The sequence below is a fragment of the Scomber scombrus genome, chromosome 10 (genome assembly GCF_963691925.1).
Source record: "Scomber scombrus chromosome 10, fScoSco1.1, whole genome shotgun sequence".
In the NCBI taxonomy this organism is placed as follows: domain Eukaryota; kingdom Metazoa; phylum Chordata; class Actinopteri; order Scombriformes; family Scombridae; genus Scomber; species Scomber scombrus.
In genome coordinates, this window is record NC_084979.1 from 32,198,576 (window position 1) to 32,270,664 (window position 72,089).

Here is a 72,089-nt window from a genome sequence, read left to right on the forward strand (position 1 = left end):
TACATTTCATTTTTATATGATTAATATTGGCTGATTTGGTGAACTCTTCTGCTCATTTTGTGTTTCTTAATGTCATTAATCTTCTTTCTACTTTGCTAAATAATGATTCATTTATTAATTGAGGGGTTTTTTTATTCCTTTTTTTCTTTTACATTTTTGGAGATCCTTTATATCAGTGGCTCTCCTGTCACATCTGTTTTATTTCTATAATCTGGGTCATGTCGTCTGTATATATGTGCAAATAAATAAAATCAAAGAAAACCCTGAAATGAACCATTTTAACTTAACATTTCAGTCTTAAATTTTAAAGTTAAATTGAGTTTGACAAGTCTGATTATGTGAGATAGAAGATTTTACATTATTTTAATGTAACTTCATTCTGTTCATCTTTTGTAGGTCTTTGTGTGTTCAGCTTCCTAAACAAACATTTGGTTACTTTAAACTCATCTATAGTTGATTATATTTGGGTAAAATTGCTTTTTAAACTGTTTATATGAAAGAATTTGTGAACATGACAAATCATTTTTATATTTTATTTGAATTTACATAACATTTGCAGATTTGTGAGTAACAGACCTCAGATCAGGACAAAAATCTACTCATCAAAATAAAATTGAACAATAAAAATAAAAGTCAGAGCAGCAGAGGCAGATCACCTGTGAACACAAACATGGACTCACATCTTTAAACCCTTATCTCGGACTTGGAGGTGATTCTGCTGTTATGCAGCAACATCGACCCCCGGTGGCAGAGAGCTGAACTGCAGGCCAGAGACGATCAATGTTAATGTATGTGCAATACTTTTCCTCCTCTTAACAAACAGAAATACATAAAGTTTCCTCCCTTTAATAAAGCTGCCGTCACATAAAAAGAACATTTGTGGTCATGTCAGAAGTGATTTGGTCTATTCACTCAGCTGCACCTGCAAAGCGTCGCATGTCTCTGTAAAAGACGTCACACAGCGTCTCATGGCGCCTTCTTACAAACAGTCACCGGAGTCAGAGGACGTGAGACGTGCCGGTGAAACAGTCCACAAACTGCGGTAAAGTTAGAGAGAAAGTCGAGGTAGCTTAGTCCCTCGTTCAGCTCAATTCTCCACAAGCGACGGACGTTAACGGGAAGGATTAAACTGGACGTGAGTGAGTTACAGATCGCTGGCTGGTTAACGAGTACTGTTCATCTCCTCACCAAAACGGGAGATACGGCTCTGACGTCACATGGTATGGGGGTTCACACATTGTTGTGACTATATGTCTATATTAATGAAATGAGGTGAACAGTTGTTCAGGAGCATCGGTCATGCCGTCTGGTTTATTTACTTTCCGCTTTGCACACACATACAGTCAAGTTACTTCCTTCTGTAGTTCTCTCCAGTTCCTGTCCAGGTGCATTTCAAAGTAAAGGTCCTGCTGTAGCAGTACTAGTATTAAACAAAGTCGGGGAATTCCGGTCCTCTGAAATGAGGCCAACCCGGAAGTAACTTAAAACTGCATTCTATCAAAAGGCCACCAGGGGGCGACCGTTTTGGTGTCTAAAGGACTTCCGTCTCTATACAAGTCAATGGAGAATTCACCAACTTCTCACTTGATTTCTAACCTCAGTAAACGTTTTCAAAATGTGTTTATGGTCTCAATCGCTAGTTTAAAGCCTTCTTCAATGCAGTATGATGTTCATTTGGGACATTTTGGCCTCCCTGATTTTATATGTGACGATAAAGCAGGGTTTCTTTTTTTTTCTTCTAAACTTTATTTATACAAAGGTTTGTACAAGTTAAATTTTGGAGTGAGCGGCTCCAAATCGTTTGGATCATCTGAGAGTTTGGTGATGGGCCGGTCGTTTAAGATGGCTTCAGCTTCACACATTACTGTTTGAAGTCCATCGTCATCCAGTCTCTGCTGTTGAAGCACTGAACTCAGAATCCTTCTCACCATGCGGATTACACGCTCCCAGACTCCACCATGATGTGAACCTGCTGGAGGATTGAACCTCCAATTAATTCCATCCTTCCGCAAAGCTCGTTGGATTTGTGCATGATTCAACGATGCGAGCGCCTCCCTTAGCTCTCTCTCTGCTCCAATGAAGTTGGTTGCATTGTCGGACTGAATATGAGCAACTTGACCTCTCCTGCAGATGAAACGACGCAGAGCATTGATACATGCATCTGTATCCAAAGAGTTAGCCACCTCCAAATGGACCGCTCTGCTGGTTAAACAGGTGAAAACCATACCATAGCGTTTGACTGTGCCTCGTCCTTTGCTCACAACAATTGGTCCGAAATAGTCAATGCCAACGTTGGTAAATGGTGGATAATCAGGAAGAATCCTTTCCTTTGGCAAATCTGCCATTTTTTGCTCCCCCATTCTTCCATTATACCTCCTGCAGAAACCACACTCTGTTATGACCTTTCTCACCGCTGAGTTGGCACTTGTGACCCAGTAATTCCTTCTCAGTGTGGACAGCGTGTGATTGCGCCCACTATGGCCAAGCTGCCTGTCAATGTGCCTTAGGATGAGAGTAGCAACATGTTGATCCTTGGAGAGGAGAAGTGGATGCTTAGTTTCTTCTGGCAGAGAGCCCTTAGTCAACCGTCCTCCAACTCTCAGAAGCCCATTATCCAAATATGGGTCCAACCTGTAGAGAACACTGTGTCTGCTCACAGTAGCTTTCCCAGATGACAGCGCAGCAATCTCTTCTCCAAATCTTTGTTGCTGGCAGTACTGAATGATGGCAAGCTCGGCCTCCAAAAGATCCTTCGCTGACAAAGCTTGTCCCTTTGGCCTGTCTGATCTTAGCTTGCTGGTATTGGATGCCTCTGCCTCACTCTTCCTGCGACATCTTCCCAGCAAAATGCCTTTCAGCTCAAGGAACCAGGCAACAGATACCTTGAGCTTCATCCAACTTGAGAAGTAGGCCATTAGCCGCCCAGTGGCATCAGGTGAACCCTCCACATTGATGACATTCACCATGGCTTCCTTCTTGACCTCAATGTCATCTGCTGCTATCGCAGTCTCTACCATGTTTGCTGACCAGTCTTCTTCTGGTTCATACAAGAACTTTGGACCCTCAATCCACCCATGGTCATGAATGAAATCTCCAACTCTCATTCCTCTGGATGCAACATCAGCAGGATTTTCCTTAGAGCTCACATACCGCCATTGTGCAGTTCTAGTGGCTCCTCTGATAGTCGAGATCCTGTTGAGGCATATTTTATACTCCTCATAAAACTGCTCATTTCTTAGGAACTTCCTTTTCAGACCAAGTAACCTTTGTTTCACGACAGAAAAGTTGTTGGGCAGAGACACATCATCCTTCTTAAAGGGCAACTTCAAGCTGTAATGACCCTCTCTGAGCGTTGCAGACTTTTCAGCAATCTCCATGAACCTCATGTCCTCCCTTGAGAGCCCCTTTTCCTCTGTAGCTCTCTCATTAAAGTCATGGTTGTACTGCTCACTCAGCATTCTTTCCAGTCTGCTCACAGAAATCCTGTTGACAACCACTGACGGGACCTCAGCTTCCAAGCTGCTGCCGTTTCCTTGCAAAGGGCCATTAATAACCCATCCCAGTGCTGTTCTTGTAGCATACGGGCCTTCCCCTTGGCTATTTACGACCTCCCAAGGTTCCAACATCTTGGGAGCGTTGCTTCCAATCAACAAATCCACATTAGCCTTTATGCTGGGAATTTGTACCTTTGCAAGGTAGCACCACTTTGCCAGATCCTCTTCTGTCACAATGTTGTCCATGTTTACAGGCATCTTCCTCTGGGTGAGTACTTCAGGAAGTTTATAGAAAAGGTTAATATCCAAACCAGCTATTTCCACGCCAGATAGTGAATATGCTGGGAAAACCCTTTCCTGTCCCATAGTTTGTAGGAGAAAATTGGTTCGCCTACCAGCAACATTGAGCCTTTGCATAAGATGTTCTGAACAAAAGGTGGCTGTACTGCCAGGATCCAAAAATGCATACGTGTTTATGATACGGTCTCCCCTGATGGATTTAACTTGGACTGGGAGAATGGAAAGAAGACAGCGATCGTCTCCAGCCCCTGTATGACCACAAGTTTTATGAGATGCTGTGATGTTGCATACAGGCTCCTTGGAATACTTTCTGTTTGTGTTACCTCTGTCCCTTTTGTCAATATGAAGCACACTGGGGTGGGTTTGACTACAAACTCTGCAGGTCAAACGCTTGTCACAGTCTTGACTCCTGTGCCCAGCACCTAGACAGCCGAAGCAAAGCTCCTTTTCCATTAGAAAGCTTATTTTGTCTCTATGTTTCTTCCTTTCAAACTGCTGACATCCTTCCAATAAGTGACTTCCATAACAAAACACACAAGTTGACTTCACTACAGAGCCATGTGCAAGTGAATCTACCTTTAAGCCTCTGGAGTTCTCAACTGATTGCACTGGTGCAATGGTGGTAGCAAAACTGTTTCCTCTCATCTTACTCACTGGTTGTGACTTCATCCTATTGCTGACCTTAGAAGTAGATGGTCCAGAAGGTGCATCCCGAATGTCACCAAATAGAGGGTCAGATAGTATTCGGACATGTTTTTCAATGAACGCAACCAGATCCTTGAAAACAGCTCTATGTTCAGATGCTTCCAGTATGTCATGTGCAACAGTCCTCCATCGCTCTCTCAGCTTAAATGGCAGCTTAGACATGACAGCTCTCATGGTACTTGGAATGTCCAATTCCCTCATGTAATGCAGCTTATCCATAACATTACAACAAGAACGCAGAAAAAGAGAGTAAGCTTGTAATGCATTTACATCCTCTGCCTTTATTGCAGTCCAAGCCAACATCTTTTCAATGTATGCAGTGGCGATCTTGTACTCATTGCCAAAGTGTTCTTGAAGCAGCCGTTTTGCTTGAGCAAAGCAACTGGAGCCATATGCTGGCAGCTCCGAACCAGTTCCCTTGGCTGCCCTCTGGTGAACTGTTCGAGATAATACAAGCAATCACCTCTGCTGACCTTCTCCTCCACTCCTTGCTCAAATGCTCGCTTAAAGGAAATGTATTGAAGAGGATCCCGATCAAACAGCTTGCTGATTTCCTTCTTGATTTGATGCATATTTTATTTCTCACAGTTTCCAGGATATTCAATGACATGCAAGTATCCATTGCCAGTGCATATAAAGTTCATTCAGCTGTGCCACAGACAACAAGACAAACGTGACGGAGACCGGAGCGGTCGAAAAACTGTGTGCTCCTCCGTCTAGCAACACCTGACACCTGTCAGAAAGTTCCCACCTATACAGAAATGTACACCTAACACCATGAGGACACCTACTGGCCCAATTTGGTACCTTCCACACATTGACATAGAAATGGCTCCTACAAATTATATCCCTCTGGATTAGTTCCCTTATACATTTACTATTAGTATTAACACTCAAAAAAGGATCTGAATTCCCGATGTATAAGTATGTTTGAGTAGTTTGAAGAGTAATAATTGGTGATAGTCTGGTTGTAAAAGAAAACAAAGTTGTAATACCTGATGGAATAGCATCAAAGACAATGGCAAATTCTCTAGGGAGCACAGGAATTTTATACTCTGATGAAAATTCATTATAAGTAAACAATCGACCCTCCTTGTTAAACAACTGATAGACAAGAAGTATGCCATTATAAACCCATTTCTTTAAAAAATAATGATTTACGTTTGAAATATATATCCTGGTTATTCCATATAAAGTATTTGTGAGGAGAAAAAATATGTTTGGATACCAAAGACCAGCTTAAGAGTAACTGTTTATGAAAGTTGGAGAGTTTTACAGGAAGTTTACTGTTCATCTCCTCACCAAAACGGGAGATACGGCTGTGACGTCACATGGTATGGGGGTTCAAACATGACTATTTTATGTTTGCTAATGGACTACTTTATGTTGTTTATTGACGTGAGAAATGAACTCAGAGACTGTTTTTGTTTCATTTATGAACTGGAAAATGAACTCTTAATATCATCAAAGTGGAAATGGTTTTGTTTATTGGGAAGTTGAAAGTATCTTGGGTTTAATGTTAATACATTTCTGAACAACTGTGAAACAAAGTGGTGATGTTTGAGTTCGTCCAATAATTTATTTTAAGGTTGTATGAACTAGTGTGTTTACATTTAGGTTTATCACCCTTTGTGTTGTTTTTCTTTGTGTGACTATAATAATAATTTCTGGCTGGCACCCAATAAAAAATGAATACAAATTATGTAATTGCTCATTAAATCCGTTACGACGTGTTTCTGAACATTGAAGCCACAGTAGCATCTTTCACTAACCTGAACCAAACCTGAACACACACAGGACTCAGGATATGAACCTGGGTCTCTACTGTCAGAGTCCTGCAGCTTGTACCCCCCCCCCCCCCCCCCAATCCACCCTGACCTCCCCCTCCCACTGCAGAGACATATATAAATGTAGATTAATTCACTCCGAACATTGAAGATGGGTAACCACGGTAATTTAGCTCAACCAGTGAGTATATCAGTGAGCATGCTGACTGTAACAAAGTGGTGACTGACTCTGGTGCCTCCTAGTGGTAGTAATGAAAAAGAAACTTACACACAGAGAGCTTCAACATTTGATTCCAATTGTTTTGAATGCTGCAGCTTCTTAATCTGACCTGCTCATCTTTGTACCTTTACCTGTTTGACATCACATGTTTTCTGGCCTGTAATCATATTGTGATAATTATGGGAAACTTAAAAAGTTAAAGGAATTAATTAATACTGAACACTGACTACTTAAATCATACAATTAATATAAGTTTTTATCATTCCATTTTAATGGCAGACATGTTGATCGTCCACATTTGTCCAGTTTGTACTGTAACAAACCAGTTAAAGCAACAGGAAGCAGAACCCTGATGCAGACACTCAGACAGGCTGGTTGAGTCAAAGTCAGTTTTACTTTGAAATTCAATTAACAGACCGTTTATTGAAGCAGGAAGTCAGGTGACCACAGACACACAGCAGGTCAAAGTGGATCAGCACAGCAGCTTTGCAGCACAGAGGATCTGGAGAAGTGATCATCATATTTATCAGTCTCCTCACTGATCTGTCTGCCTTGGTGTTACTGTGGTGATTGGAAAGAGATAAAGTCACTCTGCTGCAGCTTTTGGTCAACCATCACTGAACATACAGATCATTGGTCATTCAGCTTCACTGCAGCGTTTCATCATATGTTTCTTAATTTAAAAATAACAATGTGTTAACCACCAGGACAGATTGTTTCTGATGGTTATCTGACCCATTCTAGAAATAAGGAAGTTTGCAATCAGCAAAGAAAGCGGAACACACTCTTTTCTTCTTATTCTCTTTTTTGCTTACTTGAAGTGAACTTTATGCATAAAATGAGTGACAGAAACACATGTGTTGAAATAATGATGCAGTGAATGTTTAATTCACACATCTGATCAGCTGTTTCCACTCTCTGTGTCTCTGGATAGCATGAAGCATGACCAGTACTAGCTGACATGAAGGAACAGTTACAACTTGTTGTCACAAACTGGCTCAACATATGTGACAAGGAGGGGAGACAAGTCAAGATTGAAAGTGCCAAAGGAAAATGTTTTATTATAACTTAAACAATCATATCTACAAAAAAGCATGAGGTGTGGAGAGTAGTGGCATCAGTGGTGAATGTAGTGTATGGATGAGTGAGATGTGTGTGCTGCTGTTGAGTGTAAAAGGAAAACGCCAAAAAGAACCCAGAACCTGTAGCGGCGTGGAGCCTAGGAGAGAAAGAGAGAGACAGCAACAATGAGATTTTATCTCATTTATCACCTTGGGTAGAGGCCTAGCCAGGTGTCAGCACCTTGCCCTAACGACCCTCCCTAACTGCCAACTCCTGCAGGAAGTAATCAGCTGCATGATGCTAGCAGAAAGGGAGGGGTCGTAAAACCCCCCTCCATAAGAACGAGGTTCCACCTCGTGTTATACATGAAATAGTTGTGAATATGTCCCAATCTGTCATAGTTAATACATTACCAATAGCTGATGGGCAGTACTGCACTCCCTCCAGGCTGCATCCTCCAGCACATCCCTCCATCCTCACCAACCCAGCAGCCTTGGTACCAAAGGAGCATTTTAAGGGGATGAAGAGCCGAGAGATGAGCAGAGGAGAGCATGGAAATGAGACACAGCATAAATAAATAGACTAAGGGTCCATAGGTGCCCGTTATAGGGCATCTGCAATTACATTGTCAGTTATCATTTAAAGTTATTGAAGCAGGAAGTCAGGTGACCACAGACACACAGCAAGTCAAATGGCTCTTTTCCACTACACAGTTCCAGCACGACTCACCTCGCCTCGGTTTTTTTTGCATTTCCACTAGGGAAAGTACCTGGTACCTGGTACTTTTTTAGTATCTGCTCTGGTTCCAAGCGAGCCAAGCCGGTACTAAATGTGACGTCACCAGACTGCCGGTCGCTGATTGCTCAGAAGAGTTGTCGCTGGAAGAGTCATGAGCCGTCCCACATAAACCCGGCATTTTTAAATACCGTCAACAGCGTTACAGCCATACGGCTACATTTTCGTGCTTAATGTGTGACAAAAAGCCACAAACAGCAGCAAGTACACCATCGCCTCAATGTCCTCCATTGTTTATGTGTTTGTGTTGCGTATAAAACAAAGTCACGGCAGTTTCGCAGAGCCGTGCTATGACGACACCGCCCACGTTGAGTAGGTACTTTTTTGTAATGGAAAAGGTTCCTGGAACCGTACCGAGGCGAGTCGTGCTGGAACTGTGTAGTGGAAAAGCGCCAAAAGTGGATCAGCACAGCAGCTTTGCAGCACAGAGGATCTGGAGAAGTGATCATCATATTTATCAGTCTCCTCACTGATCTGTTGGCCTTGGTGTTACTGTGGTGATTGGAAAGAGATAAAGTCACTCTGCTGCAGCTTTTGGTCAACCATCACTGAACATACAGATCATTGGTCATTCAGCTTCACTGCAGCGTTTCATCATATGTTTCTTAATTTGGAAATAACAATGTGTTAACCACCAGGACAGTTTGGCCCATTCTAGAAATAAGGAAGTTTGCAATCAGCAAAGAAAGCGGAACACACTCTTTTCTTCTTCTTCTCTTTTTTGCTCACTTGAAGTGAACTTTAAGCATAAAATGGGTGATAAAAACACATCTATTGAAATAATGATGCAGTGAATGTTTAAGTCACACATCTGATCAGCTGTTTCCACTCTCTGTGTCTCTGGATAGCATGAAGCATGACCAGTACTAGCTGACATGAAGGAACAGTTACAACTTGCCCAATTAAAAGAGAAAGAGAGACAGATAGAGAGAGAGAGGAAGAGGAAGAGAGAAAGAGGAAGTAATGTTATCTTAAAGCGTCTTCATCTTCCTGATTGATCAGACAGACATATTGAGGCAGTTCTCTGACAGTTTGATGATTTTCTGCATCAGGATCAAACTCAGAATGAATATCCACCAGGTTCTGTTCTTCTGCTTCTTATCAGGTGAGGACTGATTACCTGACTGTGTCTGTAAAGCTGCAGCACACACTGCTTCTGGACATTCATTGTGGACATTTTAACAAATGTCACATTTCTATCACTTAAGTTTTTATGTTGCTGTCATGTTAATTAGTTATTCTGTTGTTCTCTAAATGATTCTGTTACTATTTGCTGCTGCAACATCTCTATAATCTAATCTTTGAATTTAACTAAACTAAATGTGATCTCATTTAACAAAATATAAAAATCGTCCATCATGAGTAGTTGTTGCTCATTAATGTGTTTGATATTAAAACAGTGAAAAACAGACATTACACAGAGACACTGTGACTACAACTGCAGCTGAGAGTAGAACAACAGCAACTGCTGTACAGTCAGTGAACACTTTGCTGCCTGTAGTTAAAATGTTCTACTAAAATAAGAGACTCACAAAGACACAATGTCTTTCTGTGTTATTCAATCAAAACACTTTCAAGTGCTTCAACCTATAACATTATATGCATTAGACTGAGAGCAGCAGCCTCTGTTAGTTCCTGGTTTTATACAGCAGTCTACAACCACACACACAGGAAACAGCAACATGTTCCTTATTATAAAATGACACCTCCCTTATGTGTTTCTCAACTCATATTTTCAGACAGGAAGAAAAGTGAGAATCATTATCACCATATATAGTAAACAAAACCCAGACACATCTAACTGTGAAGCAAAGCTTTCATATAAGGTGTTAGGATGATGTTTAATTATAAGACACAGAAGAGTATGTGCTGTTTCTTCCACCACACTGCCTCTGTTTCATCTCTGCTTCTCTGTGAAGTGATGGATTAGCTCTCATTAAGCTGCAGTCTGTTTTACAGTAAGTCTATAATACACAAAGTATTGATCATCAGTATTCACTGTTCATCTTTCCATCAGCACTGCAGGATGGAAACACTGGACTCAGCAATGCAGTAGTCCTTTTTGCTGGAGCTGAAGGAGGAAATGGTTCAATGACTCACATCTTGACTTCGTCTGGAAACACCATGTTCTTCTGTAAAGGAGAATGTAAAGAAGAAAACATTCTCATTAAAACAGATGATGTCACAGCTCAGAGCGGCAGATACAGCATCGAATATAAAGACGAATCCTCTGGAAGAAGAATTGTGACTGTGACCATCACACAGCTGACCAAGTCGGACTCTGGACGGTACAGAATTGGTTTGGGTGGATCTTTGGTTCCAGATTCTTACCGTGAATATGACCTCATAGTTAAAGATGGTGAGTTTCTACTGAAAGTCACAAAACCTGATATATTTACTATGTTCATCCCATTTAATGATTGTGAAGCATAAGAATAAATGAAGTCAGATAGAATGTAATTAAACTGTGTGAAGACTGTGAGACGTTTATGATGTATTGACTCAGTGTATCCAGCAGTCAGACTGTGGTTGAACTGGGCAGCTCCCAGTGTGACTCTGTGGATCTGTGTGAATGTGAAGCAGGAAATATTGTGATCAGACTGCAGCATCTTACAGGAAGTACAGACACTAACTGTTGATTGTTCATCTTTTTAGAAGCACCATTGGGGGTAAACACTCGTTTCATCCGTGCAGAAACTGAGGGAGGAAGTGTCACTCGTGGATGCAGTGGTACAGTCTATGGAAGCAGGAAGTTCTTCTGTAAGGATGAATGTAAAAAAGAAGAAGACATCCTGGTTGAAACAGAAGAGAACAGAGCTCAGAGTGGCAGATACAGCATTGAATATATAGAAGGATCTGCATCTGGACTGTATGTGACCATCACACAGCTGAAGAAGTCGGACTCAGGACGGTACATGTGTGGTTACGGCAGCCCTTTGTCTCCAGATTCATCCTACTCGAACCAGATCTTTGTTGTAGATGGTGAGTTTTATATTGAAAATCATGAAAATTATTATTCTTAATTTATGTACCTTCTGGTAAGTGCATGTGAGTTCTTAAAGAAAAATGATGATTTAAAATATAAAATTGAAATATGGAAATGACAAGATATAAACAAACAACCAAAGTTGCAGCTGGAATTTGATTGGTGTGATGTAATTAATGACAGTGAGAGGAGCACTAAGGTCAGAGTTATTAGAAAGATACAGCTGTATGTGGAACAACACATCCTCCAACTGAATTCATTGAGAAAATCTGGGACAGGAAGTACGTCACTTCGTCTTCATCATCACAGCAGGTAGTGAGATAGTCACGAAATGTGTTATTCTTTTTAACTATAACCTCACTCAACATTTAATGAGATTGTATTCTTGTTTTTATTCATGCATTTTAATTTTATAATTCCGGTGAGCAGACCGAAAGACTCACCGTCCAAATGTTGTCAAATTTCTTCCGTGTGAGGTTTTCTTTGAATGATTTATTTAACATTTAGCAACACAGAAACATGAACATTAAATTGCCCCTTTAAAACCGATGGTCATAACACTCACCCAGCATTTGGTTGAGTTATCCAGGAAACTTTCTTGTTTTTGTATCAAGAAATGTTGAGGATATAAATAATATCGTCAGTGAATTATCTGGTCTTCCCGGGACTTATAAAGATACAACAGGGGTAAAATTTCCTGGTTAAATGTTGAATTATATAGCGTTTATATTTTTAAAGTAATATATAATATTTGTGGATTACTGGATTTTATTCAACAGATAACATTTTGGGGCTATTTTAAGAACTGCCGTGAGACTTGCAGGATCTCTCATGGTCTGCTGTCTGATTACTCAGAGCAGCTCAGTGCTCTTATATTCTTGCAGAATGAACCTAAACTACTATGTTGTTTTTAACTGCAGATATTGTACAGTACACACTGTTGGATCATTGTGTCCAGATTCAACTTAAAAAGACTCATCATCTGCTCTTTTCAGTATATTTGAGCTGCTGTATTCATGTTTGAAACTCTTTACGTCTCAGACAACAATAAGTTTCCTGTGAGGAAAACTCTCCTCAGGATTCAAACCGTCAGTGTGTGATGACGGGGAAAGCTCCGTGTTTAAAGAGGATCAAAGTACAACTGTGATTGGCCACGACTGTCACAGCCTCCAACATGCATACCAGTAATAATGTTTCATCACAGGTGCATCCAGCAAACCTGGTCACCAAATGACCACAAGTGCATTTGACCTGCCCCTGATGGTCTGGGCAGAGTGCATCTCACTATGATATAAAAACAATCCTTCATGTTATAATAATAATCAATAATCTCATATCTAACTCTGTCTCATCAGAACAAACAGAACAAATAATGCTTAATTGAATAAAACCTTATTCCTCTGCATTATTGATTCAGTATCTGATAGTTTCATTGTGTTTTCATTGTTCACAGATCCAACCACTGAAGAACCAAACTGGACTCTCCGACCTTTTCCAACATCAGTCCCATCAGCCTCCACACCAGCAACAACACAGAGTTTAATCTCCAGTTCAGGAAGCTTCACACCTTCATCATCTTTCCCTGAAACCACAGAGCAGTTTGCAGGTACAGGACAGTTCATGTCTGTCCATCTGTCCATCACTGTCTCTCTGCAACTAAACGTCTTTTTTGAAACAGCATAACAACATTCAGTAATAAAAATAACAAGATTGAACAACATGTTTCAACACCTAGAAGAATACGTTTCAAATGTTTACAATATATTACCTTATTATCTTCATGTCTAATATTTAAACACATCCTACATTTCTTATCATGTAAGATGATTATTAACATGTGATGTAAACACATGACAAGTCAACAAACATCCAGACCAAAGTCTTTGAGGGTTTTGTTCAACAGGAAGATCTCATGTTTGATAAAGGTTCCCTGTGCAGTTTTCTTGTAAACAGGTTATATTTATATTCAGTGTTACTCACCAAAACATGCTGAGTGTAAAAGAGGTATTGGTTTACTGAATCCCAAAAATGTGACCTCAGGTAGGATAACTTAATGAACCCTTAATTGCTGGTTCTATATATTACTGCACTCTCCACAGGTTGTCCAGTAAGAACATTAATGGCAGGAATTCGTCAATTAATCCGGTTATTGACTCAAACACAATCACTGGCATGCCACTCATTTATTGCTGGTCATTTGGATGCTCCTTTGCAGATGTGGTTACATCTTTTCAGAAGCACCGTTTAGTGACAATACTAATTTCATCCCTGCAGAAACTGAGGGAGGAAATGTCACTCGTGTATGCAATGCTGCTGTCCATGGAAGCAAGAAGTTCTTCTGTAAGGATGAATGTAAAAAAGAAGAAGACATCCTGGTTGAAACAGCAGAGAACAGAGCTCTGAATGGCAGATACAGCATTAAATATATAGAAGGATCTGGAATGTATGTGACCATCACACAGCTGGAGAAGTCGGACACAGGACGGTACAAGTGTGGTTACGGCAGAGCTTTGTCTCCAGATTCATTCGACTGGTTCCCGATCATTGTTGTAGATGGTGAGTTTTATAATGAAAATCATGAAAAATGTTTAATTTATGTACCTTCTGGTAAGTGCATATAAATGTTTAAAGAAACATAATAATGGATTTATTCTTGTTTTTATGTAAATTCAAAAGATGGACTTTATTGAGCATGTTGACACTTTGAAGGTTATATTTATATTCAGTGTTACTCACCAAAACATGCTGAGTGTAAAAGAGGTATTGGTTTACTGAATCCCAAAAATGTGACCTCAGGTAGGATAACTTAATGAACCCTTAATTGCTGGTTCTATATATTACTGCACTCTCCACAGGTTGTCCGGTAAGAACAGTAATGGCGTGAATACATCAATTAATCCGGTTATTGACACAAACACAATCACTGGCATGCCACTCATTTATTGCTGGTCATTTGGATGCTCCTTTGCAGATGTGGTTACTACACAAAAGGGAACAAATGTAAATATTAAGATTAAGCTTATACAATAATACTGAACATAACAATGTGACATGAAATACACAATGTAAATATTAATATCATGCAATGATAAACAGTACAAGGATGTATACATGAACAAAATATAATCCTCATAGCTCTGAGGCACATCTCTGTCATTACTACTGCTGACATAATACACACAGATGGTGAGTTAAAGAAATGTGTGACGGCCCCTGTTACAGTGCTGTCACTGCACTGTAACATAAATAACATCCTGAAGGCATGATAATAAATCACTAATTAACATAAACAACATGGTCAGGGATCATATGAAATGAACAGCATTAAAGTGACCATCAGACTATTAAAGAGACATGAGCGCTGTCATTATACATGAGACATTATGATATACATTTTTACATTTACAATGTTTTGTAAGAAGTTTGTAGAATTATAACTCAATACAGAGCATCCTGACACGGTTTGTTCACATGCACACCGTGTGCACAGCAGCAGACTGTGTATATAAACTGTGAATAGGCTAAAGAGGGATGCCAGTGCTGAAACTGGATGACTTTCTCAACACTGAGTGTGTCCTTTAGGTCCAACACAAGTGCTGAGCTTGTTCCCTCAGTCATAAAATATTTGGAAACTGATTATTTCAAATCCTGGACTGCTTGCGGCCTTCTTCTCTCCTGCTTTTATTGGTACATTACTGCGTTTTTGGGCACATTCCTGCATCCTGTAGATCAGTGAGATAATGTGAAACCACTGGTAGGATTGTATCACATCAACCACATGTTCACAACGTAGATCCACATGTAAAAACAAGCTACTTATGGTCAAAAACTCCCCAGAGAACCTTTAAGCTTCCAATACAAGACAAAAGATCCCAGTCTATTAAACTATACTCTACATGTCTCTCTCTCTCTTCCTTCCCAGCCGTCTCCGGTGTCTCTCTTCCAGGTTACTTCTGGCCTCTGGTTGCATCTATGTCTCTGATTATTGTGCTGGTTGCTGTTGTTCTGCTGTTCGTCTACAAACTGATGATGAGGAGGAACTCTGGTTTGAACACCAGAGAAACTTCAGACAGCAGAAACAAGGAGGTGACTTTCTTTAACTCTGGATGTCTCATGTTAACTCTAACTGTTGGCACACATTTTATTTTTGTAGTTAGTTATAAACAATCTCATGTCTGCAACTACTTCACTAATATGAACAAAACTATAATGAAATAAAATCATAATGACTGTTATTAGACCTCTGACCTGTTGATTTGTTATCACTAAAATATCAGCAAACAATTATCTAAGAAGAACACAATATCTGTTCTGTTACACTGCTTACTGCTGTATTTTAGGTTTGATGTTATTCCTGTTTGATTTTCAGTTATCTGTCGTCTATGAGAACTGTCCTCCTGTCTCCATGAGTGAGAACCGTCCTCCTGTCCACTATAAGAACCGTCCTCCTGTCTCCATGAGTGAAGACCCGGACTACCAGAGTCTGGATGCAGCCGGCATGGATCCAGACCAAACCTACTCTACACTTAGAGAGACAACAAACAAATAATGATGTTTGGATTTGGATCTGGATTCTGTACTGAGCAGGTTAACATGTGCTGCAAGGTTCCAGTTTGTTCTACTTTCTTTATTTTTTCTTTGCTTAATCAGCAGATATTAACTATAAACTTGCTATTCTTCACTTCTATGCTGATGATACACATCTATTAATGTTTCTGAGAATGTTCAACAACTTATTTCTTTCTTATTCTGAAATGTTCATTCTGTCTTCAAAACTGTAGATGTTGTTTGATATTGTTCTTCTACACTTTGAACCAACTCTGTGTTCTACAAATTATGTTTATATTTGACTAAATTACAACAGCAGATATGTAACATTGCTGAATCACATTTTCTCTCAACATGATGTGAAAATATTGATACTGAACGTATTAAATGTTCAGAGACAATGTACCTGGCTGTTTTATATTCCACCAAAATATCTGATGCTTTAATAAAATCTCTGCTGATGCAGTAAAATCTCTGTTGTTATAGTACAGTCTGTGATGTTACAGTAAATACAGCCACATGTGTCACAATCATCTCATATTCATCACCCTAACAGTTATTTTGGATTAATTCATCAAATCTCTAGTTAGTTTCTTTCAGTCTCTGCTGAGAATTAAGAGTTGAAGGCAGAATCCTGATCTACGTTTCCTCCCTAAGAGCTTTCCCTCTCTGCCTCTGTCCAATGAACAGTTACAGTGACCGAGTCCCACAGCTCACCTCTGATGGTACCTGTTGGGAACATTTTCACACAGGAAGCTTACAATGTGCTTTTGGCAGTAAATGCAGTATAACATAATCTAAAGATAATAACATGAAGGTATAAGTTTCCATTTAACCTTCTAAATGAAAACCCAGTGAAGAATTAATCATGTTTGATATTTCAACACTTTCAAGTCTCACTGACTCTTGAGGATATATATATATATATATATATATATATATATATATATATATATATATATATATATATATATATATATATATATATATATATATTTGGCAGCTGGTGAACATAGTGGAACATTTAGCAGCTAAAGAGCCAGATATTTCCCTCAGGAGTTGGTAGAGAGTAAAAACAGAGCTATAAAAAGAGTGAATATTATAAACGCACCTATTGACACAGTGGATGTACGAGTCGCTGACCCTGATCTTGACTTTGAGAGCTAAATGTCTAAACCCAACCCTAAACTGAATCTAAACCCCAATGCCAATCCTAAAGGATGAGTTCACTATTTGTCCAGTGTCTTAAAACATGTATAGTGACAAAAAAGACAGGCTGGATAATTGTGAACATTTCCTTTAACTCTAAAAAACAAATCTTAACCCTCAAACAGACATTTGAAGGCCTGTCTCAAAGTTTACAAGTACAAACAGTTTCATCAGTATTCAGATCAGCTGTTTCTCTGTCAGTGTGAACTCAGCTGATTCACAGTAAATCCTCCACCAGGGGGCAGCAGAGCTGAGAGTCAGTTTAAATGTGTGTGTGAGAAAGTGAGAGGTAGAAAGAGGAAAAGAAAGGATGCATGATTGTGTGTGTGTGTGTGTGTGTGTGTGTGTGTGTGTGTGTGTGTGTGTGTGTGTGTGTGTGTGTGTGTGTGTGTGTGTGTTTCAGCTGATTCATTCTGTAAACATCAGACAGACATCACGACTCAGAAAACAGAAAACAGCCAGTGTTTCCTTCAGATACTGTGATGTACAGATGTGCACACATTAACTCACTTTATCTGGAACATTTTCAAGAAATTGTCATCACATTAAATTATTGATATTTAATTATTTAAAAAAATATATTTTATATATTACACATTTCATTTTTATATGATTGATATTGGCTGTATTGGTGAACTCTTCTGCTCAATTTGTGTGTTTCTTAATGTCATCAATCTTCTTTCTACTTAATGATAAAAAATAATGATTCATTTATTATGATTTAATTTATTCCTTTTTTTCTTTTACATTTTTGGAGATCCTTTATATCAGTGGCTCTCCTGTCACATCTGTTTTATTTCTATAATCTGGGTCATGTCGTCTGTATATATGTGCAAATAAATAAAATCGAACAAAAACCCTGAAATGAACTATTTTAATTAAACATTTCAGTCTTTAATTTTAAAGTTAAATTGAGTTTGACAAAAGTCTGATTATGTGAGACTAAAGATTTTACATTATTTTAATGTAACTTCATTCTGTTCATCTTTTGTAGGTCTTTGTGTGTTCAGCTTCCTAAACAAACATTTGGTTACTTTAAACTCATCTATAGTTGATTATATTTGGGTAAAATTGCTTTTTAAACTGTTTATATGAAAGAATTTGTGGACATGACAAATCATTTTTATATTTTATTTGAATTTACATAACATTTGCAGATTTGTGAGTAACAGACCTCAGATCAGGACAAAAATCTACTCATCAAAATGAAATAAATATTAAAAATAAAAGTCAGAGCAGCAGAGGTAGATCACCTGTGAACACAAACATGGACTCACATCTTTAACCACTAATCTCAGACTTGGAGGTGATTCTGCTGTTATGCAGCAACATTGACCCCCGGTGGCAGAGAGCTGAACTGCAGGCCAGAGACGATCAATGTTAATGTATGTGCAATACTTTTCCTCCTCTTAACAAACAGAAATACATAAAGTTTCCTCCCTTTAATAAAGCTGCCGTCACATAAAAAGAACATTTGTGGTCATGTCAGAAGTGATTTGGTCTATTCACTCAGCTGCACCTGCAAAGCGTCGCATGTCTCTGTAAAAGACGTCACACAGCGTCTCATGGCGCCTTCTTACAAACAGTCACCGGAGTCAGAGGACGTGAGACGTGCCGGTGAAACAGTCCACAAACTGCGGTAAAGTTAGAGAGAAAGTCGAGGTAGCTTAGTCCCTCGTTCAGCTCAATTCTCCACAAGTGACGGACGTTAACGGGAAGGATTAAACTGGACGTGAGTGAGTTACAGATCGCTGGCTGGTTAACGAGTACTGTTCATCTCCTCACCAAAACGGGAGATACGGCTCTGACGTCACATGGTATGGGGTTCACACATTGTTGTGACTATATGTCTATATTAATGAAATGAGGTGAACAGTTGTTCAGGAGCATCGGTCATGCCGTCTGGTTTATTTACTTTCCGCTTTGCACACACATACAGTCAAGCTACTTCCTTCTCTAGTTCTCTCCAGTTCCTGTCCAGTTGCATTTCAAAGTAAAGGTCCTGCTGTAGCAGTACTAGTATTAAACAAAGTCGGGGAGTTCCGGTCCTCTGAAATGAGGCCAACCCGGAAGTAACTTAAAACTGCAGTCTATCAAAAGGCCACCAGGGGGCGACCGTTTTGGTGTCTAAAGGACTTCCGTCTCTATACAAGTCAATGGAGAATTCACCAACTTCTCACTTGATTTCTAACCTCAGTAAACGTTTTCAAAATGTGTTTATGGTCTCAATCGCTAGTTTAAAGCCTTCTTCAATGCAGTATGATGTTCATTTGTGAAATGTTGGCCTCCCTGATTTTATATTTGTAGATAAAGCAGGGTTTCTTTTTTTTTCTTCAAAACTTTATTTATACAAAGGTTTGTACAATTTAAAGTTTCAACAATAACAAGGAATGCTCGGGGTAACGTTTCAGCAAACAACAAAAGGAAAAACAATAATAAATTCTGAATCCAAAAAAACTAAATAAATAAATAAAAAGATAGAAAAAAAATAAAATTAATTACAATAATTCACAAATCAAAGCTATTACATAAGGCTCTAGTTTTCAAAGCTTTACAGTTTGTGCAGTTTTTCAGTGTGTCCAGATATGATTTTAAATAGGAAATGAACACAGATAGGTTGGGTTTCTGTTTTGAAAATGTGCTGGTATGTATATTTCGCTAATAAAGAAATGAGATTGATAATAAACAATTTCTTTGTAGGCATGCCCTTATCAAAAATACCAAATAAAATACATTCAATTGTCAGTTTGAGATTAATATTTAATTTTCTGTTTAAAAAGAGGTTGAGGTCAAACCAAAAGGTTTGACTAGAGGAGCAATCCCAAAAAAGATGACTTAATGTTTCATCTGTATGGTGACAAAAGGAACAGAGCGGGTCAACATTTAACTTATACTTTACAGCAGCTGAACTAACTGGATAACATCTGTCTAATATTTTCAGAGACACTTCTCACACCTTATTTGAAACAAAACATGTTCTGGGTAATAACCATGCTTTTTCCAGTCTATGTCAAAGTACAAGTTATTCCAGACAAATACAGAAGCAGGTTTACTAATTATGTAGCGGCTAAACCTAAAACTTAAAGCCACTGAGGGGCTGCATAGACAGGCTAAGAGTAGTCGACGCGCTGGATACTGCACGACTATAACTTGTGTCTAGTGAAACAAACAGCTTTTTGATTTGATGCGTATTTTATTTCTCACAGTTTCCAGGATATTCAATGACATGCAAGTATCCATTGCCAGTGCATATAAAGTTCATTCAGCTGTGCCACAGACAACAAGACAAACGTGACGGAGACCGGAGCGGTCGAAAAACTGTGTGTTCCTCTGTCTAGCAACACCTGACACCTGTCAGAAAGTTCCCACCTATACAGAAATGTACACCTAACACCATGAGGACACCTACTGGCCCAATTTGGTACCTTCCACACATTGACATAGAAATGGCTCCTACAAATTATATCCCTCTGGATTAGTTCCCTTATACATTTATTATTAGTATTAACACTCAAAAAAGGATCTGAATTCCCGATGTATAAGTATGTTTGAGTAGTTTGAAGAGTAATAATTGGTGATAGTCTGGTTGTAAAAGAAAACAAAGTTGTAATACCTGATGGAATAGCATCAAAGACAATGGCAAATTCTCTAGGGAGCACAGGAATTTTATACTCTGATGAAAATTCATTATAAGTAAACAATCGACCCTCCTTGTTAAACAACTGATAGACAAGAAGTATGCCATTATAAACCCATTTCTTTAAAAATAATGATTTACACTTGAAACATATATCCTGGTTATTCCATATAAAGTAATTGTGAGGAGAAAAAATATGTTTGTATACCAAGGACCAGCTTAAGAGTAACTGTTTATGAAAGTTTACTGTTCATCTCCTCACCAAAACGGGAGATACGGCTGTGACGTCACATGGTATGGGGGTTCAAACATGACTATTTTATGTTTGCTAATGAACTACTTTATGTTGTTTATTGACGTGAGAAATGAACTCAGAGACTGTTTTTGTTTCATTTATGAACTGGAAAATGAACTCTTAATATCATCAAAGTGGAAATGGTTTTGTTTATTGGGAAGTTGAAAGTATCTTGGGTTTAATGTTAATACATTTCTGAACAACTGTGAAACAAAGTGGTGATGTTTGAGTTCGTCCAATAATTTATTTTAAGGTTGTATGAACTAGTGTGTTTACATTTAGGTTTATCACCCTTTGTGTTGTTTTTCTTTGTGTGACTATAATAATAATTTCTGGTTGGCACCCATTAAAAAATGAATACAAATTATGTAATTGCTCATTAAATCCGTTACGACGTGTTTCTGAACATTGAAGCCACAGTAGCATCTTTCACTAACCTGAACCAAACCTGAACACACACAGGACTCAGGATATGAACCTGGGTCTCTACTGTCAGAGTCCTGCAGCTTGTACCCCCCCCCCCCCCAATCCACCCTGACCTCCCCCTCCCACTGCAGAGACATATATAAATGTAGATTAATTCACTCCGAACATTGAAGATGGGTAACCAGGGTAATTTAGCTCAACCTGTGAGTATATCAGTGAGCATGCTGACTGTAACAAAGTGGTGACTGACTCTGGTGCCTCCTAGTGGTAGTAATGAAAAAGAAACTTACACACAGAGAGCTTCAACATTTGATTCAAATTGTTTTGAATGCTGCAGCTTCTTAATCTGACCTGCTCATCTTTGTACCTTTACCTGTTTGACATCACATGTTTTCTGGCCTGTAATCATATTGTGATAATTATGGGAAACTTAAAAAGTTAAAGGAATTAATTAATTCTGAACACTGAACACTTAAATCATACAATTAATATAAGTTTTTATCATTCCATTTTAATGGCTGACATGTTGATCGTCCACATTTGTCCAGTTTGTACTGTAACAAACCAGTTAAAGCAACAGGAAGCAGAACCCTGATGCAGACACTCAGACAGGCTGGTTGAGTCAAAGTCAGTTTTACTTTGAAATTCAATTAACAGACCGTTTATTGAAGCAGGAAGTCAGGTGACCACAGACACACAGCAGGTCAAAGTGGATCAGCACAGCAGCTTCACAGCACAGAGGTGTGCCAACCACCAGGACAGTTTGTTTCTAATGGTTATCTGACCCATTCTAGAAATAAGGAAGTTTGCAGTCAGCAAAGAAAGCGGAACACACTCTTTTCTTCTTCTTCTCTTTTTTGCTCACTTGAAGTGAACTTTATGCATAAAATGGGTGATAAAAACACATTTATTGAAATAATGATGCAGTGAATGTTTAAGTCACACATCTGATCAGCTGTTTCCACTCTCTGTGTCTCTGGATAGCATGAAGCATGACCAGTACTAGCTGACATGAAGGAACAGTTACAACTTGCCCAATTAAAAGAGAGAGAGAGGAAGAGGAAGAGAGAAAGAGGAAGTAATGTTAAGTTAAAGCGTCTTCATCTTCCTGATTGATCAGACAGACATATTGAGGCAGTTCTCTGACAGTTTGATGATTTTCTGCATCAGGATCAAACTCAGAATGAATATCCACCAGGTTCTGTTCTTCTGCTTCTTATCAGGTGAGGACTGATTACCTGACTGTGTCTGTAAAGCTGCAGCACACACTGCTTCTGGACATTCATTGTGGACATTTTAACAAATGTCAGATAAATGTAGATTAATTCACTGTGAACATTGAAGATGAGTAACCACGGTAACTTAGCTCGACCAGTGAGTATATCAGTGAGCATGCTGACTGTAACAAAGTGGTGACTGACTCTGGTGCCTCCTAGTGGTAGTAATGAAAAAGAAACTTACACACAGAGAGCTTCAACATTTGATTCAAATGGTTTTGAATGCTGCAGCTTCTTAATCTGACCTGCTCATCTTTGTACCTTTACCTGTTTGACATCACATGTTTTCTGGCCTGTAATCATGATGTGATAATTATGGGAAACTTATAAAGTTAAAGGAATTGATTAATTCTGAACACTGACCACTTAAATCATACAATTAATATAAGTTTTTATCATTCCATTTTAATGGCAGACATGTTGATCATCCACATTTGTCCAGTTTGTACTGTAACAAACCAGTTAAAGCAACAGGAAGCAGAACCCTGATGCAGACACTCAGACAGGCTGGTTGAGTCAACGTCAGCTTTACTTTGAAATTCAATTAACAGACCGTTTATTGAAGCAGGAAGTCAGGTGACCACAGACACACAGCAGGTCAAAGTGGATCAGCACAGCAGCTTTGCAGCACAGAGGATCTGGAGAAGTGATCATCATATTTATCAGTCTCCTCACTGATCTGTTGGCCTTGGTGTTACTGTGGTGATTGGAAAGAGATAAAGTCACTCTGCTGCAGCTTTTGGTCAACCATCACTGAACATACAGATCATTGGTCATTCAGCTTCACTGCAGCGTTTCATCATATGTTTCTTAATTTAAAAATAACAATGTGCCAACCACCAGGACAGTTTGTTTCTGATGGTTATCTGACCCATTCTAGAAATAAGGAAGTTTGCAATCAGCAAAGAAAGCGGAACACACTCTTTTCTTCTTATTCTCTTTTTTGCTTACTTGAAGTGAACTTTATGCATAAAATGGGTGACAGAAACACATGTGTTGAAATAATGATGCAGTGAATGTTTAAGTCACACATCTGATCAGCTGTTTCCACTCTCTGTGTCTCTGGATAGCATGAAGCATGACCAGTACTAGCTGACATGAAGGAACAGTTACAACTTGTTGTCACAAACTGGCTCAACATATGTGACAAGGAGGGGAGACAAGTCAAGATTGAAAGTGCCAAATGAAAATTTATTATTCTAACTTAAACAATCATATCTACAAAAAAGCATGAGGTGTGGAGAGTAGTGGCATCAGTGGTGAATGTAGTGTATGGATGAGTGAGATGTGTGTGCTGCTGTTGAGTGTAAAAGGAAAACGCCAAAAAGAACCCAGAACCTGTAGCGGCGTGGAGCCTAGGAGAGAGAGAGAGAGAGAGAGACAGCAACAATGAGATTTTATCTCATTTATCACCTTGGGTAGAGGCCTAGCCAGGTGTCAGCACCTTGCCCTAACGACCCTCCCTAACTGCCAACTCCTGCAGGAAGTAATCAGCTGCATGATGCTAGCAGAAAGGGAGGGGTCGTAAAACCCCCCTCCATAAGAACGAGGTTCCACCTCGTGTTATACATAAAATAGTTGTGAATATGTCCCAATCTGTCATAGTTAATACATTACCAATAGCTGATGGGCAGTACTGCACTCCCTCCAGGCTGCATCCTCCAGCACATCCCTCCATCCTCACCAACCCAGCAGCCTTGGTACCAAAAGAGCATTTTAAGGGGATGAAGAGCTGAGAGATGAGCAGAGGAGAGCATGGAAATGAGACACAGCATAAATAAATAGACTAAGGGTCCACAGGTGCCCGTGATAGGGCATCTGCAATTACATTGTCAGTTCTCATCTAAAGTTATTGAAGCAGGAAGTCAGGTGACCACAGACACACAGCAAGTCAAATGGCTCTTTTCCACTACACAGTTCCAGCACGACTCACCTCGCCTCGGTTTTTTTTGCATTTCCACTAGGGATAGTACCTGGTACCTGGTACTTTTTTAGTACCTGCTCTGGTGAGGTTCCAAGCGAGCCAAGCCGATACTAAATGTGACGTCACCAGACTGCCGGTCGCTGATTGCTCAGAAGAGTTGTTGCTGGAAGAGTCCTGAGCCGTCCCACATAAACCCGGCATTTTTAAATACCGTCAACAGCGTTACAGCCATACGGCTACATTTTCATGCTTAATGTGTGACAAAAAGCCACAAACAGCAGCAAGTACACCATCGCCTCAATGTCCTCCATTGTTTATGTGTTTGTGTTGCGTATAAAACAAAGTCATGGCAGTTTCGCAGAGCCGTGCTATGACGACCCCGCCCACGTTGAGTAGGTACTTTTTTGTAATGGAAAAGGTTCCTGGAACCGTACCGAGGCGAGTCGTGCTGGAACTGTGTAGTGGAAAAGCGCCAAAAGTGGATCAGCACAGCAGCTTTGCAGCACAGAGGATCTGGAGAAGTGATCATCATATTTATCAGTCTGCTCACTGATCTGTTGGCCTTGGTGTTACTGTGGTGATTGGAAAGAGATAAAGTCACTCTGCTGCAGCTTTTGGTCAACCATCACTGAACATACAGATCATTGGTCATTCAGCTTCACTGCAGTGTTTCATCATATGTTTCTTAATTTAGAAATAACAATGTGCCAACCACCAGGACAGTTTGGTCCATTCTAGAAATAAGGAAGTTTTACAATCAGCAAAGAAAGCGGAACACACTCTTTTCTTCTTCTTCTCTTTTTTGCTCACTTGAAGTGAACTTTATGCATAAAATGGGTGATAAAAACACATCTATTGAAATAATGATGCAGTGAATGTTTAAGTCACACATCTGATCAGCTGTTTCCACTCTCTGTGTCTCTGGATAACATGAAGCATGACCAGTACTAGCTGACATGAAGGAACCGTTACAACTTGCCCAATTAAAAGAGAGAGAGAGACAGATAGAGAGAGAGAGGAAGAGGAAGAGAGGAAGAGGAAGTAATGTTATCTTAAAGCGTCTCCATCTTCCTGATTGATCAGACAGACATATTGAGGCAGTTCTCTGACAGTTTGATGATTTTCTGCATCAGGATCAAACTCAGAATGAATATCCACCAGGTTCTGTTCTTCTGCTTCTTATCAGGTGAGGACTGATTACCTGACTGTGTCTGTAAAGCTGCAGCACACACTGCTTCTGGACATTCATTGTGGACATTTTAACAAATGTCACATTTCTATCACTTAAGTTTTTATGTTGCTGTCATGTTAATTAGTTATTCTGTTGTTCTCTAAATGATTCTGTTACTATTTGCTGCTGCAACATCTCTATAATCTAATCTTTGAATTTAACTAAACTAAATGTGATCTCATTTAACAAAATATACTGATTGATTGACTTTATTGTCCACTTTAGTGGAGATTTGTCTTAGGCTTCTCCCAAAGTACAGCAAAAGTACAAACACTACACATAGTACAATACACCATTAAAAACATACAAATTATACAACATACAATAGTGCAAACATGCAGGTAGCAGCAGATTATATAAATAAAACCAGAGAACAAATCTTATAAAATAACAGGTGTTTCTTGTTGCAGTCATTCTGTGGTCAGTGTCTATATGGTATAGGGCAGTGGTTCCCAAACTTTCTCAGCTGGGCCCCCCTTTGGTTGATGATAAAATGTTCGCGCCCCACCCGTACACAAAAATTATTTTGATTTCAAACTCCATTGCAGTTTATTTCACACACTGTAATTAATACAAACTGCATCTTTTTTTAAACAAATAAAACTAATCTGCAATAAACTGCAATAATGAACAAACCACCTTAACTGTAATTATTTTCAAAGTAACAGGTTTTTTAAAACTTTGTTAGTATTCAATATTCAGTGCTCTCAAGTTTCATGAAAAGTTTGGTTTGAGATTACACAGACGAGGTCCGTTCCGGGGGGGGTTGCTGTCTAATAAGCAGCAACACAGAGCTATAAGGACTCTGGGCTCTCACACACGCTGCATTGATTGTCACACAAACACACACGTGCGCACAGTCACTCTCTAGCGCGCGCTCATGCTCGTTCTCTCCAGATTCCGGGAGATTGGATCTCATTTACGGGCGTCAGGGAGCCGCAATCAATATGCGGGAGAGTTGGGATGTATGGATTACATTCTGTATATAATATATTCATTTCTGTGCGGTGGGATCTCAGCGTGAGAAATGATAGGTGTGGCGTGTGAGCGTGTGAACTGCTTGAAATGTGTGTGTCTCACAGTCAATGCGTGAGACTTGAGAGGTATGGCTTTACGTTTACGTGGGAGCCCAGTCAAAAACTTGTCTATGTTTTGATAGCAGTGTCTAAGCATGCCTCATTCATTTAGCCCTGTAGCCGTACCACGCTCCTCCTGCAATGGCTCTGCGCCCCCCTTCCCACTTTGGGAACCACTGGTAAAGGGAATAAAAGGCTTTGTGTATATGTAGTGGAGGGCTCCTGGGACCCTGAATGGATGACAGGAGTGTAGTGGTGTAGTATGGACGTATCTCCTGAACCTGTGAACCAATCAACCTGTCAATCACGACGTAGCCACGCCCTAATGCATACCCTGCTTTATCGTCACATATAAAATCAGGGAGGCCAAAATGTCCCAAATGAACATCATACTGCATTGAAGAAGGCTTTAAACTAGCGATTGAGACCATAAACACATTTTGAAAACGTTTATTGAGGTTAGAAGTCCTTTTCACACCAAAACGGTCGCCCCCTGGTGGCCTTTTGATAGAATGCAGTTTTAAGTTACTTCCGCGTTGGCCTCATTTCAGAGGACCGGAACTCCCCACCTGCTGCTAACTCGGTGGCTAACTGTAGACTGTAGTAGTAGTAGTGTGCGCTGAATGTATTTATACCTCTACAGCAGCAGGGCGGATTTATGCTAATAACAGGATTTTCAGACCCGCCCATTAAATCCAGACACAGAAATCTTGAAACACAGTTTGTGAAGCCTAGCTCCACAATTCAAATCTAAATGGTTGAAATGCTTTTTACACCTTTTTTAGAAATACATTCATGACTTATTTAATATGTTGAGAAGAAAATGTCTGAATTCACTTTACACGGTCTTTAATGACAGTGGTCTGTGTGACTCTGATCTGATGGTAGAAAAGGGAGTGAAGTCTCTCCGATAAGTTATGACGTCTAAAGGAGACACCAAAATCTGTCTTATGTTACTTTCATGTAGTTCTTGTCACTTTGGGTTGCTCCATGGAATGTTAATGGATCTTTGTTTGTCCAAGAGAGAGACGATGTCAGTCTCTGTATCAAACCTGGTCCAATTTACTCTGATGTTCTGAGTCGAACTGACGCTGTCGGCTACAATACAATGACTTTAGTTTTACAGTGCTTTTCTATTAACTGACACACTAAATACAAAATGATAGTTGGAGTTTTTTATGTTCACATCAAAAACCTTTTACTGACAAAAGTAATGACACACCTGAATACACTGAAATGTAATGTTATTTTAGGTGGTGTTTAATCAATGTGCATGTCTGTCATCACAGTGCTGTGTGTCGTCTCGTCACACGTTCAGCATCAGTACCACTTTGTTTATGAGGTGAAGAACATGACTGAAGCACAGAGTTACTGCAGAGACAAATACACAGACCTGGCCACGATAGACGACATGGAGGATGTGAAGACCCTGACAGACATGGTGGATTTAAACAAAATGGTCCTCGATGAATACGGCCAGAAGGTGAATTCACTTTTCACTACTGTTCACTCTGTATCTGTTAAATTAGCATTTATGACAATGACAGTCTGTAAGTGAGAGGTGTCACACACACTGAGCTGCTGCTTTAGTACATTTTCTTCAGACTATGATGAACATTTTAGTACAAATGTTCCACTTTCTTGTTAAATATGACCCAATGACTTTGTTTTAAGTGGGACTTCATATGGGAGCAATAACAGAAAGCTAAATGTGAAATATGTGTAAAAATCATGAAAATGGAAAAAAATGTTTTTAATGTATTTTGTAGTAATATGACTATGAATAAGAATAATAAGGCTTTTTCATATAACTGCTTTCATCTACAAAAAACAGCTCAAAATTATTGACCATTGAAAACAGAAGACAGCAAATAATTCAAATAAGAAAGAAGAATTTAAAGTTTCATTTAAAGTTTACTATCATGTAATAATTTAACAGTTTGCTGTGTGTGTACCATTAAATGACTGAAATACTAGTACCAGCAAGTAATACTGCATCAGTCACTTTAGATGAAATCTACTCTTATAATGTATGTGAATGGAAATGTTATGCAAAGTATCTTTAAGCTGAGCAAAGACAAATGTTGTATAACACAATCTAATCTTGCTTTCAGACGGCCTGGATAGGACTGTACCATGACATGGACAGCTTGAGGTGGTCAGACAGACATGCAGAGGTTGAGTTCACAAATTGGGCCAAAGGCCAACCAGACAACTATAAGAGTGGTGAACACTGCACAGAGATGTATAATACTGGAGAATGGAACGATGTTCCTTGTAACGGAACCCTTCAGGCAGTCTGCTCTTCTGTGAGAGGTGAGAGTTATCACTAACGGTCCGTTCTTTTCCAGTTACTGTTCAGTTTCCTCCAGATTTGGGCTGAAATAGTCAGTTCCATCAGTGTGATCCCTGCATTCATTTCAAGGTGTGAAGCAGAGTCATGAAGCCAGTTTCTATAAAGCCTGTTGACTCATTGAGCTCCAACATTAACACAGGTCACTGTCTCAGTCAAAGGGGTAAGAAAAGGAGGCAAAGTGGCTCTGATGTGCCTTTATGGATGAATGTGTGCCTCCATGTTCATATGTACGCTCCACCACTGGATACAGAACGTCTGAAGAGAGAAGTGTAGACGTATGAAGAGGCTGTTAAACCAAACAAACTCTAACATAGTCAGTGTCTTTAATTATTATTTTTACTGACACAGTCCTTTATTGGAGCAGTTCTCAGTGGATTCATAATGACACAAAAATGTTACAGAAACTGTGGCATTCATCTTTTTTCACTCATGTAAAGTGACAGACAGGAAACACAGATTTTCACTATGGTCTATTTCAGGGTCAGATGTGACATTTATCCTCATCAATTCTACCATGAGTTGGACTGAGGCCCAGAGCTACTGCAGAGCAAACTACACAGACCTGGCCACTGTGAGAAATGAAGCAGAGAACAAGGAGGTGAAGAATCTAGCTGGAGGACAATCTGTCTGGATCGGCCTCTTCAGAGACTGGAAGTGGTCTGATGGAAGTAAGTCCTCCTTTAGGTACTGGGCCTCAGGAGAACCTAACAACTACGGTGGGAAGAGGGCTTGTGTGGTAATGAACTTCCACCGTTCTGGACGTTGGGGGGACTGGACCTGTGACCAGAACAAACCATTTATTTGTTACAAAGGTAAGTCATGATTCAGTTATCCTTTAAAGGGCTGTCAATCGATTCAAATATGTAATTGCAATTTATTGCAAATACATTTTTAAAGTTTTTCTAAATGTACTTTAAAAGAATATTTTCTCAAGTTTTTAATACTCTTATTAACATGAGAGTGGAAACATATGCTGCTTTATGCAAATGTCTGTTTATTATTATTGACCCAATAAAAAAAATCTGCTGTCAGTTATGATATCAGTTACTAGTTACATTCACGCACCTCTTCACACAAACACACACATACACACACCTAGTGTCGTCTGTCTTTGTAGAGCGATTGGTATTTGAGACTCAACCTAGTCCATAATGTAAATAACTTTGGTCTTGTGGATGAACATCTGCTGGGCTTTGGAGCTGAATTTTTCTGCTTGTTGATTGAAACATTACTGCTGCATCGCTTCCTTATGTCCAAACTACAGGCGGGGGCAAGGGTCAAACACAACGTGTGTGCAGTGATCACACATTAATAAAACAAAAACACTGTTGATGAGCTATAAGATGAATTTGCGTTAACACGTTCATTTTGACAGCCCCAATAAAACAACATGTAAACAGGATGATACAGCTGCCGTCACAGTTTTCGATCTTTGCTGTAAAAGGTGAATTTTATATTTAATTTTCTGTCCACCTTCTGTTCAGTGATGTTATTTTCTTACTTGTTTGTAACAAAAAATAAATTGACAGTGGTATAAGTTGTGATTAGTAGAACAAACCACCTTCAAATGTTCTTAATCATTTACTTCATTAACATATTTAATGCTGTATTTTTCTTGTGTATGTGGTCGATGTTTCAGTATGATCTTTCTTTCTAGAGCAGCATCTCATTCCTCTGCTTTATTGATTCAGTATCTGATTGTTTCATTGTGTTTTCATTGTTCACAGATCCAACCACTGAAGAACCAAACTGGACTCTCCGACCTTTTCCAACATCAGTCCCATCAGCCTCCACACCAGCAACAACACAGAGTTTAATCTCCAGTTCAGGAAGCTTCACACCTTCATCATCTTTCCCTGAAACCACAGAGCAGTTTGCAGGTACAGGACAGTTCATGTCTGTCCATCTGTCCATCACTGTCTCTCTGCAACTAAACGTCTTTTTTAAAACAGCATAACAACATTCAGTAATAAGAATAACAAGATTGAACAACATGTTTCAACACCTAGAAGAATACGTTTCAAATTTAGTTTTACAATATATTACCTTATTATCTTCATGTCTAATATTTAAACACATCCTACATTTCTCATGATGTAAGATAATTATTAACATGTGATGTAAACACATGACAAGTCAACAAACATCCAGACCAAAGTCTTTGAGGATTTTGTTCAACAGGAAGATCTCATGTTTGATAAAGGTTCCCTGTGCAGTTTTCTTGTAAACAGGTTATATTTATATTCAGTGTTACTCACCAAAACATGCTGAGTGTAAAAGAGGTATTGGTTTACTGAATCCCAAAAATGTGACCTCAGGTGTAGGATAACTTAATGAACCCTTAATTGCTGGTTCTATATATTACTGCACTCTCCACAGGTTGTCCGGTAAGAACAGTAATGGCGTGAATTCGTCAATTAATCCGGTTATTGACTCAAACACAATCACTGGCATGCCACTCATTTATTGCTGGTCATTTGGATGCTCCTTTGCAGATGTGGTTACATCTTTTCAGAAGCACCATTTAGTGACAATACTAATTTCATCCCTGCAGAAACTGAGGGAGGAAATGTCACTCGTGTATGCAATGCTGCTGTCTATGGAAGCATGAAGTTCTTCTGTAAGGATGAATGTAAAAAAGAAGAAGACATCCTGGTTGAAACAGCAGAGAACAGAGCTCTGAATGGCAGATACAGCATTAAATATATAGAAGGATCTGGAATGTATGTGACCATCACACAGCTGGAGAAGTCGGACACAGGACGGTACAAGTGTGGTTACGGCAGAGCTTTGTCTCCAGATTCATTCGACTGGTTCCCGATCATTGTTGTAGATGGTGAGTTTTATAATGAAAATCATGAAAAATGTTTCATTTATGTACCTTCTGGTAAGTGCATATGAATGTTTAAAGAAACATTATAATGGATTTATTCTTGTTTTTGTCTAAAATCAAACATTTCAATAGAAATATGGAAATGACAAGATATAATCAAACAACCAAAGTTGCAGCTAGAATTTGATTGGTGTGATGTAATTAATGGCAGTGAGAGGAGCACTAAGGTCAGAGTTATTAGAAAGATACAGCTGTATGTGGAACAACACATCCTCCAACTGATGAAAAAACTTTGCATAGCAGCAGGAAGTGGAGACACGTCGTCCATATTTATATACAGTCAATGGTGGCACTAAAATCATGGTGTCAGGATCTCTCGTGGTCTGCTGTCTGATTACTCAGAGCAGCTCAGTGCTCTTATGTTCTGATATTTTGGTCACTTTATTTGGTGATGACACACATATAAACCTCTCTGAAATCACACAAACTCCTTCATTCACTTTATTCATGTTTTTCTCACATCTCCACTTTCATCCTTCATTCTTTAACCAGCTGATCACCAGAAAATATTGATGATGTCATTAATGCCCGTTATTATTGAGCATGTTGACACTTTGAAGGTTATATTTATATTCAGTGTTACTCACCAAAACATGCTGAGTGTAAAAGAGGTATTGGTTTACTGAATCCCAAAAATGTGACCTCAGGTAGGATAACTTAATGAACCCTTAATTGCTGGTTCTATATATTACTGCACTCTCCACAGGTTGTCCGGTAAGAACACTAATGGCGTGAATACGTCAATTAATCCGGTTATTGACACAAACACAATCACTGGCATGCCACTCATTTATTGCTGGTCATTTGGATGCTCCTTTGCAGATGTGGTTACTACACAAAAGGGAACAAATGTAAACATATACAGAGATTAAGCTTATACAATAATACTGAACATAACAATGTGACATGAAATACACAATGTAAATATTAATATCATGCAATGATAAAGAGTACAAGGATGTATACATGAACAAAATATAATCCTCATAGCTCTGAGGCACATCTCTGTCATTACTACTGCTGACATAATACACACAGATGGTGAGTTAAAGAAATGTGTGACGGCCCCTGTTACAGTGCTGTCATTGCACTGTAACATAAATAACATCCTGAAGGCATGATAATAAATCACTAATTAACATAAACAACATGGTCAGGGATCATATGAAATGAACAGCATTGAAGTGACCATCAGACTATTAAAGAGACATGAGCGCTGTCATTATACATGAGACATTATGATATACATTTTTACATTTACAATGTTTTGTAAGAAGTTTGTAGAATTATAACTCAATACAGAGCATCCTGACACTGTTTGTTCACATGCACACCGTGTGCACAGCAGCAGACTGTGCATATAAACTGTGAATAGCTAAAGAGGATGCCAGTGCTGAAACTGGATGACTTTCTCAACACTGAGTGTGTCCTTTAGGTCCAACACAAGTGCTGAGCTTGTTCCCTCAGTCATAAAATATTTGCAAACTGATTATTTCAATCCTGGACTGCTTGCGGACTTCTTCTCTCCTGCTTTTATTGGTACATTACTGCGTTTCTGGGCACATTCCTGCATCCTGTAGATCAGTGAGATAATGTGAAACCACTGGTAGGATTGTATCACATCAACCACATGTTCACAACGTAGATCCAAACATCAACAAGCTACTTATGGTCAAAAACTCCACAGAGAACCTTTAAGCTTCCAATACAAGACAAAAGATCCCAGTCTTTTAAACTATGCTCTACATGTCTCTCTCTCTCTCTCTTCCTTCCCAGCCGTCTCTGGTGTCTCTCTTCCAGGTTACTTCTGGCCTCTGGTTGCATCTATGTCTCTGATTATTGTGCTGGTTGCTGTTGTTCTGCTGTTCGTCTACAAACTGATGATGAGGAGGAACTCTGGTTTGAAAACCAGAGAAACTTCAGACAGCAGAAACATGGAGGTGACTTTCTTCAACTCTGAATGTCTCATGTTAACTCTAACTGTTGGCAGACATTTTATTTTTGTATTTAGTTATAAACAATCTCATGTCTGCAACTACTTCACTAATATGAACAAAACTATAATGAAATAAAATCATAATGACTGTTATTAGACCTCTGACCTGTTGAGTTGTTATCACTAAAATATCAGCAAACAATTATCTAAGAAGAACACAATATCTGTTCTGTTACACTGCTTACTGCTGTATTTTAGGTTTGATGTTATTCCTGTTTGATTTTCAGTTATCTGTCGTCAATGAGTATCGTCCTCCTGTCCCCATGACTGAAAACGAAATCTACTCTACATTCACAGAGACAACAAACAAATAATGATGTTTGGATTTGGATCTGGATTCTGTACTGAGCAGGTTAACATGTGCTGCAAGGTTCCAGTTTGTTCTACTTTCTTTATTTTTTCTTTGCTTAATCAGCAGATATTAACTATAAACTTGCTATTCCTCACTTCTATGCTGATGATACACATCTATTAATGTTTCTGAGAACGTTCAACAACTTATTTCTTTCTTATTCTGAAATGTTCATTCTGTCTTTAAAACTGTAGATGTTGTTTGATATTGTTCTTTTACACTTTGAACCAACTCTGTGTTCTACAAATTATGTTTATATTTGACTAAATTACAACAGCAGATATGTAACATTGCTGAATCACATTTTCTCTCAACATGATGTGAAAATATTGATACTGAACGTATTAAATGTTCAGAGACAATGTACCTGGCTGTTTTATATTCCACCAAAATATCTGATGCTTTAATAAAATCTCTGCTGATGCAGTAAAACCTCTGTTGTTATAGTACAGTCTGTGATGTTACAGTAAAATACAGCCACATGTGTCACAATCATCTCATATTCATCACACTAACAGTTATTTTGGATTAATTCATCATATCTCTAGTTAGTTTCTTTCAGTCTCTGCTGAGAATTAAGAGTTGAAGGCAGAATCCTGATCTACGTTTCCTCCCTAAGAGCTTTCCCTCTCTGCCTCTGTCCAGTGAACAGTTACAGTGACCGAGTCCCACAGCTCACCTCTGATGGTACCTGTTGGGAACATTTTCACACAGGAAGCTTACAATGTGCTTTTGGCAGTAAATGCAGTATAACATAATCTAAAGATAATAACATGAAGGTATAAGTTTCCATTTAACCTTCTAAGTGAAAACCCTGTGAAGAATTAATCATGTTTGATATTTCAACACTTTCAAGTCTCACTGACTCTTGAGGATATATATATATATTTGGCAGCTGGTGAACATAGTGGAACATTTAGCAGCTAAAGAACCAGATATTTCCCTCAGGAGTTGGTAGAGAGTAAAAACAGAGCTATAAAAAGAGTGAATATTATAAACGCACCTATTGACACAGTGGATGTACGAGCCGCTGACCCTGATCTTGACTTTGAGAGCTAAATGTCTAAACCCAACCCTAAACTGAATCTAAACCCCAATGCCAATCCTAAAGGATGAGTTCACTATTTGTCCAGTGTCTTAAAACATGTATAGTAACAAAAAAGACAGGCTGGATAATTGTGAACATTTCCTTTAACTCTAAAAAGCAAATCTTAACCCTCAAACAGACATTTGAAGGCCTGTCTCAAAGTGTACAAGTACAAACAGTTTCATCAGTATTCAGATCAGCTGTTTCTCTGTCAGTGTGAACTCAGCTGATTCACAGTAAATCCTCCACCAGGGGGCAGCAGAGCTGAGAGTCAGTTTAAATGTGTGTGTGAGAAAGTGAGAGCCAGAAAGAGGAAAAGAAAGGATGCATGTGTGTGTGTGTGTGTGTGTGTGTGTGTGTGTGTGTGTGTGTGTGTGTGTGTGTGTGTGTGTGTGTGTGTGTTTCAGCTGATTCATTCTCTAAACATCAGACAGACATCACGACTCTCAAATAAAAAAATAAAAAACAGCCAGTGTTTCCTTCAGATACTGTGATGTACAGATGTGCACACATTAACTCACTTTATCTGGAACATTGTCAAGAAATTGTCATAACATTAAATTCTTGATATTTAATTATTTAAAAAAATATATTTTATATATTACACATTTCATTTTTATATGATTGATATTGGCTGTATTGGTGAACTCTTCTGCTCAATTTGTGTGTTTCTTAATGTCATCAATCTTCTTTCTACTTAATGATAAAAAATAATGATTCATTTATTAATTGAGGGTTTTTATTCCTTTTTTTCTTTTACATTTTTGGAGATCCTTTATATCAGTGGGTCTCCTGTCACATCTGTTTTATTTCTATAATCTGGGTCATGTCGTCTGTATATATGTGCAAATAAATAAAATCGAACAAAAACCCTGAAATGAACTATTTTAATTAAACATTTCAGTCTTTAATTTTAAAGTTAAATTGAGTTTGACAAAAGTCTGATTATGTGAGACTAAAGATTTTACATTATTTTAATGTAACTTCATTCTGTTCATCTTTTGTAGGTCTTTGTGTGTTCAGCTTCCTAAACAAACATTTGGTTACTTTAAACTCATCTATAGTTGATTATATTTGGGTAAAATTGCTTTTTAAACTGTTTATATGAAAGAATTTGTGGACATGACAAATCATTTTTATATTTTATTTGAATTTACATAACATTTGCAGATTTGTGAGTAACAGACCTCAGATCAGGACAAAAATCTACTCATCAAAATAAAATTGAACAATAAAAATAAAAGTCAGAGCAGCAGAGGCAGATCACCTGTGAACACAAACATGGACTCACATCTTTAACCACTAATCTCAGACTTGGAGGTGATTCTGCTGTTATGCAGCAACATCGACCCCCGGTGGCAGAGAGCTGAACTGCAGGCCAGAGACGATCAATGTTAATGTATGTGCAATACTTTTCCTCCTCTTAACAAACATAAATACATAAAGTTTCCTCCCTTTAATAAAGCTGCTGTCACATAAAAAGAACATCTGTGGTCATGTGAGGAGTGATTTGGTCTATTCACTCAGCTGCACCTGCAAAGCGTCGCATGTCTCTGTAAAAGACGTCACACAGCGTCTCATGGCGCCTTCTTACAAACAGTCACCGGAGTCAGAGGACGTGAGACGTGCCGGTGAAACAGTCCACAAACTGCGGTAAAGTTAGAGAGAAAGTCGAGGTAGCTTAGTCCCTCGTTCAGCTCAATTCTCCACAAGCGACGGACGTTAACGGGAAGGATTAAACTGGACGTGAGAGAGTTACAGATCGCTGGCTGGTTAACGAGTACTGTTCATCTCCTCACCAAAACGGGAGATACGGCTCTGACGTCACATGGTATGGGGGTTCACTCATTGTTGTGACTATATGTCTATATTAATGAAATGAGGTGAACAGTTGTTCAGGAGCATCGGTCATGCCGTCTGGTTTATTTACTTTCCGCTTTGCACACACATACAGTCAAGCTACTTCCTTCTGTAGTTCTCTCCAGTTCCTGTCCAGTTGCATTTCAAAGTAAAGGTCCTGCTGTAGCAGTACTAGTATTAAACAAAGTCGGGGAGTTCCGGTCCTCTGAAATGAGGCCAACCCGGAAGTAACTTAAAACTGCAGTCTATCAAAAGGCCACCAGGGGGCGACCGTTTTGGTGTCTAAAGGACTTCCGTCTCTATACAAGCCAATGGAGAATTCACCAACTTCTCACTTGATTTCTAACCTCAGTAAACGTTTTCAAAATGTGTTTATGGTCTCAATCGCTAGTTTAAAGCCTTCTTCAATGCAGTATGATGTTCATTTGTGAAATGTTGGCCTCCCTGATTTTATATTTGTAGATAAAGCAGGGTTTCTTTTTTTTTCTTCAAAACTTTATTTATACAAAGGTTTGTACAATTTAAAGTTTCAACAATAACAAGGAATGCTCGGGGTAACGTTTCAGCAAACAACAAAAGGAAAAACAATAATAAATTCTGAATCCAAAAAAACTAAATAAATAAATAAAAAGATAGAAAAAAAATAAAATTAATTACAATAATTCACAAATCAAAGTCATTACATAAGGCTCTAGTTTTCAAAGCTTTACAGTTTGTGCAGTTTTTCAGTGTGTCCAGATATGATTTTAAATAGGAAATGAACACAGATAGGTTGGGTTTCTGTTTTGAAAATGTGCTGGTATGTATATTTCGCTAATAAAGAAATGAGATTGATAATAAACAATTTCTTTGTAGGCATGCCCTTATCAAAAATACCAAATAAAATACATTCAATTGCCAGTTTGAAATTAATATTTAATTTTCTGTTTAAAAAGAGGTTGAGATCAAACCAAAAGGTTTGACTAGAGGAGCAATCCCAAAAAAGATGACTTAATGTTTCATCTGTATGGTGACAAAAGGAACAGAGCGGGTCAACATTTAACTTATACTTTACAGCAGCTGAACTAACTGGATAACATCTGTGTAATATTTTCAGAGACACTTCTCACACCTTATTTGAAACAAAACATGTTCTGGGTAATAACCATGCTTTTTCCAGTCTATGTCAAAGTACAAGTTATTCCAGACAAATACAGAAGCAGGTTTACTAATTATGTAGCGGCTAAACCTAAAACTTAAAGCCACTGAGGGGCTGCATAGACAGGCTAAGAGTAGTCGACGCGCTGGATACTGCACGACTATAACTTGTGTCTAGTGAAACAAACAGCTTCTTGATTTGATGCGTATTTTATTTCTCACAGTTTCCAGGATATTCAATGACATGCAAGTATCCATTGCCAGTGCATATAAAGTTCATTCAGCTGTGCCACAGACAACAAGACAAACGTGACGGAGACCGGAGCGGTCGAAAAACTGTGTGCTCCTCCGTCTAGCAACACCTGACACCTGTCAGAAAGTTCCCACCTATACAGAAATGTACACCCAACACCATGAGGACACCTACTGGCCCAATTTGGTACCTTCCACACATTGACATAGAAATGGCTCCTACATACCAGCCCCTAATTTTAATGGATACCAGACATACAATTATTTATTTTAAATGCAAACCATGGAGCCATAATCAAAATAATACATGAACACATTTTACAAAATACTTTCATGTACCACATACAAAGGAATTGAGTTGACCTGCTAATCTGTAACCTCATAAAGTAAGCAAAGCTTTGTCACAGGACGTTCAATGATACTAGACTTTGTTTGCAAACGCACTGAACGCACAAGTCCCCTTTTATCCTGAAAAGCCTCCAAGACTCTTCCTAGTGGCCAGGAGCCTCGTGGGGCAGTAGCATCCATTATGACCACAATATCTCCAGGCTTAAGATTCCTCCTTTCCTGGTTCCATTTTTGCCTCTCCTGCAACAGAGGTAGGTATTCCCGTACCCATCGTTTCCAGAAAAGGTCAGATATATACTGGACCTGTCTCCATCTTCTTTTTACATATAGATCATGTGGCTCAAACAATCCAGGTGGTAAGGATGGTCTTCCTTTCATGAGCAAGATATGATTGGGAGTGAGCGGCTCCAAATCGTTTGGATCATCTGAGAGTTTGGTGATGGGCCGGTCGTTTAAGATGGCTTCAGCTTCACACATTACTGTTTGAAGTCCATCGTCATCCAGTCTCTGCTGTTGAAGCACTGAACTCAGAATCCTTCTCACCATGCGGATTACACGCTCCCAGACTCCACCATGATGCAAACCTGCTGGAGGATTGAACCTCCAATTAATTCCATCCTTCCGCAAAGCTCCTTGGATTTGTGCATGATTCAACGATGCGAGCGCCTCCCTTAGCTCTCTCTCTGCTCCAATGAAGTTGGTTGCATTGTCGGACTGAATATGAGCAACTTGACCTCTCCTGCAGATGAAACGACGCAGAGCATTGATACATGCATCTGTATCCAAAGAGTTAGCCACCTCCAAATGGACCGCTCTGCTGGTTAAACAGGTGAAAACCATACCATAGCGTTTGACTGTGCCTCGTCCTTTGCTCACAACAATTGGTCCGAAATAGTCAATGCCAACGTTGGTAAATGGTGGATAATCAGGAAGAATCCTTTCCTTTGGCAAATCTGCCATTTTTTGCTCCCCCATTCTTCCATTATACCTCCTGCAGAAACCACACTCTGTTATGACCTTTCTCACCGCTGAGTTGGCACTTGTGACCCAGTAATTCCTTCTCAGTGTGGACAGCGTGTGATTGCGCCCACTATGGCCAAGCTGCCTGTGAATGTGCCTTAGGATGAGAGTAGCAACATGTTGATCCTTGGAGAGGAGAAGTGGATGCTTAGTTTCTTCTGGCAGAGAGCCCTTAGTCAACCGTCCTCCAACTCTCAGAAGCCCATTATCCAAATATGGGTCCAACCTGTAGAGAACACTGTGTCTGCTCACAGTAGCTTTCCCAGATGACAGCGCAGCAATCTCTTCTCCAAATCTTTGTTGCTGGCAGTACTGAATGATGGCAAGCTCGGCCTCCAAAAGATCCTTCGCTGACAAAGCTTGTCCCTTTGGCCTGTCTGATCTTAGCTTGCTGGTATTGGATGCCTCTGCCTCACTCTTCCTGCGACATCTTCCCAGCAAAATGCCTTTCAGCTCAAGGAACCAGGCAACAGATACCTTGAGCTTCATCCAACTTGAGAAGTAGGCCATTAGCCGCCCAGTGGCATCAGGTGAACCCTCCACATTGATGACATTCACCATGGCTTCCTTCTTGACCTCAATGTCATCTGCTGCTATCGCAGTCTCTACCATGTTTGCTGACCAGTCTTCTTCTGGTTCATACAAGAACTTTGGACCCTCAATCCACCCATGGTCATGAATGAAATCTCCAACTCTCATTCCTCTGGATGCAACATCAGCAGGATTTTCCTTAGAGCTCACATACCGCCATTGTGCAGTTCTAGTGGCTCCTCTGATAGTCGAGATCCTGTTGAGGCATATTTTATACTCCTCATAAAACTGCTCATTTCTTAGGAACTTCCTTTTCAGACCAAGTAACCTTTGTTTCACGACAGAAAAGTTGTTGGGCAGAGACACATCATCCTTCTTAAAGGGCAACTTCAAGCTGTAATGACCCTCTCTGAGCGTTGCAGACTTTTCAGCAATCTCCATGAACCTCATGTCCTCCCTTGAGAGCCCCTTTTCCTCTGTAGCTCTCTCATTAAAGTCATGGTTGTACTGCTCACTCAGCATTTTTTCCAGTCTGCTCACAGAAATCCTGTTGACAACCACTGACGGGACCTCAGCTTCCAAGCTGCTGCCGTTTCCTTGCAAAGGGCCATTAATAACCCATCCCAGTGCTGTTCTTATAGCATACGGGCCTTCCCCTTGGCTATTTACGACCTCCCAAGGTTCCAACATCTTGGGAGCGTTGCTTCCAATCAACAAATCCACATTAGCCTTTATGCTGGGAATTTTTACCTTTGCAAGGTAGGACCACTTTGCCAGATCCTCTTCTGTCACAATGTTGTCCATGTTTACAGGCATCTTCCTCTGGGTGAGTACTTCAGGAAGTTTATAGAAAAGGTTAGTATCCAAACCAGCTATTTCCACGCCAGATAGTGAATATGCTGGGAAAACCCTTTCCTGTCCCATAGTTTGTAGGAGAAAATTGGTTCGCCTACCAGCAAGATTGAGCCTTTGCATAAGATGTTCTGAACAAAAGGTGGCTGTACTGCCAGGATCCAAAAATGCATACGTGTTTATGATACGGTCTCCCTTGATGGATTTAACTTGGACTGGGAGAATGGAAAGAAGACAGCGATCGTCTCCAGCCCCTGTATGACCACAAGTTTTATGAGATGCTGTGATGTTGCATACAGGCTCCTTTGAATACTTTCTGTTTGTGTTACCTCTGTCCCTTTTGTCAATATGAAGCACACTGGGGTGGGTTTGACTACAAACTCTGCAGGTCAAACGCTTGTCACAGTCTTGACTCCTGTGCCCAGCACCTAGACAGCCGAAGCAAAGCTCCTTTTCCATTAGAAAGCTTATTTTGTCTCTATGTTTCTTCCTTTCAAACTGCTGACATCCTTCCAATAAGTGACTTCCATAACAAAACACACAAGTTGACTTCACTACAGAGCCATGTGCAAGTGAATCTACCTTTAAGCCTCTGGAGTTCTCAACTGATTGCACTGGTGCAATGGTGGTAGCAAAACTGTTTCCTCTCATCTTACTCACTGGTTGTGACTTCATCCTATTGCTGACCTTAGAAGTAGATGGTCCAGAAGGTGCATCCCGAATGTCACCAAATAGAGGGTCAGATAGTATTCGGACATGTTTTTCAATGAACGCAACCAGATCCTTGAAAACAGCTCTATGTTCAGATGCTTCCAGTATGTCATGTGCAACAGTCCTCCATCGCTCTCTCAGCTTAAATGGCAGCTTAGACATGACAGCTCTCATGGTACTTGGAATGTCCAATTCCCTCATGTAATGCAGCTTATCCATAACATTACAACAAGAACGCAGAAAAAGAGAGTAAGCTTGTAATGCATTTACATCTTCTGCCTTTATTGCAGTCCAAGCCAACATCTTTTCAATGTATGCAGTGGCGATCTTGTACTCATTGCCAAAGTGTTCTTGAAGCAGCCGTTTTGCTTGAGCAAAGCAACTGGAGCCATATGCTGGCAGCTCCGAACCAGTTCCCTTGGCTGCCCTCTGGTGAACTGTTCGAGATAATACAAGCAATCACCTCTGCTGACCTTCTCCTCCACTCCTTGCTCAAATGCTCGCTTAAAGGAAATGTATTGAAGAGGATCCCCATCAAACAGCTTGCTGATTTCCTTCTTGATTTGATGCGTATTTTATTTCTCACAGTTTCCAGGATATTCAATGACATGCAAGTATCCATTGCCAGTGCATATAAAGTTCATTCAGCTGTGCCACAGACAACAAGACAAACGTGACGGAGACCGGAGCGGTCGAAAAACTGTGTGCTCCTCTGTCTAGCAACACCTGACACCTGTCAGAAAGTTCCCACCTATACAGAAATGTACACCCAACACCACGAGGACACCTACTGGCCCAATTTGGTACCTTCCACACATTGACATAGAAATGGCTCCTACAAATTATATCCCTCTGGATTAGTTCCCTTATACATTTACTATTAGTATTAACACTCAAAAAAGGATCTGAATTCCCGATGTATAAGTATGTTTGAGTAGTTTGAAGAGTAATAATTGGTGATAGTCTGGTTGTAAAAGAAAACAAAGTTGTAATACCTGATGGAATAGCATCAAAGACAATGGCAAATTCTCTAGGGAGCACAGGAATTTTATACTCTGATGAAAATTCATTATAAGTAAACAATCGACCCTCCTTGTTAAACAACTGATAGACAAGAAGTATGCCATTATAAACCCATTACTTTAAAAATAATGATTTACGTTTGAAATATATATCCTGGTTATTCCATATAAAGTATTTGTGAGGAGAAAAAATATGTTTGTATACCAAGGACCAGCTTAAGAGTAACTGTTTATGAAAGTTGGAGAGTTTTACAGGAAGTTTACTGTTCATCTCCTCACCAAAACGGGAGATACGGCTGTGACGTCACATGGTATGGGGGTTCAAACATGACTATTTTATGTTTGCTAATGAACTACTTTATGTTGTTTATTGACGTGAGAAATGAACTCAGAGACTGTTTTTGTTTCATTTATGAACTGGAAAATGAACTCTTAATATCATCAAAGTGGAAATGGTTTTGTTTATTGGGAAGTTGAAAGTATCTTGGGTTTAATGTTAATACATTTCTGAACAACTGTGAAACAAAGTGGTGATGTTTGAGTTCGTCCAATAATTTATTTTAAGGTTGTATGAACTAGTGTGTTTACATTTAGGTTTATCACCCTTTGTGTTGTTTTTCTTTGTGTGACTATAATAATAATTTCTGGCTGGCACCCAATAAAAAATGAATACAAATTATGTAATTGCTCATTAAATCCGTTACGACGTGTTTCTGAACATTGAAGCCACAGTAGCATCTTTCACTAACCTGAACCAAACCTGAACACACACAGGACTCAGGATATGAACCTGGGTCTCTACTGTCAGAGTCCTGCAGCTTGTACCCCCCCCCCCCCCCCCCCCCAATCCACCCTGACCTCCCCCTCCCACTGCAGAGACATATATAAATGTAGATTAATTCACTCCGAACATTGAAGATGGGTAACCAGGGTAATTTAGCTCAACCAGTGAGTATATCAGTGAGCATGCTGACTGTAACAAAGTGGTGACTGACTCTGGTGCCTCCTAGTGGTAGTAATGAAAAAGAAACTTACACACAGAGAGCTTCAACATTTGATTCCAATTGTTTTGAATGCTGCAGCTTCTTAATCTGACCTGCTCATCTTTGTACCTTTACCTGTTTGACATCACATGTTTTCTGGCCTGTAATCATATTGTGATAATTATGGGAAACTTAAAAAGTTAAAGGAATTAATTAATTCTGAACACTGAACACTTAAATCATACAATTAATATAAGTTTTTATCATTCCATTTTAAAGGCAGACATGTTGATCGTCCACATTTGTCCAGTTTGTACTGTAACAAACCAGTTAAAGCAACAGGAAGCAGAACCCTGATGCAGACACTCAGACAGGCTGGTTGAGTCAAAGTCAGTTTTACTTTGAAATTCAATTAACAGACCGTTTATTGAAGCAGGAAGTCAGGTGACCACAGACACACAGCAGGTCAAAGTGGATCAGCACAGCAGCTTCACAGCACAGAGGTGTGCCAACCACCAGGACAGTTTGTTTCTGATGGTTATCTGACCCATTCTAGAAATAAGGAAGTTTGCAGTCAGCAAAGAAAGCGGAACACACTCTTTTCTTCTTCTTCTCTTTTTTGCTCACTTGAAGTGAACTTTATGCATAAAATGGGTGATAAAAACACATTTATTGAAATAATGATGCAGTGAATGTTTAAGTCACACATCTGATCAGCTGTTTCCACTCTCTGTGTCTCTGGATAGCATGAAGCATGACCAGTACTAGCTGACATGAAGGAACAGTTACAACTTGCCCAATTAAAAGAGAGAGAGAGGAAGAGGAAGAGAGAAAGAGGAAGTAATGTTAAGTTAAAGCGTCTTCATCTTCCTGATTGATCAGACAGACATATTGAGGCAGTTCTCTGACAGTTTGATGATTTTCTGCATCAGGATCAAACTCAGAATGAATATCCACCAGGTTCTGTTCTTCTGCTTCTTATCAGGTGAGGACTGATTACCTGACTGTGTCTGTAAAGCTGCAGCACACACTGCTTCTGGACATTCATTGTGGACATTTTAACAAATGTCAGATAAATGTAGATTAATTCACTGTGAACATTGAAGATGAGTAACCACGGTAACTTAGCTCGACCAGTGAGTATATCAGTGAGCATGCTGACTGTAACAAAGTGGTGACTGACTCTGGTGCCTCCTACTGGTAGAATAGAAAAATACACTTACACACAGAGAGCTTCAACATTTGATTCAAATGGTTTCGAATGCTGCAGCTTCTTAATCTGACCTGCTCATCTTTGTACCTTTACCTGTTTGACATCACATGTTTTCTGGCCTGTAATCATGATGTGATAATTATGGGAAACTTATAAAGTTAAAGGAATTGATTAATTCTGAACACTGACCACTTAAATCATACAATTAATATAAGTTTTTATCATTCCATTTTAAAGGCAGACATGTTGATCATCCACATTTGTCCAGTTTGTACTGTAACAAACCAGTTAAAGCAACAGGAAGCAGAACCCTGATGCAGACACTCAGACAGGCTGGTTGAGTCAACGTCAGCTTTACTTTGAAATTCAATTAACAGACCGTTTATTGAAGCAGGAAGTCAGGTGACCACAGACACACAGCAGGTCAAAGTGGATCAGCACAGCAGCTTTGCAGCACAGAGGATCTGGAGAAGTGATCATCATATTTATCAGTCTCCTCACTGATCTGTTGGCCTTGGTGTTACTGTGGTGATTGGAAAGAGATAAAGTCACTCTGCTGCAGCTTTTGGTCAACCATCACTGAACATACAGATCATTGGTCATTCAGCTTCACTGCAGCGTTTCATCATATGTTTCTTAATTTAAAAATAACAATGTGCCAACCACCAGGACAGTTTGTTTCTGATGGTTATCTGACCCATTCTAGAAATAAGGAAGTTTGCAATCAGCAAAGAAAGCGGAACACACTCTTTTCTTCTTATTCTCTTTTTTGCTTACTTGAAGTGAACTTTATGCATAAAATGAGTGACAGAAACACATGTGTTGAAATAATGATGCAGTGAATGTTTAAGTCACACATCTGATCAGCTGTTTCCACTCTCTGTGTCTCTGGATAGCATGAAGCATGACCAGTACTAGCTGACATGAAGGAACAGTTACAACTTGTTGTCACAAACTGGCTCAACATATGTGACAAGGAGGGGAGACAAGTCAAGATTGAAAGTGCCAAATGAAAATGTTTTATTATAACTTTACCCAAAGACAATTGTCTGCAAGAGGAGGAAGCACACACCAACCTAAACCGGGCCAATTTACCAGTACAGACCAAATTTAAGCTATTTTAATCCTCATACTGGATCCCAGACGAGCCCCCACTTGTCCCAAACTGGCTCAACATATGTGACGAGGAGGGGAGACAAGTCAAGATTGAAAGTGCCAAATGAAAATGTTTTATTATAACTTAAACAATCATATCTACAAAAAAGCATGAGGTGTGGAGAGTAGTGGCATCAGTTGTGAATGTAGTGTATGGATGAGTGAGATGTGTGTGCTGCTGTTGAGTGTAAAAGGAAAACGCCAAAAAGAACCCAGAACCTGTAGCGGCGTGGAGCCTAGGAGAGAGAGAGAGAGAGAGAGACAGCAACAATGAGATTTTATCTCATTTATCACCTTGGGTAGAGGCCTAGCCAGGTGTCAGCACCTTGCCCTAACGACCCTCCCTAACTGCCAACTCCTGCAGGAAGTAATCAGCTGCATGATGCTAGCAGAAAGGGAGGGGTCGTAAAACCCCCCTCCATAAGAACGAGGTTCCACCTCGTGTTATACATAAAATAGTTGTGAATATGTCCCAATCTGTCATAGTTAATACATTACCAATAGCTGATGGGCAGTACTGCACTCCCTCCAGGCTGCATCCTCCAGCACATCCCTCCATCCTCACCAACCCAGCAGCCTTGGTACCAAAAGAGCATTTTAAGGGGATGAAGAGCTGAGAGATGAGCAGAGGAGAGCATGGAAATGAGACACAGCATAAATAAATAGACTAAGGGTCCACAGGTGCCCGTGATAGGGCATCTGCAATTACATTGTCAGTTCTCATCTAAAGTTATTGAAGCAGGAAGTCAGGTGACCACAGACACACAGCAAGTCAAATGGCTCTTTTCCACTACACAGTTCCAGCACGACTCACCTCGCCTCGGTTTTTTTTGCATTTCCACTAGGGAAAGTACCTGGTACCTGGTACTTTTTTAGTACCTGCTCTGGTGAGGTTCCAAGCGAGCCAAGCCGATACTAAATATGACGTCACCAGACTGCCGGTCGCTGATTGCTCAGAAGAGTTGTTGCTGGAAGAGTCCTGAGCCGTCCCACATAAACCCGGCATTTTTAAATACCGTCAACAGCGTTACAGCCATACGGCTACATTTTCATGCTTAATGTGTGACAAAAAGCCACAAACAGCAGCAAGTACACCATCGCCTCAATGTCCTCCATTGTTTATGTGTTTGTGTTGCGTATAAAACAAAGTCATGGCAGTTTCGCAGAGCCGTGCTATGACGACCCCGCCCACGTTGAGTAGGTACTTTTTTGTAATGGAAAAGGTTCCTGGAACCGTACCGAGGCGAGTCGTGCTGGAACTGTGTAGTGGAAAAGCGCCAAAAGTGGATCAGCACAGCAGCTTTGCAGCACAGAGGATCTGGAGAAGTGATCATCATATTTATCAGTCTCCTCACTGATCTGTTGGCCTTGGTGTTACTGTGGTGATTGGAAAGAGATAAAGTCACTCTGCTGCAGCTTTTGGTCAACCATCACTGAACATACAGATCATTGGTCATTCAGCTTCACTGCAGTGTTTCATCATATGTTTCTTAATTTAGAAATAACAATGTGCCAACCACCAGGACAGTTTGGTCCATTCTAGAAATAAGGAAGTTTTACAATCAGCAAAGAAAGCGGAACACACTCTTTTCTTCTTCTTCTCTTTTTTGCTCACTTGAAGTGAACTTTATGCATAAAATGGGTGATAAAAACACATCTATTGAAATAATGATGCAGTGAATGTTTAAGTCACACATCTGATCAGCTGTTTCCACTCTCTGTGTCTCTGGATAACATGAAGCATGACCAGTACTAGCTGACCTGAAGGAACAGTTACAACTTGCCCAATTAAAAGAGAGAGAGAGACAGATAGAGAGAGAGAGAGGAAGAGGAAGAGAGGAAGAGGAAGTAATGTTATCTTAAAGCGTCTCCATCTTCCTGATTGATCAGACAGACATATTGAGGCAGTTCTCTGACAGTTTGATGATTTTCTGCATCAGGATCAAACTCAGAATGAATATCCACCAGGTTCTGTTCTTCTGCTTCTTATCAGGTGAGGACTGATTACCTGACTGTGTCTGTAAAGCTGCAGCACACACTGCTTCTGGACATTCATTGTGGACATTTTAACAAATGTCACATTTCTATCACTTAAGTTTTTATGTTGCTGTCATGTTAATTAGTTATTCTGTTGTTCTCTAAATGATTCTGTTACTATTTGCTGCTGCAACATCTCTATAATCTAATCTTTGAATTTAACTAAACTAAATGTGATCTCATTTAACAAAATATACTGATTGATTGACTTTATTGTCCACTTTAGTGGAGATTTGTCTTAGGCTTCTCCCAAAGTACAGCAAAAGTACAAACACTATACATAGTACAATACACCATTAAAAACATACAAATTATACAACATACAATAGTGCAAACATGCAGGTAGCAGCAGATTATATAAATAAAACCAGAGAACAAATCTTATAAAATAACAAGTGTTTCTTGTTGCAGTCATTCTGTGGTCAGTGTCTATATGGTATAGGGCAGTGGTTCCCAAACTTTCTCTGCTGGGCCCCCCTTTGGTTGATGATAAAATGTTCGCGCCCCACCCGTACACAAAAATTATTTTGATTTCAAACTCCATTGCAGTTTATTTCACACACTGTAATTAATACAAACTGCATCTTTTTTTAAACAAATAAAACTAATCTGCAATAAACTGCAATAATGAACAAACCACCTTAACTGTAATTATTTTCAAAGTAACAGGTTTTTTAAAACTTTGTTAGTATTCAATATTCAGTGCTCTCAAGTTTCATGAAAAGTTTGGTTTGAGATTACACAGACGAGGTCCGTTCCGGGGGGGGTTGCTGTCTAATAAGCAGCAACACAGAGCTATAAGGACTCTGGGCTCTCACACACGCTGCATTGATTGTCACACAAACACACACGTGCGCACAGTCACTCTCTAGCGCGCGCTCATGCTCGTTCTCTCCAGATTCCGGGAGATTGGATCTCATTTACGGGCGTCAGGGAGCCGCAATCAATATGCGGGAGAGTTGGGATGTATGGATTACATTCTGTATATAATATATTCATTTCTGTGCGGTGGGATCTCAGCGTGAGAAATGATAGGTGTGGCGTGTGAGCGTGTGAACTGCTTGAAATGTCTGTGTCTCACAGTCAATGCGTGAGACTTGAGAGGTATGGCTTTATGTTTACGTGGGAGCCCAGTCAAAAACTTGTCTATGTTTTGATAGCAGTGTCTAAGCATGCCTCATTCATTTAGCCCTGTAGCCGTACCACGCTCCTCCTGCAATGGCTCTGCGCCCCCCTTCCCACTTTGGGAACCACTGGTAAAGGGAATAAAAGGCTTTGTGTATATGTAGTGGAGGGCTCCTGGGACCCTGAATGGATGACAGGAGTGTAGTGGTGTAGTATGGACGTATCTCCTGAACCTGTGAACCAATCAACCTGTCAATCACGACGTAGCCACGCCCTAATGCATACCCTGCTTTATCGTCACATATAAAATCAGGGAGGCCAAAATGTCCCAAATGAACATCATACTGCATTGAAGAAGGCTTTAAACTAGCGATTGAGACCATAAACACATTTTGAAAACGTTTATTGAGGTTAGAAGTCCTTTTCACACCAAAACGGTCGCCCCCTGGTGGCCTTTTGATAGAATGCAGTTTTAAGTTACTTCCGCGTTGGCCTTATTTCAGAGGACCGGAACTCCCCACCTGCTGCTAACTCGGTGGCTAACTGTAGACTGTAGTAGTAGTGTGCGCTGAATGTATTTATACCTCTACAGCAGCAGGGCGGATTTATGCTAATAACAGGATTTTCAGACCCGCCCATTAAATCCAGACACAGAAATCTTGAAACACAGTTTGTGAAGCCTAGCTCCACAATTCAAATCTAAATGGTTGAAATGCTTTTTACACCTTTTTTAGAAATACATTCATGACTTATTTAATATGTTGAGAAGAAAATGTCTGAATTCACTTCACACAGTCTTTAATGACAGTGGTCTGTGTGACTCTGATCTGATGGTAGAAAAGGGAGTGAAGTCTCTCCGATAAGTTATGACGTCTAAAGGAGACACCAAAATCTGTCTTATGTTACTTTCATGTAGTTCTTGTCACTTTGGGTTGCTCCATGGAATGTTAATGGATCTTTGTTTGTCCAAGAGAGAGACGATGTCAGTCTCTGTATCAAACCTGGTCCAATTTACTCTGATGTTCTGAGTCGAACTGACGCTGTCGGCTACAATACAATGACTTTAGTTTTACAGTGCTTTTCTATTAACTGACACACTAAATACAAAATGATAGTTGGAGTTTTTTATGTTCACATCAAAAACCTTTTACTGACAAAAGTAATGACACACCTGAATACACTGAAATGTAATGTTATTTTCAGGTTGTGTTTAATCAATGTGCATGTCTGTCATCACAGTGCTGTGTGTCGTCTCGTCACACGTTCAGCATCAGTACCACTTTGTTTATGAGGTGAAGAACATGACTGAAGCGCAGAGTTACTGCAGAGACAAATACACAGACCTGGCCACGATAGACGACATGGAGGATGTGAAGACCCTGACAGACATGATGGATTTAAACAAAATGGTCCTCGATGAAGACGGCCAGGCGGTGAATTCACTTTTCCCTACTGTTCACTCTGTATCTGTTAAATTAGCATTTATGACAATGACAGTCTGTAAGTGAGAGGTGTCACACACACTGAGCTGCTGCTTTAGTACATTTTCTTCAGACTATGATGAACATTTTAGTACAAATGTTCCACTTTCTTGGTAAATATGACCCAATGACTTTGTTTTAAGTGGGACTTCATATGGGAGCAATAACAGAAAGCTAAATGTGAAATATGTGTAAATATCATGAAAATGGACAAAAATGATTTTAATTTATTTTGTAGTAATATGACTATGAATAAGACTAATAAGGCTTTTTCATATAACTCCTTTCATGTACAAAAAACAGCTCAAATTTATTGACCATTGAAAACAGAAGACAGCAAATCATTTAAACAAGAAAGAAGAATTTAAAGTTTATTATTATGTAATAATGTACAGTTTGCTGTATGTGTCACTTTAGATGAAATCTACTCGTATAATTAATGTGAATGAAAATGTTATGCAAAGTATCTTTAAGCTAAGCAAAGACAAATGTTGTATAACAAAATCTTGCTTTCAGACGGCCTGGATAGGACTGTACCATGACGTGAACAGCTGGAGGTGGTCAGACAGAGATGCAGAGGTTGAGTTCACAAATTGGGCCGAAGGTGAACCAAGCTCTGGGAGTGTTGAATACTGCACAGAGATGTATGATCCTGGAGTATGGAACGATCTTCGTTGTGACCGAACCCGTCAGGCAGTCTGCTCTTCTGTGAGAGGTGAGAGTTATCACTAACGGTCCGTTCTTTTCCAGTTACTGTTCAGTTTCCTCCAGATTTGGGCTGAAATAGTCAGTTCCATCAGTGTGATCCCTGCATTCATTTCAAGGTGTGAAGCAGAGTCATGAAGCCAGTTTCTATAAAGCCTGTTGACTCATTGAGCTCCAACATTAACACAGGTCACTGTCTCAGTCAAAGGGGTAAGAAAAGGAGGCAAAGTGGCTCTGATGTGCCTATAAGGATGAATGTGTGCCTCCATGTTCATATGTATGTGAAACACTAAGCATTGGGGCGCCTTCTCCTTACTCATTTGGCACAAGGTAATCTTTAAGAGAGTGAATGCTTATGATTGAGTATGACAGAAGATAAATAATAGGAATTCCCATTACAAGCCTTTATTTTTCTTCATCATTGTAGCGGCTCCATCTGTGCAGCATGCAACTAAATTCTTATAGGGAATATTGTGCTTTGTGAAGTACGTATCAGCTACACTGAAAATGTCCTCTCCTCTTGTTGTGGCTGTGAGATTAACAGACATAAGAATGTCTTGTTTCAGCTGGGTTTCCTCAATGTACTGTACATATACAATGAGAATTTCCTCCTCTGCCACAGTGGTAGTTTCATCCAGCTGGATTGAAAACGGGCCTGTCTTGATTTTTTTGACGAGTGTGTTCTCAACGTTTCCTTCCATTCTGTCGATTCTCTTTTTCACTGTGTTGTTGGGCAGTGGTACAGTCTTAAAGTTGTTAGCCACCTGTGGTCCACATAGTAGCTCAGCCATTTTAATGCAAGCAAGTATAATCAGTGTTTCCCCAATGTTTTGTTGATTTCTGGCTTGAGCAATAAGGAGAGAGCACTCCAAAGAGCCCATAAAATGTGTTGTTTTTATCACACAAATGAATTAAATGATGACTCATCTATATTTAACACATTACATTAAAATTATTACACCCCTTAAAATCAAGAGGGCTTCGGGCCTGCTTTATTGGAGCAGTTCTCAGTGGATTCATAATGACACAAAAATGTTACAGAAACTGTGGCATTCATCTTTTTTCACTCATGTAAAGTGACAGACAGGAAACACAGATTTTCACTATGGTCTATTTTCAGGGTCAGATGTGAAATTTATCCTCATCAATACTACCATGAATTGGACTGAGGCCCAGAGCTACTGCAGAACATACTACACAGACCTGGCCACTGTGAGAAATGAAGCAGAGAACCAGGAGGTGAAGAATCTAACTGATGGACAATCTGTCTGGATCGGCCTCTTCAGAGACTGGAAGTGGTCTGATGGAAGTAACTCCTCCTTTAGGTACTGGGCCTCAGGAGAACCTAACAACAACGCTGAGAAGAAGGAGGCTTGTGTGGTAATGAAATTCGACCGTTCTGGACGTTGGGGGGACTGGACCTGTGACCGGAACAGACCATTTATTTGTTACAAAGGTAAGTCATGATTCAGTTATCCTTTAAAGGACAGTTCCCAGTGTTCCCAGTGTTCCCAGTTTTCCCAATGTGTGTTAAGCAGCAGTCAGGTGTCCATATGAACAGTAAAGAGGTTTTCCTCTCTGTAATCATTCCTCCTGTTCATACTGACTATTAAAAGATCTTCAATTGTGCTTCCAGTGTTCAGTGATGGAGGACTGTATCACAGTGTTTCCACACAGTCATTTAAAGTAGCTGATCAGCTTCTATTGAGCTTCATCAGTCTGAGTTATTCATATCAAGTGATATCTGACACATTTACTGTCTTTATAGCATCAGATTCCCTCTTAGTGTTTCCCTGTTGAGCTGTGGTGGAAGTATAGTAACACAAAGACTTTGCTACTGAAAACACTGTAACGTTGAAACATAGAAGATGAAGATTTGACTGAAGCTTCATATTAGCTTCAGATCAACTTTTAAATCCATGTTTCCACAGAAGGAGGACTGTGGGTTTAGTCCTCCATCACTTCCATTGTAAACATTATGAAGGGATCTTCTAATGGTCAGTATGAACAGTCAGCTCAGTTTATTTATACTGTCGTACACAGACTGAGAAATATAATCAAATGTTAACACAAAGTGGGAGCGTCCTCATAGCCGAGTGGTTCCAGCACATCATATACCCACAACGTCCCTGGTTAGAGTCCAGCAAGGGACCTTTGTTGCATGTCATACCCATGTCTCTCTCTCCCCATGTTTCCTGTTGGCCTCTCTGCCACCAACTGTCCAAGAAAGGAAAACATGGCCAAAAAAATAATATGAAAATTAGGGCTGTCAATCGATTCAAATATGTAATTGCAATTTATTGCAAATACATTTTTAAAGTTTTTCTAAATGTACTTTAAAAGAATATTTTCTCAAGTTTTTAATACTCTTATTAACATGAGAGTGGAAACATATGCTGCTTTATGCAAATGTATGTTTATTATTATTGACCCAATAAAAAGAATCTGCTGTTAGTTATGATATCAGTTACTAGTTACATTCACGCACTTCTTCACACAAACACACACATACACACACCTAGTGTCGTCTGTCTTTGTAGAGTGATTGGTATTTGAGACTCAACCTAGTCCATAATATAAATAACTTTGGTCTTGTGGATGAACATCTGCTGGGCTTTGGAGCTGAATTTTTCTACTTGTTGATTGAAACATTACTGCTGCATCGCTTCCTTATGTCCAAACTACAGGCGGGGGCAAGGGTCAAACACAACGTGTGTGCGTTGATCACACATTAATAAAACAAAAACACTGTTGATGAGCTATAAGATGAATTTGCGTTAACACGTTCATTTTGACAGCCCCAATAAAACAACATGTAAACAGGATGATACAGCTGCCGTCACAGTTTTCGATCTTTGCTGTAAAAGGTGAATTTTATATTTAATTTTCTGTCCACCTTCTGTTCAGTGATGTTATTTTCTTACTTGTTTGTAACAAAAAATAAATTGACAGTGGTATAAGTTGTGATTAGTAGAACAAACCACCTTCAAATGTTCTTAATCATTTACTTCATTAACATATTTAATGCTGTATTTTTCTTGTGTATGTGGTCGATGTTTCAATATGATCTTTCTTTCTAGAGCAGCATCTCATTCCTCTGCTTTATTGATTCAGTATCTGATAGTTTCATTGTGTTTTCAGTGTTCACAGATCCAACCACTGAAGAACCAAACTGGACTCTCCGACCTTTTCCAACATCAGTCCCATCAGCCTCCACACCAGCAACAACACAGAGTTTAATCTCCAGTTCAGGAAGCTTCACACCTTCATCATCTTTCCCTGAAACCACAGAGAAGTTTGCAGGTACAGGACAGTTCATGTCTGTCCATCTGTCCATCACTGTCTCTCTGCAACTAAACGTCCTCTTAAAACAGTCAAATATTTTTCTTACAAGAATAACAAGATTGTCTAACATGTGTTTCAGCACCTAGAACTATATACTTCCTTATTATAATCGTGCTTAATGTTTAAACACATCCTACATTTCTCATGATGTAAGATGATTATTAACATGTGATGTAAACACATGACAAGTCAACAAACATCCAGACCAAAGTCTTTGAGGGTTTAGTTCAACAGGAAGATCTCATGTTAGATAAAGGTTCCCTGTGCAGTTTTCTTGTAAACAGGTTATATTTATATTCAGTGTTACTCACCAAAACATGCTGAGTGTAAAAGAGGTATTGGTTTACTGAATCCCAAAAATGTGACCTCAGGTAGGATAACTTAATGAACCCTTAATTGCTGGTTCTATATATTACTGCACTCTTCACAGGTTGTCCGGTAAGAACAGTAATGGCATGAATACATCAATTAATCCGGTTATTGACTCAAACACAATCACTGGCATGCCACTCATTTATTGCTGGTCATTTGGATGCTCCTTTGCAGATGTGGTTACATCTTTTCAGAAGCACCATTTAGTGACAATAATACAGCATCTTACAGGAAGTACAGACACTAACTGTTGATTGTTCATCTTTTCAGAAGCACCGTTGGGGGTAAAAACTCATTTCATCCCTGCAGGAACTGAGGGAGGAAGTGTCACTCGTGTATGCAATGCTGCTGTCTATGGAAGCAGGAAGTTCTTCTGTAAGGATGAATGTAAAAAAGAAGAAGACATCCTGGTTGAAACAGCAGAGAACAGAGCTCAGAGAGGCAGATACATTATTGAATATAGAGAAGGATCTACATCTGGACTGTATGTGACCATCACACAGCTGGAGAAGTCGGACACAGGACGGTACAAGTGTGGTTACGGCAGAGCTTTGTCTCCAGATTCATTCGACTGGTTCCCGATCATTGTTGTAGATGGTGAGTTTTATAATGAAAATCATGAAAAATGTTTCATTTATGTACCTTCTGGTAAGTGCATATGAATGTTTAAAGAAACATTATAATGGATTTCTTCTTGTTTTTGTCTAAAATCATAGAATCATAGAAATATGGAAATGACAAGATATAATCAAACAACCAAAGTTGCAGCTAGAATTTGATTGGTGGGATGTAATTAATGGCAGTGAGAGGAGCGCTAAGGTCAGAGTTATTAGAAAGATACAGCTGTATGTGGAACAACACATCCTCCAACTGATGAAAAAACTTTGAATAGCAGCAGGAAGTGGAGACACGTCGTCCATATTTATATACAGTCAATGGTGGCTCTAAAATCATGGTGTCAGGATCTCTCGTGGTCTGCTGTCTGATTACTCAGAGCAGCTCAGTGCTCTTATGTTCTGATATTTTGGTCACTTTATTTGGTGATGACACACATATAAACCTCTCTAAAATCACACAAACTCCTTCATTCACTTTATTCATGTTTTTCTCACATCTCCACTTTCATCCTTCATTCTTTAACCAGCTGATCACCAGAAAATACTGATGATGTTATTAATGCCCGTTATTATTGAGCATGTTGACACTTTGAAGGTTATATTTATATTCAGTGTTACTCACCAAAACATGCTGAGTGTAAAAGAGGTATTGGTTTACTGAATCCCAAAAATGTGACCTCAGGTAGGATAACTTAAAGAACCCTTAATTGCTGGTTCTATATATTACTGCACTCTTCACAGGTTGTCCGGTAAGAACAGTAATGGCGTGAATACGTCAATTAATCCGGTTATTGACACAAACACAATCACTGGCATGCCACTCATTTATTGCTGGTCATTTGGATGCTCCTTTGCAGATGTGGTTACTACACAAAAGGGAACAAATGTAAACATATACAGAGATTAAGCTTATACAATAATGCTGAACATAACAATGTGACATGAAATACACAATGTAAATATTAATATCATGCAATGATAAACAGTACAAGGATGTATACATGAACAAAATATAATCCTCATAGCTCTGAGGCACATCTCTGTCATTACTACTGCTGACATAATACACACAGATGGTGAGTTAAAGAAATGTGTGACGGCCCCTGTTACAGTGCTGTCACTGCACTGTAACATAAATAACATCCTGAAGGCATGATAATAAATCACTAATTAACATAAACAACATGGTCAGGGATCATATGAAATGAACAGCATTAAAGTGACCATCAGACTATTAAAGAGACATGAGCGCTGTCATTATACATGAGACATTATGATATACATTTTTACATTTACAATGTTTTGTAAGAAGTTTGTAGAATTATAACTCAATACAGAGCATCCTGACACTGTTTGTTCACATGCACACCGTGTGCACAGCAGTAGACTGTGTATATAAACTGTGAATAGGCTAAAGAGGGATGCCAGTGCTGAAACTGGATGACTTTCTCAACACTGAGTGTGTCCTTTAGGTCCAACACAAGTGCTGAGCTTGTTCCCTCAGTCATAAAATATTTGCAAACTGATTATTTCAAATCCTGGACTGCTTGCAGCCTTCTTCTCTCCTGCTTTTATTGGTACATTACTGCGTTTTTGGGCACATTCCTGCATCCTGTAGATCAGTGAGATAATGTGAAACCACTGGTAGGATTGTATCACATCAACCACATGTTCACAACGTAGATCCACATGTAAAAACAAGCTACTTATGGTCAAAAACTCCACAGAGAACCTTTAAGCTTCCAATACAAAACAAAAGATCCCAGTCTATTAAACTATACACTAGATGTCTCTCTCTCTCTTCCTTCCCAGCCGTCTCCGGTGTCTCTCTTCCAGGTTACTTCTGGCCTCTGGTTGCATCTATGTCTCTGATTATTGTGATGGTTGCTGTTGTTCTGCTGTTCGTCTACAAACTGATGATGAGGAGGAACTCTGGTTTGAACACCAGAGAAACTTCAGACAGCAGAAACATGGAGGTGACTTTCTTTAACTCTGGATGTCTCATGTTAACTCTAACTGTTGGCAGACATTTTATTTTTGTAGTTAGTTATAAACAATCTCATGTCTGCAACTACTTCACTAATATGAACAAAACTATAATGAAATAAAATCATAATTACTGTTATTAGACCTCTGACCTGTTGAGTTGTTATCACTAAAATATCAGCAAACAATTATCTAAGAAGAACACAATATCTGTTCTGTTACACTGCTTACTGCTGTATTTTAGGTTTGATGTTATTCCTGTTTGATTTTCAGTTATCTGTCGTCTATGAGAACCCTCCTCCTGTCTACTATGAGAACCGTCCTCCTGTCTACTATGAGAACCGTCCTCCTGTCTACTATGACAACCGTCCTCCTGTCTACTATGACAACCGTCCTCCTGTCTCCATGAGTGAAGATCACGTCTACCAGAGTCTGGATGCATTCGACATGGATCCAGACCAAACCTACTCTCCAGTCAGAGAGACAACAAACAAACAATGATGTTTGGATTTGGATCTGGATTCTGTACTGAGCAGGTTAACATGTGCTGCAAGGTTCCAGTTTGTTGTACTTTTTTTATTTTTTCTTTGCTTAATCAGCAGATATTAACTATAAACTTGCTATTCTTCACTTCTATGCTGATGATACACATCTATTAATGTTTCTGAGAATGTTCAACAACTTATTTCTTTTTGAAATGTTCATTCTGTCTTTAAACTGTAGATGTTGTTTGATATTGTTCTTCTACACTTTGAACCAACTCTGTGTTCTACAAATTATGTTCATATTTGACTAAATTACAACAGCAGATATGTAACATTGCTGAATCACATTTTCTCTCAACATGATGTGAAAATATTGATACTGAACGTATTAAATGTTCAGAGACAATGTACCTGGCTGTTTTATATTCCACCAAAATATCTGATGCTTTAATAAAATCTCTGCTGATGCAGTAAAATCTCTGTTGTTATAGTACAGTCTGTGATGTTACAGTAAATACAGCCACATGTGTCACAATCATCTCATATTCATCACCCTAACAGTTATTTAGGATTAATTCATCATATCTCTAGTTAGTTTCTTTCAGTCTCTGCTGAGAATTAAGAGTTGAAGGCAGAATCCTGATCTACGTTTTCTCCCTAAGAGCTTTCCCTCTCTGCCTCTGTCCAATGAACAGTTACAGTGACCGAGTCCCACAGCTCACCTCTGATGGTACCTGTTGGGAACATTTTCACACAGGAAGCTTACAATGTGCTTTTGGCAGTAAATGCAGTATAACATAATTTAAAGATAATAACATGAAGGTATAAGTTTCCATTTAACCTTCTAAATTAAAACCCTGTGAAAAATTAATCATGTTTGATATTTCAACACTTTCAAGTCTCACTGACTCTTGAGGATATATATATATATATATATATATTGTGTTAACAGTGTCACGGCTCTTGTCAATCAGATGTATTTGCCTTTTATATATATATATATATATATATATATATATATATATATATATATATATATATATATATATATATATATATATATATATATATATATATATATTGACACATTGTTTAGTGAAGTAAACAATGTGTTAACCACAAGTACACTTTGGTTCTGAAGGTTGTCTGATGCAATTTATAAATAAGGAAGTTTGCACTCAGCAGTTATTGCATTACTATTACAAAAAGAGGAACACACTGCTTATTGTCACCGAGGCTCAGGGAAAGTCACGATCACTGTTCTGTTATTCTCTTTCTGAACAAAGGCTTAACTTAACATATTTTATTCAACATCTAATTTTAAAATATATTGGTAGCACTAGTCTTTAAAACTTCCCCAATATTTTGAAGCAATATATGGATTTTTAATGAATGGTTTTAACTCTTGTTGACACCCAGAAGTGTTTGTTGCTGTATAAAAATATGATGAACGAAAATATAGTAAAACTGTTATCACAATATAAAATATGTATTCATATAAGACTTTATTATAAATATTGAGCATTAATAAAATGGCTTTATACATTATAACAGTCAAACAGCCTTCACAGCAGCTTCATCATGAAACCACTGATACACATTAATATTACACTTATTGTGTTCATATAGTTGATGCTGTGTGTTTGTATTTAATCTTCATTGTTGGATATCTCCTGGGATATTATATGGCATGTAAAGAGGTCAATATATTGTGCTGTGAGATGCTGCCTGGAACTCAAACACGTCTGCACCAAATACAAACTTAAACACAACACAAAGGTAAACTTAGGGTTCTTGTCCTCAGCTGTGATACAACTCCACTTACCGTGTGCAGCCTGCTCCAGTCAAGCCACGACTGCAGAGACAAAGAGATGGTGATTAGTCAACTCACCCCAGCTGAGCTAATCAACTTTCCATCATTATCATCGTCATCATCATGTTGCTAACAGAGAAAAGGAAAAGTAGAGAAAGTAATGTAAACTTAAAGCGTCTTCATCTTCCTGGTTGATCAGACAGACATATTGAGGCAGTTCTCTGACAGTTTGATGATTTTCTGCATCAGGATCAAACTCAGAATGAATATCCACCAGGTTCTGTTCTTCTGCTTCTTATCAGGTGAGGACTGATTACCTGACTGTGTCTGTAAAGCTGCAGCACACACTGCTTCTGGACATTCATTGTGGACATTTTAACAAATGTCAGATAAATGTAGATTAATTCACTGTGAACATTGAAGATGGGTAACCAGGGTAAATTAGCTCAACCTGTGAGTATATCAGTGAGCATGCTGACTGTAACAAAGTGGTGACTGACTCTGGTGCCTCCTAGTGGTAGTAATGAAAAATACACTTACACACAGAGAGCTTCAACATTTGATTCAAATGGTTTTGAATGCTGCAGCTTCTTAATCTGACCTGCTCATCTTTGTACCTTTACCTGTTTGACATCACCTGTTTTCTGGCCTGTAATCATGATGTGATAATTATGGGAAACTTATAAAGTTAAAGGAATTGATTAATTCTGAACACTGACCACCTAAATCATACAATTAATTTAAGTTTTTATCATTCCATTTTAATGGCAGACATGTTGATCGTCCACATTTGTCCAGTTTGTACTGTAACAAACCAGGTAAAGCAACAGGAAGCAGAACCCTGATGCAGACACTCAGACAGGCTGGTTGAGTCAAAGTCAGCTTTACTTTGAAATTCAATTAACAGACCGTTTATTGAAGCAGGAAGTCAGGTGACCACAGACACACAGCAGGTCAAAGTGGATCAGCACAGCAGCTTTGCAGCACAGAGGATCTGGAGAAGTGATCATCATATTTATCAGTCTCACTGATCTGTTGGCCTTGGTGTTACTGTGGTGATTGGAAAGAGATAAAGTCACTCTGCTGCAGCTTTTGGTCAACCATCACTGAACATACAGATCATTGGTCATTCAGCTTCACTGCAGTGTTTCATCATATGTTTCTTAATTTGGAAATAACAATGTGCCAACCACCAGGACAGTTTGGCCCATTCTAGAAATAAGGAAGTTTTACAATCAGCAAAGAAAGCGGAACACACTCTTTTCTTCTTCTTCTCTTTTTTGCTCACTTGAAGTGAACTTTATGCATAAAATGGGTGATAAAAACACATCTATTGAAATAATGATGCAGTGAATGTTTAAGTCACACATCTGATCAGCTGTTTCCACTCTCTGTGTCTCTGGATAGCATGAAGCATGACCAGTACTAGCTGACATGAAGGAACCGTTACAACTTGCCCAATTAAAAGAGAGAGAGAGAAAGAGGAAGAGAGGAAGAGGAAGTAATGTTAAGTTAAAGCGTCTCCATCTTCCTGGTTGATCAGACAGACATATTGAGGCAGTTCTCTGACAGTTTGATGATTTTCTGCATCAGGATCAAACTCAGAATGAATATCCACCAGGTTCTGTTCTTCTGCTTCTTATCAGGTGAGGACTGATTACCTGACTGTGTCTGTAAAGCTGCAGCACACACTGCTTCTGGACATTCATTGTGGACATTTTAACAAATGTCACATTTCTATCACTTAAGTTTTTATGTTGCTGTCATGTTAATTAGTTATTCTGTTGTTCTCTAAATGATTCTGTTACTATTTGCTGCTGCAACATCTCTATATCTCTATCATTTTCCACGTTGTTCTGCAAAGGTTTCTGTACCTTTACAACACACACACACACACACACACACACACACACATATTCACTCATCCATCACCCAGCTCATACATTACTGATGCCACTGATGTTCACACTTCATTATTTAAGTAATGGTATGTCTCCCTTTTGTTGTGACCACTTGAGTCAGGTCATAACAGTTACTTATTCAAAACACTTGCAAGTGGGCTTCAACCTATAACATTATATGCATTAGACTGAGAGCAGCAGCCTCTGTTAGTTCCTGGTTGTATACAGCAGTCTACAACCACACACACAGGAAACAGCAACATGTTCCTTATTATAAAATGACACCTCCCTTATGTGTTTCTCAACTCATATTTTCAGATGAGGAAGAAAAGTGAGAATCATTATCACCATATATAGTAAACAAAACCCAGACACATCTAATTTTGCCATAATGAATGTAATATTAGTAGTTTACCGTAATGAATGTAATATGAGACATTTTAACCCCAGTGTGCAAAATACAGGAAGGAAAAAATGTTATTTAGCACACACATTGTGATTTACCAAACCTGAAGGTAATATTTCTGATGCTAACTGCGTCTATAAATAAACCTTTGAAGGGCAGGTATTAACCGGCTGTTACTATGGAGACACAATGACAGAATACACACAGGACGTTGTGTGTATCAACAGCATTGACTTTGTCACTAATACTCTCCCATATGTCGGTTTTTCTGGTAATATTAGTTTTTGTTATAACTCAATATATTAGTTAACCTCTTCCAATAGAACCTGATCACATTTCATTTTGTGCTTGCAGCTTTCTGCTCGTCCAAACTCTCCATTAAGAAACAAAGACGTAGTGAGCTGATTTCAGTAACTTTGCTTGCTAGACACCATCTATTAAAAAGTATCCCCTTTTCTCTTGCAAACTCAAATGTTTGATAGGCAGTCTTCCTCAAACTACGAAAACGCTGCCTTTATGCCTCAGGTACCAGCTCATAAGCCCCAAGTATGGCACCTAATTTCATACTGAAGACTATCCTCAATAGAAAGGGCTGAACAGGCCTCTTGTGCTTTACCAACCAACTTCAATTTCAGTCTCCCGGAATGGAGGGAATAGGGCAATATTCTTGGTAACATCAAACGCTGGAGGTTGAAGCTGAGGAAGGAGAGATAGTGGAAGGTTTGTTAGTTTTCTTTTGAGACTGTAACTCAAACTGATGAATTTTATAGCAGTTTCAGCCTCAAGCTTACAGCAGCTTAACTGGAACTCTTGCTCCTCTTTAAGAGCTTTTTCTTTTGCTTCGGGTTCAAGATGAGCTAGGCTCACCTTTTAAACAGGCACCCACATTAGTAAAGGGGGAAGAGTCAATAGAGACTGGCTCAAACACTGGCAGCAAGGGGGGTGATGTTGCCTTTGTGGCTGAGCAGCAGCGGCAGGACTCAACACATCTTCAGGGTGACATGCGTCCAGAGTCACCACTGCAACAGCTTCAGAGCCATCCTCAAGCCGGATTTCCACCAGGTCCGTCAGCGGCACGTTACAGCTGCGCCACAGTTTAGCTCCGTCCTCTGCCCAGCGTCAACTCACACCGGGAGCGTTACAGCAGCAGAGCGGTGTCCTGCGAGCCAGCAGTATTCCCGTGAGATCACGAGATAATCGCAAGACCGTGAGATCCCGTGAACTGGGTGTATAAAGTCAACAACAAGAAACAACTGGTTTCTTTGCTTCTCGGACGTGAAACGAGACCCTCTGATCGATTGACTGCTGACTTGGGGCCATCGGTTATGACGTAATGTGGATGTGAGGTTGTGATCTGCTCATTGTGTTTTATTTTGAAAGGGGACGGAAGTTTTATTATTACGATTCTGTGTCTGACTTCCTGTCTGGTGCAATCTGCTCTGTTGAGCTTGTCGCGAGTTAGAAACGTGTCCGTGAAAAATAGAAATTGTGCGGATTGATAGCGCTGCGGCGCGGAGAGCCGCTGCTGGGACGTTGCTGGGACGTTGCTGACACGCTCCTGGTGGAAATACACTCATTGATTACCGCTGACGGACCCGGTGGAAATCGGGCTTTAGAGTCATCCGCTGGAGCTCGCTGCTCTGAACCTGCTATAGGGAACACACCTTTACCAATCAAGCCATTCAGAACAACAGCCTTAACTCCCGCTTAACTAATGACTTAGACACAGGAATATCATAATGTGCAGCAATTTCACATAGGTCATCCTTGCTACAACTATCAAACTGTTTCAAAGTAGGATTATTCACAAAACTTTTAAAACTAAACAGAGCCATACCCGGACGGTACCATAGTAAAATTGGGCAGATCCACAGGATGAAAAAGGGGAGCTGAAACACCTTCAATAGTTCAGTGTTGTGTTTATTGACAAATATCAATCACAATGTGATGTTAGGAAAATCTGAAGCCTACTGGGACTTTGGCGTCTCCAAGGCCAAAACAATAAACCAGCACAACATGCAGTTCTGTGGCCAAATGGCAGGAAGCTCTGGTTCCAAGGGGTTTATATAGTGCCACTGATGAGATGGGAGTCCGGTGTGATGTTCCCAGCAGGTAGAGATGAGCAGGCCAAGCCTGAAACAGACAGCCCTTTCAGAAAAAAAGAAAAAGAGAGAGTAATGTCAGTGGATGTAACAACTGTTCATCTTTCCAACAGCACTGCAGGATGGAAACACTGGGCTCGTCAATGCAGTAGACCTTTATGTTGGAGCTGAAGGAGGACGGGGTTCACTGACTTACTCCTTCACTTCATCTGGAAACACCACGTTCTTCTGTAAAGGAGTGTGTAAAGAAGAAAACATTCTCATCAACACAGATAATGTCACAGCTCAGAGCGTTAGATACAGCATAGAATATGAAGACGGATCCTCTGGAAGAAGAACTGTGACTGTGACCATCAAACAGCTGACCAAGTCGGACTCTGGACTGTACAGATTTGGTTTGGGTGGATCTTTGGTTCCAGATGATTACTATGAATTTGACCTCATAGTTACAGATGGTGAGTTTCTACTGAAAGTCACAAAACCTGATATATTTACTATGTTCATCCCATTTAATGATTGTGAAGCATAAGAATAAATGAAGTCAGATAGAATGTAATTAAACTGTGTGAAGACTGTGAGACGTTTATGATGTATTGACTCAGTGTATCCAGCAGTCAGACTGTGGTTGAACTGGGCAGCTCCCAGTGTGACTCTGCGGATCTGTGTGAATGTGAAGCAAGAAATATTGTGATCAGACTGCAGCATCTTACAGGAAGTACAGACACTAACTGTTGATTGTTCATCTTTTAGAAGCACCGTTGGGGGAAAAAACTAGTTTCGTCCCTGCAGGAACTGAGGGAGGAAGTATCACACATGGATGCATTGGTACTGACTATGGAAGCAGGAAGTTCTTCTGTAAGGATAATTGTAATGAAGAAGAAGACATCCTGGTTGAAACAGCAGATAACAGAGCTCAGAGTGGCAGATACAGTATTGAATATGGAGAAGGATCTGAACATGGACTGTATGTGACCATCACACAGCTGAAGAAGTCAGACTCAGGATGGTACAAGTGTGGTTACGGCAGACCTTTGTCTCCAGATTCATACCAATGGGTCCAGATCTTTGTTATAGGTGAGTTTTATAATGAAAATCATGAAAATGATTATTCTTAATTTATGTACCTTCTGGTGAGTGCATGTAGGTTCTTGTTTTCATTAATAACCAAACAACCAAAGTTAAAGCTAGAATTTGATTTATGTGATCTAATTAATGGAGTTATTAGAAAGATACAGCTGACAATAATATTTTTATTTGTTTTCGTATCTAAACATTTGGTATATATATATATATATATATATATATATATAGAAAGATTTACATATTAGTATCTGATTGTTTTATTTTGTTTCCATTGTTCACAGCTCCAACCACTGAACAAACAAACTGGCCTGTGGTTCTGTGTGTGTCTCTGATTGTTCTGCTGGCTGCTTTTGTTCTGCTGCTCGTCTACAAACTGAAGATGATGAGGAACTCTGGTTTGAACACCAGAGAAACTTCAGACAGCAGAAACAAGGAGGTGACTTTCTTTATTTCTGTATATCTAATTCAATTCAAAAATACTTCCTTTGTCCTCATTTGACTCATCAAGAGCCAATTTCAGGAAAAAATATTTCACTGAAATTTTTTATTAGGAATGACATGGATCATCTCGTTTTCTAGAAGGTCCTTAACAACAAAATACAACACAGTTAAGCAAAAACAGTTAACAAGAAAATTGACAAAACAAGTAAACAGTACCATCATCAGAACAAACAGAAAACATTAAAGAAATACAAAAACACAAAATACAACTGCTATAACTCAATATATTAGTTAACCTCTTCCACTAGAACATGATCACATTTCATTTTGTGCTTGCAGCTTTCTGCTCGTCCAAACTCTCCATTAAGACACAAAACCCTCATTTAAATACTGCTGTCTGCACCTGTTTTCATTTACAGTTATTCTTAGTAGATCACCTGCAAAACGCACACAAACTAAATGTGCAATCTATTGCACTGTGAAACCCTTTATTTGGGATCTTAGTGAATCAGACCCTCCACTAAGATGGAGCTTTAAACATAAAGGGTTTTTTTATATGGTCTTTGAGACTGTAGGTACCGAGATAAAGAGCATACAGTGTGTCTTAAGTGGTGAGTGGAAGAAAAGGGGACCAGAAACTGTTTTGCATAAAGTGGGTAGTTGAAATAAAAGCATTTAAAGATAAATTACAGCCAGTGATGCCATCTTATTATGTGAGGAGAGGGCAGGTCAAGCCTTTTAGACATTGTGCAATGATGGGTTGTGAAGGGACAGTTAAGAACAAATCTGCACAGTCTGTTATAAATCATCATCCTAGCAAAACAGCAGACCTATAGCTGTCATAACGTCAATATGCTAGATTCTAAAAAGGATATCCTCAATTTAACATTTTGGAAAAAAGATTTGAATCCACATTGCAAAAGACCCAAAAGTATAAGGGAGAACATTGTCATAGATGAAAATGATGATGTGGATCAGGAACACAATCCATCTGACAATAAAAGTAAGTTAACAGTCACAGAAATGGTTTAATATTAGACTCCTGCATTGGGAGCTTTCTTCTCTCTTTTGTAGTTAGTAATAAACAATCTCATGTCTGCAACTATTTCACGAATATGCACAAAATTAGAATTAAATAAAATCACATTTACTGTTATTAGACCTCTGGCCTGTTCAGTTGTTATCACTAAAATATCACTGCTCACTGCTGTATTTTAGGTTTGATGTTATTCCTGTTTTATTTTCAGTTATCTGTCCACTATGAGAACCGTCCTTCTGTCCACTATGAGAACCGTCCTTCTGTCCACTATGAGAACCGTCCTTCTGTCCACTATGAGAACTGTCCTTCAGGCTCCATGAGTGACGACAATGTCTACGAGAACATCTACCAGAGTCTGGATGCAGCCGACATGGATCCAGACCAAATCTACTCTACACTCACAGAGACAGCAAACATGTGATATTTGGATTTGGATCTGGATTCTGTACTGAGCAGGTTAACATGTGCTGCAAGGTTCCAGTTTATTCTACTTTCTTTCTTTATTCTTTGCTTAATCAGCAGATATTAACTATAAACGTGCTATTCTTCACTTCTATGCTGATGATACACATCTATTAATGTTTCTGAGAACGTTCAACAACTTTTTACTTTCTTATTCTGAAATGTTCATTCTGTCCTCAAAACATTTGATGTTTACAATTTGAGTCAACTCTGTTTCTTTTTAATGGGAAGAAACCTCAGGTAGAACAAGGCTCTAAATAGACAGCCATCTACCTCGACACTGCACACTGCATGGAAGATTAATCATTAACATCTACAAACCGAGATCGACCTAATAAATAGGACTTAAACCAGTTTAACGCAGTTCCTTTCATACAATTAAATGTTCCACTCTCTGTAACAGAATGTGATGGTCAGTGGAGTTTTTACCAGTAACAAAAGATGTTCCACAAGGTTACATTTTAGGTCCAGTTCTCTTCACTTTTTATAACATTTTTTCATCTTTGGCAAGCTGTTATTCCCATCTGTACACAGATGACACAGTTATTGTATTATATTTCTGATTTTCTATAGCGCTCCTTTCATATTTTGCAAGATGCTCTTAAAGATCTAAAACCTGTGGTTAATGCTGACAAACAAAGTTCATGTTATTTTCCAGAACCAGAGCCATAGTCTTTAAAGACTGTTTAAAGTGAATTCAGATATTTTCTTCTAAACACATTAAATAGGTCATAAATGTATTTCTAAAAAAGGCATGAAAGCATTTCAACCATTTAGATTTGAATTGTGGAGCTAGGCTTCACAAACTGTGTTTCAACATTTGTGTTCAGGATTCAGTGGGCGGGTCTGAAAATCATATTAGCATAAACCCGCCCCTGCTGCTGTAGAGGTATAAATACATTCAGCGCACACTACTAGTACAGTCTACAGTTAACTGCGAGTTAGCCGCCGAGCTAGTTGTCAAGCTAGTCGCTGAGCTAGCCGCCGAGTTAGCAGCTGAAAGCTCTCAGATGTTTAGGGTAGAGGTGGTGACTTTGATTGACAGGTGACACTCGGTAGGGGGCGGGGCTTCAGCGAACTCGGCGGGAACGCCCACAGCGTTTGGGAGCAGAGAAAGGCTGAGTTTTACACAACTTTGAAGCCTAATTTCATATATTTGGTGATTTATTTTTTTTTAATCATTCACATTTGGCAGGGTGGTTAAGAACACACTTTTCTGTGGTATGTCAAACTCAGAACACATATTTATTCTTACTTTACAGGGACTTTAATGATTTCAGCATTTCTACTACTAATGGAGCGATGATTGAGAGAGTCACAGAATATAAATATCTCAGTACCTGGATAGATGAAAAACTTACATTCAATTTCCACATAGATAATCTTGTGTACTTAATCAAGCAAAAAGTTGGTTATCTCTAATTGTCCCAGTTTTTATGTCAGTCCTGGACTATGGTGATGTCATTTATAGACACACATCCTCTTCAACCCTCAAACCTCTTAATACTGTTGATAACTCGAACTTAAGATTTATTTCAGGAGATGTTTATGGTACACATCGTTGTATTCTGTAAAGCTCTTATAGGAAAATTACCCCATTACTGTTCATAACCCCTCTATCACCCAGATGGACATTACCAAACCTGATCTACCGACTGGCTTTTACTTCACGAGTTCTACAAGTTCGGTCTGAACTTGTAAAAACTGCTTTTAGCTTTAACACAGCTGACTTCTTAAAATAGATTTATATCTTTTGGACATTTTAAAAATTTGATCCTAAATATCCCAACACCTACTTGTATTTGCTTTGTATAATTGTATTCTATTTTATCTTTTTTGCGGTTGTTTTCTATTTCTATCTTTGCAATTGTCTCGATGTCATTGTAAATGAGGGTCACCCTTAATGACTTTTTATTGACTTTCACTAGTGCTGTCTCTCTCTGACTGAAAATCATAAAATCATCAAATAAATGATTGTTATGTAGAAAGTTACACAACTGATTGATGACTTATTTCTCAAGAATGTTAGAGAGAAAGAGAAGGTGTTGAGTCTTATCTTTATGTCGTCTCTAAATCATTCTAAGTATTTCGTCGTTCGGAGAATGTTTGAAGTTCCAAAAAGATTCACTCAAAAAGTCACCAGGAGTCGTCCAGCTGAATGCAGTTAGAGTTTTATTGTCGACAGCAAAACCCGGAGCCAAAATACACAGACAGGATCTATGAATAAATGACACAAAGAGCTAAAACCTGGGGTCTCTTTTATACTGTCTATATTGCTGACCCTTGAAGAAAAGTTTCGACCCCCTCCCTCGGTAGAGTGAGTTTCAACCAATCCGCTTCTTTCCGCCCCCAACATGTACTCGCGTTCTTCGCACCCTCTTTCACTTCAACTTGAACTCACGTTCTTGGCGCCTATCCTAAAGACGCCCTAAAACACCTTTTATCGCTATTCCTTCTGTTTCTATGCTAGCAGGTGTTTCGCTCTAGGAGATTTCGGCTTACATCATTCTCGGCCTCAAGTTCTGTACTTTTCCACTTACTGGGTGCTGCCCCCTATCCTCCACAGCTGGTATTAGCTGTGTGGGCAATGTTTATCACAGATTTCTTTGAGTTCAATATTACCCAATTACTCTTATTACTGCATTCTTTTCTATAGTACTAATACTAATAATATAAAAGTGTGGTATATATAATCACATATATTGTGGTTTCTCATACTTATTCAATCATAAAGTACTTATTCACTCAGTAGTTGCAGAATCACATACACTTCTTTGTTTAACATAATGCCTTCAAATTTGATCATCTTTAGCAAATAATAGTCACAATCAAGTACCTTTTTGGCAGATACAACATTGTTCTTTGTTAGTAATTATCACAAAAATTTTACACTACAAAGGTTAATGGAAGTAGTTTAATGATAGATAGATAGATAGATAGATAGATAGATAGATAGATAGATAGATAGATAGATAGATAGATAGATAGATAGATAGATAGATAGATAGATAGATACTTTATTGTTTCCTCTCAGGAAATAAATGGCGGCTACATCCACGGTCAAGACAGCAACACATAAAAATGTCTATCTGAAATAATTAAGGCTCAGATGAAGTCAAGTGAAATACCTCCTGTAATGAAACACTTGTTTTTGAATGAAATGTAAGAAGATCATGGGAACACATGATGTCACTGGGATATCCTTCTGATCTAAATGGGATTTTTTTCAAAGTCCTATTTTTTGTCTTTATTCCTCACAACAACAGTAGGCATGTGTTCAAAAAAGCGGGTATGTTGGGCAAAATATGTCAGTGGAGTTATAAGATACATGGCAATTAATAAGAGAATAAAAGGAATGGCTGAAGAAATGTAGCCACCTCACAATTTTTGAGTCATCATTGTAAAACTAGTACGTTTTCCACTGTGGACCAACGTAGCTATGATACATTTTGATGTGAGACTGGGTTGCTTTTTTTAGCCCTTCCTCTTCCTCAGATTCAAAGATCACACACTCACACAGGTTTTTAGGTGGGGTGGAATCTGTCTCACCTGATCTCACAAATATGTGGAAGGACCAGGACCTCTTGACACTGCATTACATGCCACCACCACAATCGGGCCAAATCATATTGGCCAGAAAAAAAAAGATGTTCTACACGGGGATGTAAATTTCAAAGTAGAACATACTGGCTGCAGTATTATTGTTGCAGAAGCCAGTAAATATATTGCTAAACTAAATGCCTAATTACCGTTTACTGCTGTCCTACTTTTGCAGGCAGTTGCACAATTGTTAACAAATTGTTCATCTTGTCACTGCAGCCGTTTACAGTAAAAGCCTTATAGTCCCGTCTAGGAGTCTTGCAGGAAGTAGACGGTAAAGAGTCACATGGACGTAAGCTAAAGGTCCATCAGTGTTGTCCATGAGGGAATGGACGGGACAAACCACTAT

The 72,089-nt window shown here is 39.2% G+C and overlaps 2 protein-coding genes across 2 annotated transcripts; both read left to right on the forward strand.

Annotated features, from left to right (window-relative positions):
- The first annotated feature begins 28,323 nt into the window (after window positions 1–28,323).
- On the forward strand, window positions 28,324–34,776 carry LOC133987777 (macrophage mannose receptor 1-like). The gene is made up of 7 exons (XM_062427218.1): window positions 28,324–28,455; window positions 29,087–29,288; window positions 29,808–30,140; window positions 31,056–31,208; window positions 31,883–32,164; window positions 33,998–34,161; window positions 34,445–34,776. Exons 1-7 carry the CDS (start codon window positions 28,324–28,326, stop codon window positions 34,529–34,531), a joined length of 1,353 nt encoding a protein of 450 aa, XP_062283202.1. The 3' UTR covers window positions 34,532–34,776.
- A 7,636-nt stretch (window positions 34,777–42,412) lies between these two features.
- Window positions 42,413–59,163, forward strand: LOC133987778 (uncharacterized). The gene is made up of 8 exons (XM_062427219.1): window positions 42,413–42,542; window positions 51,142–51,335; window positions 51,900–52,098; window positions 53,209–53,544; window positions 55,239–55,391; window positions 56,076–56,402; window positions 58,235–58,398; window positions 58,682–59,163. Exons 1-8 carry the CDS (start codon window positions 42,413–42,415, stop codon window positions 58,907–58,909), a joined length of 1,731 nt encoding a protein of 576 aa, XP_062283203.1. The 3' UTR covers window positions 58,910–59,163.
- Window positions 59,164–72,089: the final 12,926 nt, after the last annotated feature.

Bases quoted from the DNA above. Each gene is read 5' to 3' on its own strand.
- LOC133987777 (XM_062427218.1), top strand. From the start codon at position 28,324: ATGACTGAAGCACAGAGTTACTGCAGAGACAAATACACAGACCTGGCC. The intron at 30,141-31,055 runs GTAAGTCATGAT...CATTGTTCACAG, and splicing joins ACCATTTATTTGTTACAAAG to ATCCAACCACTGAAGAACCA. The intron at 31,209-31,882 runs GTACAGGACAGT...TCATCCCTGCAG, and splicing joins AACCACAGAGCAGTTTGCAG to AAACTGAGGGAGGAAATGTC.
- LOC133987778 (XM_062427219.1), top strand. From the start codon at position 42,413: ATGTTTTTCAATGAACGCAACCAGATCCTTGAAAACAGCTCTATGTTC. The intron at 42,543-51,141 runs GTACTTGGAATG...CTGTCATCACAG, and splicing joins TAGACATGACAGCTCTCATG to TGCTGTGTGTCGTCTCGTCA. The intron at 53,545-55,238 runs GTAAGTCATGAT...CAGTGTTCACAG, and splicing joins ACCATTTATTTGTTACAAAG to ATCCAACCACTGAAGAACCA.